This window comes from Haliotis rufescens, unplaced genomic scaffold (assembly GCF_023055435.1).
Source record: "Haliotis rufescens isolate VD_foot unplaced genomic scaffold, xgHalRufe1.0.p SCAF_5, whole genome shotgun sequence".
NCBI lineage: Eukaryota > Metazoa > Mollusca > Gastropoda > Lepetellida > Haliotidae > Haliotis > Haliotis rufescens.
This window is the reverse complement of record NW_025964223.1, coordinates 152,151-224,239: the sequence shown is the minus strand read 5'-3', so window position 1 is coordinate 224,239 and position 72,089 is coordinate 152,151. Positions and strand designations below refer to the sequence as shown.

General features: G+C 41.5%; 6 protein-coding genes across 7 annotated transcripts in view; 3 read left to right on the top strand and 3 right to left on the bottom strand.

Moving 5' to 3' along the window:
* Nucleotides 1-2,616, bottom strand: part of LOC124124702 (charged multivesicular body protein 2b-like) — a 5,342-nt gene extending 2,726 nt beyond the window's left edge. The window contains exons 1-4 of the mRNA XM_048383627.1: nt 2,436-2,616; nt 1,017-1,108; nt 701-742; nt 192-293 (exon numbers count right to left, since the gene is read on the bottom strand). Of these exons, the coding sequence (XP_048239584.1) occupies nt 192-293; nt 701-742; nt 1,017-1,108; nt 2,436-2,469 (270 nt within the window). The 5' untranslated portion in view covers nt 2,470-2,616. The remainder of the gene's footprint in view (nt 1-191; nt 294-700; nt 743-1,016; nt 1,109-2,435) is intronic.
* A 3,535-nt stretch (nt 2,617-6,151) lies between these two features.
* On the bottom strand, nt 6,152-8,083 carry LOC124124706 (ras-like GTP-binding protein rhoA). Its single transcript, XM_046487937.2, has 3 exons — nt 7,997-8,083; nt 7,303-7,478; nt 6,152-7,061 (listed from the first exon to the last, which is right to left on the bottom strand). Exons 1-3 carry the CDS (start codon nt 8,019-8,021, stop codon nt 6,609-6,611), a joined length of 654 nt encoding a protein of 217 aa, XP_046343893.2. The 5' UTR covers nt 8,022-8,083; the 3' UTR covers nt 6,152-6,608.
* Nucleotides 8,084-14,970: 6,887 nt separating this feature from the next.
* LOC124124711 (ras-like GTP-binding protein rhoA) lies at nt 14,971-17,813 on the bottom strand. Its single transcript, XM_046487943.2, has 3 exons — nt 17,731-17,813; nt 16,846-17,021; nt 14,971-16,337 (listed from the first exon to the last, which is right to left on the bottom strand). The coding sequence occupies exons 1-3, from the start codon at nt 17,753-17,755 to the stop codon at nt 15,876-15,878; spliced, it is 663 nt and encodes a 220-aa protein (XP_046343899.1). The 5' UTR covers nt 17,756-17,813; the 3' UTR covers nt 14,971-15,875.
* Nucleotides 17,814-23,710: 5,897 nt separating this feature from the next.
* LOC124124705 (ras-like GTP-binding protein rhoA) lies at nt 23,711-26,767 on the top strand. The gene is made up of 3 exons (XM_046487936.2): nt 23,711-23,868; nt 25,117-25,289; nt 25,716-26,767. Exons 1-3 carry the CDS (start codon nt 23,844-23,846, stop codon nt 26,145-26,147), a joined length of 630 nt encoding a protein of 209 aa, XP_046343892.2. The 5' UTR covers nt 23,711-23,843; the 3' UTR covers nt 26,148-26,767.
* Nucleotides 26,768-32,383: 5,616 nt separating this feature from the next.
* Nucleotides 32,384-39,674, top strand: LOC124124712. Of its 2 annotated transcripts, XM_048383552.1 has the most exons (4): nt 32,384-32,431; nt 35,675-35,785; nt 37,955-38,051; nt 38,903-39,674. In XM_048383552.1, the coding sequence occupies exons 2-4, from the start codon at nt 35,767-35,769 to the stop codon at nt 39,246-39,248; spliced, it is 462 nt and encodes a 153-aa protein (XP_048239509.1). In that variant the 5' UTR covers nt 32,384-32,431; nt 35,675-35,766; the 3' UTR covers nt 39,249-39,674. The 2 variants fall into 2 exon arrangements, with proteins under 2 accessions (XP_048239509.1, XP_046343900.2); XM_046487944.2 differs by lacking the exon at nt 32,384-32,431 and having other exon boundaries at nt 35,446-35,785.
* Nucleotides 39,675-42,306: 2,632 nt separating this feature from the next.
* LOC124125817 lies at nt 42,307-61,474 on the top strand. The gene is made up of 8 exons (XM_048384660.1): nt 42,307-42,627; nt 56,337-56,741; nt 57,491-57,811; nt 58,524-58,559; nt 58,829-58,927; nt 60,002-60,092; nt 60,426-60,666; nt 60,912-61,474. Exons 1-8 carry the CDS (start codon nt 42,570-42,572, stop codon nt 60,996-60,998), a joined length of 1,338 nt encoding a protein of 445 aa, XP_048240617.1. The 5' UTR covers nt 42,307-42,569; the 3' UTR covers nt 60,999-61,474.
* The last annotated feature ends 10,615 nt before the right edge of the window (nt 61,475-72,089 follow it).

Genomic DNA, 72,089 nt, shown 5'->3' with positions numbered 1-72,089 from the left:
AACCACAAGGCTACCCAACCGCCCCTCTAAACCAAGTGAAGTACATGCAACTGTAAAGAGGAGTCACAACGCAAACATTCACTGACCACATGTCTACTGCTAATGTCCTGATGTCGCCTGCTTACACTTTCTACACTGTTACCACTGGGAACTATGAAGTGAATGTCGGCTCACGAGATATGGATACAAACCTTTTGTTGATTTCCTATAGACTGAATTTTGGAACCCATAGAATAGGATTTTGTTTTCTGTTTGCGTAATTGTACCAGCTGCTTTGCTAGGATAGTTGCTGCCTGTGAAAGAGATTAATGAAATGATAAGAAACATTGTCTGAATGGACATACGATGACAGCCTCATTAGGTGTGACTAATCATATATATATACATGATATGTCGGATGAAAAATATATTTTATTGTTTAAAAAGACACCATTTACTGGTACTACACAATTTTTGATAGGACATCCTATACTATACCATACTATTTCCGTATACTCATCACAATGTTTTGGTGTTTCATGGAATAAAAAGCAAATCCTTATTGAACACTTGTCAGTCGTCGTACAAGTCATTGATGTGACATGGTTCTGACAACATGTTTTTCCATATTTTTGCCTTTCCCTGCCTCTTCACAACACACATACAGTAGATGTAACATTTCAGTGAATTTATATCTTCAACAAAATGAAGGATGAATTACCTGTCTATTTCCTTGTTTTGCAGCTTTCTTTATTTCCAATTCCTGAAATACAAAATATCAACTCATCACATTGTCACCATACACCAAAAGACGAAGAAATCACAATGTGTGTAGCTGTCTTTACTTCACGACACACGCCATACATGTAGTCATACAAAACATTCGTGCCTCATGTGAATTACATTCATTGAACAAATTGTTAAAAATATACCTAACCAAATAAGTGTAAAAATTAATACGTCCATTTCTGTTTTGAAAAAACTGGATCAAAATGTAATATAAATAATCATGCCTGTGACCTATTCTAGATAATTACCAGCTTCTTCTCCTCTCTCTCCAGTGCACCTCTGTCTCTGGCAATGTCTCTCTGTTGTTTCTTCAACACTCGGTCATTTTGGCGAATTTGCTCTGATGACATTGAAAACAAGAAAAATGAAAAATAACATCCATATAATAAAAAGATCCCAAATGAGACCAATAAACAAAGCAATCTGTAACATTTATGAGGATAAAACTCATGAAATTTGTAGAAATGTGATGCACAAACCCAAAGTATAGCCTACACATTGGTGAGTGAGTGGGGGTTTACATCACTTTTATCTTTATTCCATCAATATCACTGCTGGGGACACTAGAAATGGGTTTCTCACATTGAACCCAGACCTTCGCATGGTCGGTGAACACTTTAACCATACGGCTACCCCACCACCCCTGAAAAAATATGTAGAGTAAAGATGGAAAACAAGACCTGTTAAATTTAATGTATGTTTTGGATATTACATGTACACCATCCATTATTTTAATACCATTTTCTATTGAATAAGTACCCTTATTATATGAGAATGCTTCAATAAAAGAATAGCAAAAGTCATGGCAAATCATGATAAGTAGATTCAGTACCATGTTTACATCAACATGACATAAATATCCCGGAGATGAGTCTACGTTTCACAAGTCTGTAAGACTATGTTTTGTTTAACAGAGAGCAGTTGTGATTTTATGCACATATCTAAAAGGGCGTGGGGGTTATCATCAACTCTGTCTTCTTGTTAAACTATTTTGATGGTCCACACATGACATGGATCTACTTTCTATGAGTCTGTGAGGCTATGTTTTGTCCAGCTGAGAGCCGTGATCGGGTCCTACAGTAAGACAATGTTTTATTCTGATTAGATTGTGCTGGTGATTATCAAGATCCTCATGATCATATCTGATGGATTTTATAACAGCCTTGGTAAGGCATTGGTAAGATGTTTATTTGTTTATCCCTTATCTTATTGGCAAGATGTTGTATTTGTTTAGCAAATAAACAGGCCTAAATATTTACACATTCTTTAGCTGTCAGTAATCATGGTAATGTCATGATAATAACATACACCTGTTTATATAACAATTTTGCAACATATATAGACCCAAGGCATTAAAGTCAACAGTATTCTTTAGGATTCAATAACCTTGGTCTGATATGATTTGATAATTGATAACTGACAACAAAGACCATCTATTTTATAGTATCTGCTGATAACAATGATCTACCTGTGTTTACCTGGGTATAATGAAATGTAACGAGAGGATGAACGTTATGATACTTTTAAAACTAAGAATAATTAAGGATTGAAAATCCGCCCGTTTAATAGTTTTCAGGACAACGGCCCAATACTTTGTCAGTTTGTTATTCAGTGAAATTTGAAGAGTGAAAAACACAAAAAATCATCAGCTGATGAAGGTAACTTACGTTCTACGGTAGGTTTTTTCTTAAAGAAATCCATCGTATCTGTGTGCGTGTGTTGTTCTCGATAGCAGTCGCAATTACTAAGTCGCAACACCTGTTAGTCAACTTTAACTGAACCACCAAACTTCATGTGATTGTGACGACAAAATCCCGGAAGTGTCTCAATAACGTTCGACAGCGCCACCTGTAGGGGAAGTAACTCCAAATAAAATTCTTGTCAACAAGAATAGACTGACAATAGCCTTCAAACATTTGTGTTCAAACAAATTCGATTGATAACAATGTGCTTCCTTTTTCATTCTCTTCCTTTTACCTTTACAATGACGTAATGTGATTTCACAATCTCTCTCTCTCTCTCTCTTAATAAATGAACGGTGATTATGATTTTTTAAAGATTTTTAGATGACGCAGTAGCCTAGTGGAGTATTTATATATATCGAACCTTATTATTTGTATCTTTTATCATAAGAATACACCCCATAACTCACCTTCAGTTGTGGGAGTTTGGACGTTCTTAATAACTAGGTCGGGATCGAGCAGGTCAAAACGTCCTTATGTCAGAACGTGCTCAGAAGGTAAAGTCCAAAGGCCCACCAAGAGGCAAAGTTTCTACAAGAACGGCACAAAAAACGTTATCACTCATTTGAAAAAATACACGCATTTGACCGAATACAATTCAGTCATACAAGGTTGCAGCATTTTATTGCCGCTTCGCCTCAGTTTTTCCCAGACGTCTTGGATGAGTAAGTTGAGATTAGCAGTATTCCAGTGATATCACGGCCCGTCAGCTTCCTGCCCGAAGTGATGTAGGTCTCAGAGAACTGGGATTGGAACCTACACTTTCTGGCGTGCCCGAGGGACACAGCTCTGCACAGCAAATTTCGGCGCCTTAGTCGACTGTGCCAGCAGTGCGACGACCCCGCACCATTGTAACACAATTTGTATTAATTGAAGAATTGTTTTTTTCTCCCTGCAGTGTGTTATTGAACAATAATCAACGTCGTTTATTTCTTATATGAGTTATCAATATTATGTACAGTCTCTTTAAGGATGATGATGAAATGTACAAGCTTTATACAAATTTTAATAATAATGATGACTCCCTAAATAGAACCCGACTTCGGCAATGTTGGACAAGTCCATTTTATGTACAGGTGAGAATTCCCGCATATTCTCACAATCCTCACGTCGATTATTTGTACCTTTTCTCCCACTACCGATTGTCATATCTCTCCCGCATTTGGATGCGATCGTTCCGCCTTCGCGCCTATCTGCGTTGCCCAGCTACATCTATGGGGAACAGCTCACCAGGCACTCCCCTCTCAAAAAAGAAGTTTTCCAATACACCACGTCATCCAGTTGCGAGCGCATATTAGAATCTCCAAAGATGACGTCACGATAGAACAATGTATTATCGTGAAATAAACCACACTTCGTTCTTTGCGTAGCTATCTCATGTCCTTCAAGAAGCATGTTGTTTTCACTCAAATGTTAATACCTAGATCAGTCGAATTATGATTCCACAATTACAGGGACAACGCCCCGCTTAACAACCCCCAGACTAGAAGTGGACACCATGTCGTGAGACCCTGCAACACATGTATCTAATACAGCCCATGCAAGTCTATACTAGTTGGCAAGTCTAGATTACTACACTTCCAGGAGAGAGTCTATGGACTACTTTTTAATATATTTTATTGAAATTTCTGTTAAATATTTTCATTTTAGAGACTAGATGTTAGTCTACAAAGCCCCAATCCCCAACACACACAACCTTTGCACGTGGTATACGTACATGTATTGACTTCAAATGCCTTTGCCGGTACTCATCCTGTAGCCCACACTATAACGTCACGATAGAGTGAATGAGTGCACAATTACATTACCCAATCCATATTACACACTCTGAAAGTAAAAGCGTGACAAGCCGTTTATTTCTTTTAAAAAGTCATGCTGAGATCATACGCCCACAGTGGACCAAGGGAGGTAACCTTGTCTTGCCTTACTGTTGTAGATGTTCAACACACCCTAAAATCTAGCAACTGCTATATATATCTTCCGATACAAAACACTGCTGATTGACTGGTATATTTAGTTATGATTTTATAACCGATTTCATGTGTTTATTTGTAACCATGCATGAATTATCTACTAATGATTCAGCTCCAGGCTTTTTCTTCCTTTATTCTCTAGACTGCTTCAACTGTAGGTTGAAGGGCAATGAATCATCCTAATGACGTATAGACTTCTTTGTGATCTGAAATTTGACTTTCTGGCCGCAACTTGTGAACTTTCTGTGTAGAAACATTCCAAATGATTGCCACAGCGGCACAATGTATTGAACGAGACAACCTCTTCTCCCCAGACACCATGAGACATGTATTTTCACATGTTTAGAGCTTGTCACAAGATCCATCTAAAAGTTTGAATTATGATTTTAATTTTGGATAAAGAATAGAAACATGCAGTTGTCAGAGATTGGGTTTGTGAAGTCAGTTTAACATCCAGTTTGTTATATACTATTATATACTATTTCGGTGATCATTCTGGATGATCAATATGATTGAAGGTCAAAGTGACTACTTTTGAAACGTACAAACAGCTCACGCCACAGTCAATCGCGTCGTGTCGGCTTAATGTGGGAGGAAAGCCCTCAGACGATCATAGCATCTCAAATCATTAGTGGCGTTAGCTGTTTGTACATTTCAGAAGTAGTTACCTTGACCTTCAAGGTCATATTTAATCACCCAGGGTCATTTTTATGATATCCAGTTACTGTAGTGGGAATCTCATCAAAATCAGATTTTTAACACCGATACCAAACTCTCTTCACGGTTACTATACCTCTCTTCGTTAAGGTATCGCATGGAGGTAAACGATCTAATTTAATGAGATTGCCAGGAGCAGATTTAGTTCAGTGTTGGGCTGGCCGTCAGTTACCGTAAGAGTGAGTGAGTGAGTGAGTTTGGTGTAACGCCGCTTTTAACAGTATTCCAGTTATATCGCGGCGTGTCAGCTAAATGTGGGAGGAAAGCCCGAAGTGATGCAGGTCTCAGACGTTTACCACTTCGGTAAAACCCACAAGCACGGGTATGGTGCTGACAAACCTAGAAACATAATCGGGGCGAACCGGAATTCCAACCCATAATCATTGATCTCTGGCGTGCCCAAGAGACGCAACTCTGCACAGCGAAATGCGGCGCCTTAGACAACTGGGCCACCCGTGGCCCCGTAACCGTAAGAAGTAAAAGAGGTCTCTTTATAAAATTCTAATGAATAATTTATTTTTATCAACAATAAACAAAAGCCATTACACAGATGGACGAATACACATTAAATCGTACGGAAAAGACACAAGTCACATGCACACTATCACAGAAACTTTACAACATACATACAACCTCGATGAAAGACTTAAGGGAAATGGCACGTCACATCGTGTCATGGGAAGCTTTAATAGTGTTTTGATTATTCTTAAATAAATATGTACCGCCATTAACATCAAAACGTCACTGGACGCATTAATGGTATTTTGATTATTGCCATTTGGAATGTCTTAAAAAGGAATGCTGCATACCAAAGAAGGGTGTTTTGAGAAGGGTGAGTCGGATCGGAACCGGGCCTTCGCTCCGGCAAACGCTTTATCCATCAGGCCACCCGATGCCCCTACAAACAATGGCGAACACGACACACTGTATGGAACTATGAATGACCTGCCATCGTGTTGGAGGAAGCGTATACTCCTGTCCATAGCACACACTTGACATGCGTGTTACTCTCGCTAAATCAAGTCGATGTGGCATCCACAGATGAAGCTCATTCTATTTGTAGCACGATGTCATCAATGATGTACCAACTTTCTTCTTCATTCTCTCCTCAGTATCAAACGTCAGTGTTTGTGGCAAGCCTGTAGCCACGTATTGAACTCCGTCCTGAGTATTGAACAGGTGAGTGAGTGAGTTAGTCCGTTTTTCGGCAGGCAATATCCATTGGAGACACCCAAAATTGGCTTCACGAATTGTACCATTTTGGGCAACGAACCCGGACCTTCAACGTGACAAGCGAACGCTTTGATCACATGGCTACGCCACCTTGAACAGATGAACACTGTGTTCATGTTTATTTGGCTTTGTCAGTAAATGTATTGACTGGAATCACTTCCAGAAATTACTCCAATCATCGATCTACAAAGAAAGGACATCCCTTCGAGCCAATTTTAGTCTTCTTCTTCTTTTTCATAGCTTCAGCGACAGCTCTGGTGAACACTTCCGTCACCCCCTCGTTCAGTTTGGCCGAACACTCGATGTACGCCACGGCGCCTATCCGGTACGCCATCTCCTCCCCCTGCTGGACTGTGGTGAACGCGGACTTGGACTTGGACTTGGTGGAGTCCACGGAGTCTTTGTCGGTCGTCTCGGCTCTCAGGTCGTGTTTTGTCCCCACCAGCAGCACGGGCACATTGCCGCAGAAGTGTCGGATCTCCGGTGCCCAGTTGTAGGAGACGTTCTCCAGGCTGTCGGGGTTGTTGACGGAGAAGCAGATGAGAACGATGTCGGTGTCGGGGTAGGAGAAGGGCCGCAGTCGGTCGTAGTCTTCCTGTCCTGCTGTGTCGTACAGCACCAGCTCCACCTGATACAGCAACGACATGTTAGCATAGACCTTCAGCATTGTCGTTAGGTTATACATCTTCCCGAGGCAAGGGAGTTAACTGACTTTATAAGTCCAGTTTCCATAGTCAGTTAATTCCCTTGCTTTGGGAAGATGTAGGTTATAAGGAGGAGGCTTTTTTTTGTAATATCGATATACATGAGATAATTCGCACAGAAATATGAAGGATTAAGACAGGAGTTATTGTGAATTACATCCTCACCTCGGAGTTGTTGTGATGAACTGTTGTGACATCCACATCAAACACAGTAGGGAAGTAGATCTTCTCGTCGAATTCGTCCTTAACAAAGCGGTACAGGAGGCAGGTCTTACCGCACTCCCCGTCCCCCACGATCACCAGCTTCTTGCGGGGTCGACTCACCACCTCCTCCAGAGACACTGGAACACGAGACGACGAAATTTAGCATGTGGGTCCTTAGAAGCAAACGACTTAATACAGGGGCGTGAGGATGGTATTAGAGATTGGTATTGTGGGGTACTGGGAACATCAATGTATTTTAAAAATGTGTGTGTGTGTGTGTGGGTGTGTGTGTATGTGTGTGTGTGTTGTGTGTGTGTGTTTTGTGTGTTTTTTGTGTGTGTGTGTGTATGTATGTGTGTGTACGGTGTGTGTGTGTGTGTGTGTACGGTGTGTGTGTGTGTAATATCGGATGTATGTGAAAACCCTCTCTTATATTACAATAGGACAATATCTCAATTAATCAGCGACGAAATGAGATAAGAACGTTATCTTTTTAACAGAAATATTTGATACGTTTTACTAATAACAATGTAGTGAAGCGACATATGTAGTATATAATCGGCAGTAAATGTTTAGAAAATGTAAAAGTTTTGATCGTGTATAATTTTGTAATTTTCTTCAACAATTTAAAATAACCTCTAAAACTGATTCTTACCTTGTCGTTGCACACAGCAGAACATTTTCGAACTTCCGTATATCAGTGTCTAAACCAGTATAATGTTGAAGCGATGTCGTCACTCTCTTGGATGTATTGATAATAGAGTCACAGCCCACGAGCCGGTTACTTATACACTTCGAGCGTGGCTATATTTATCCGAAGCCCTGATTGGCTGCTGTTTTAAGCTGTTCTATTTTTAGTACCGACTACCAGAGGGGAAACCCAAGGAACGCGAATGGTGGTCCTGCACAGGTGATTGCAATCGTACTGTGTTCAGCTATTAAAACCATAACCACGACCCAAATCCGTAAGCACATACCTGTTTGACGCATGTAGTCAAATGTCTGTACCATATCGTCACAGCTTTATTTAGTAATATATATGAATATATATACATATCTATATATCCATTCGCAGGATGTCCGTGGTATTCGTTCGCTCCAATAGTGAACTCCTGAAGCTGTGTTACATGCTAAAACGCTTGTTCTTTCAATTCTTTAATTCTTTTTATATTTTTGTGAAGAGGCGGATATCATATTTAATCATGGGTATTTTTTTTGGCAAGATAACAAACAAACGTGATGTCTCGTCGACTAGGGTTATAAACTATCTTCTCTTTGATAAAAAACCACTCACTCTAGCGAGAGGGCCGGCGGGTTGCCGTTAAATGGAAGTAGAAAAATATGTTTAGGGGATTGTAAGATTGCCTTAATATAGTAACGCCACGCTAAAACCCGGTTACCAGGGCTTGAGAATGCAGATTGGATATTAACATTTGTCACGTGATGTACATGATTAGATTTTAAATCAAGTTACAAATTACTCATCATAAAGACATGTTTTAAGAATACATAAACAGCATGGATCATATCAGGATTTTCAGAGTTTAGCAGATTTATCATTAACTGACGGTCTTTCGAAATACCTTGCAACATAGGGATAAATTTATACCTTAAATGGGAATGCGTTTCACATATAAGTAAGACATGGTATTCATCCTCTTCTTGTACAAATAGAGTTCACAATATCATCGTCTTTGGACCTGCGACATACATTTACATTAAAATTGTGCAATGATTAACTTTTAAACAAGTTAAATATCCTTCAGTTTGTAACAGTGATTTTACTTTGCTGTAATTGCTAAGATAACGTGATTCAGAAATACTTTGGAGCCACTGTTGACAAAATATATCCTTCAGTCTTTGCTTAAATGGATATAAAAATAACTGTGGCCATCCCACATCTTGCTACATTTGAAGAGCCACTAACAAATAATAAGTTTCTCATATCTGAAACCCAATTATTTTTACCATTATCATCAAGTGCCTTTAACATTTTGTAACACTGATATGGGTATCTATAAGGCATCATTCTAAGAAACTTAATCCAATACCTAATTACCCTTAATTTTGCTGGCTACAAAAATATTACTATGGCCAGTTTCACCAAGGATTGCCTTGTTTGAGGCAAACTTACCAACACCTAGAAAACATTTGAAATATGAAGCGTGAAGTTTTTCAATTGCAGCGTAATACTTAGTACCCCATACTTCAGAACGATACAAAAGGATAGGCATAATGTTGCCTTAAAAAATGGTACATGCTGTGAAAAAGGCACACAACAATTTTTCCTGAAAACATTATAAAGAGACATAATGGCTTTCGATGCCTGAAGAGCTAATTGCATACATGCCATAGACCAGGACAATCTAGAGGAAAACATAAGACCTAGATATTTATAGTAAGTGACTACACTCAAGTCAGACGAACCAAGAAACCACTTTTCATGTTTTGCAACAATACCACCTTTTCTAAAAATTACAACATTGGTTTTATTCAGATTTACTTCACGGCTCCATTTTGAACAGTAACTCTGTAACACATTCAACTGTTTTTGCAAGCCATTTACAGAATAAGAAAAAAACACAACATCATCAGCAAAGAGAAGGAGCATAATGTTCATTATTTCTTGTGTTACAAATATCCCATGTTGGAAACTATTTTGCAGCTCTATAGCAAGTTCATTTATGAAAAATATAAACAACAACAGACTTAAAACACAACCTTGTCGTACACCGGAGGATGTTGTCAAGCAGTCCGTACGCTCATTATTGACCTTTATACATGCGCTGACTGATGCATACACGGTTTTCAAAAGTACAGACATTTACCATGACATCCCTTGGTAATAAGTAAATACATATTTTGTTCCTATTAACCTAGTTAAAAGCCTTATTAAAGTAAATAAATACACAATAAAAGCGACCTCTGGTTTTGCACAAATATTTAGAACAAAGAGCTTGGAAAACCAACAAATTAACAGCAGAGTAGTTTGGTCGGAACCCTGCTTGAGACTCGGACAGTAAATCATTTACTTCCATCCATATTCTCAAACGTCTTCTATAACTGACGTGAAGATCTTCCCCATACCATTTAGAAGTGAAATGCCTCTATTCAGGGGGTATCCCATCTTCACCTGCGGACTTGCCTGTACTCAGATTATTGATAGCGTCCGCGACCTCTCTTTCAGTGATCTCACCTGACAGGAGTTCATCCGAAAAGGGTAAATCATTACAGTTATCACATGTATGAGAGAGCAGAAACTCCCCCACAACACAATCAAACTCATTATTATCAGTTCCTTGCAAGGGATTAAAAAGATCTCTGAAGTAAATCAACCAGTCACTTGGAGATATATAACTCCCCAGTGGACGTTTCTGCATGGCCTTTTTCATTGTCTTCCAAAACTGTTTACAATTACTGTGTTTAGCAGCGGTATTGATTTCTTCATCTAGATGTAAGTGATAGTTAAGTTTCGTTTTGTTGCAACATTTCCTAAAACCATCTTTGGGTGATATGTACTACTTTAAGTTTGAATGACACATATAACTTTTAAATTTATTCAAAATTCTGTATTTCTCGGACTTCAAAAACTCGCACTCCTTATCAAACCACGGTAGCTGATATCTTTGTCCACCTGAAGTTCCTATAGAATCAGCACCAACTGTTTTTGCAGTTTCTGTTTTAAGTTCACCTTGACACCTTCAAAGAAGCATTCAAAGAAGCAGCACATTGTATTGAAATACGGAAACCACGAGACATGTATTTTCACATGTTTAGATCTTGTCACAAGATCCATCTACATGATGAATTGTGGTTTCAGTTTTGGAAAAAGAATAGAAACATGCAGTTGTCAGAAATTGGGTTTGTGAAGTCAGTTTAACATCCAGTTTGTTATATGCTCCCCGTTCTTGTAAAAGTTTAAAACAGCCGCTATGGTGATCATTCTGGATGATTAAATATGACCTTGAAGGTCAAGGTGACTACTTTTGAGATGAACAAACATCTCACAAATGATTTGAGATGTTGTGATCGTCAACTAGCAAGGAACACATGGCCTGTCCAAAGGTCTCCACCTCCGCAGACTTTGGTCGACCTTTGTGCAAGGTCATCAGAACTAAAAAGGGCAATCATCGTAGATGTGGTTTTCAAACTTAGGAAAGTTGTGAATGATTCTGTTCTAAATTGTAAGAGTATTTAAGTGTATTACATAATTCAGGAATGCTTCAAAACATTACTACTCTGAAGTTTTCTTAATGTCATTCATAAGAATGTATGAGTATTTTTGCCCACTCAACGCGGCGTTACACCGTTACCACTCTCTGGCTCAACTGTCCTTAATCCGCCTGTGACTGATGTCATGTATACAATCAATCTGTTATGGCTACCAGGGTAATTTTTATGACACCCAGCTACTGTAACAAGATGGCGGTTGTGGACGTGTTTTTAAATCAGCTCCTGGAAAACTAACCTTTCATCAGGACTAATCTATAACTTGGGACCACAATAAGTAAGCAAACATACTCTAGAGATACACTATATATGCCTAGACCAGTCACTCCTGAAGAAAAAGAGAAAGAGAAAGAAGTTATCACCGAGTAGCGACCCGAGAGGCACGAGCGACACGAACGACGAGGCCCAGTCCCATAAGAAACCGGCAATTGACACCGTGGGTACTGTAAGAGACTCACTGAACACCCCATATAACCCAACTGATGTACAGCAAGAGATGTCCAACCCTGCACACGAATCTGCACAAATACCAGGTCAGTCACAGTCAAGCAGTAACGATCATTGTGTCGCCATTTTGGCAAGACTTGACTCAATAGACAGAAAGTTGTCAAAGTTGGATTTGATAGAGAAAGATGTGACTGACATTAAAATAAACATTTTGGGCATTGAAGTGAATGTGAAAGATATAGATTGTCTGAAGACAAAAGTTGATAGAATCGAAGAAAGTGTGAACTTTATGAGCAGTCAGTTTCACGACTGGAAAAGTGAGAAAGAGCGTTTTGAAAAGCAGGTGAAAGAATTGTCAGAGAAAGTTTCACATACGCAAGATCTTAAAGCTGAAAATATAGATCTCAGAGAAAATTTGATTGATCAGAAGTGCAGATCTATGCGAGACAATCTAATTTACACACAGATTCCAGAGGAGTATTATGAGTGAGTGAGTGAGTATGGCTTTACACCGCTTTTAGCAATATTCCAGCAATATCACGGCGGGGGACACCAGAAATGGGCTTCACACATTGTACCCATGTCGGGAATCGAACCTGGGTCTTCGGCGTGACGAGCGAACGCTTTAACCACTAAGCTACCCGACCGCCCCAGGAGTATTATGAAACATGGGAGGACAGTGAGAGGATTCTCAGGCCATTCATCAAAGACCATTTGAAGATGGAGAGTGCACACCTGCACTTCAAGAGAGTACATGTACATAGAATTGGGCCAAGACGGACATCTACTCAGGAGAATGACCAGGTGAGACCCAGACCTCTTATCGCTAAATTTCTCTATACTAGAGAACATGATGCCGTAAAGTTCAGTGAGAAGGAGCTCAAAGGTTAATTCTATGGAGTAATGGAACAATTCCAAGGAGAAATAGCCGAGTATAGGAGAGAGGTACTTATGCCCCGCCTGAGAACTGCTAAGAGAGATGGAAAGAAGGCTGACATAGTAGTTGTCAGGTTGTATGTAAACAACCATCTGGAAGACCCCCCTCCACACCCTCCACACCCCCAAACGGAGGTTTAGAGGTGGTTACAGAGGAGGAGTCAGATAGGGGTACACGGGTGGGCAGGGGCAAGCAGACGCTAAACCGCCTCAAGATGTGACAGATACTCCATACCTAATGTTTACAGGTGACAGATTATGTAAAACTGCACAGCTGTCAAGATATTGTTTTAATGTGAACAGAATGAGTAATGGTCTAGATAAATGCAACAGAAATAACACTCTGTACAGAGATGTACATAGTAAAGACTACAGTGACAGTTTACTTATAACTACAGGTTTGAGAGACGCATTGACTGATGTAATACAAGAGAATGTGATACTAACTGTAATTTCTCTCCTAAGAATACTACCACAGATGAAGCTGTTAATATTTCTTATAGTGCCGGCATGGAAGACCGTGTAAACAATTCATTTTATAATCCATCAGATCATAGTCATTGTTTAGTTAGCAATTATGTGTGTATATATGACATAAGAGCATCAAGGTATAATGCAGCACAAGCAACTTTAAGTAATCCTTGGAATATGTCGATGAAGATAACAGGTGAACGAGAGGAAACCAAAACTGATTCTCTAGATGATCCACAATTACCCGGTTATAAACTGTATTTAGACGTTCAGGTGGCTTGTGGGTAGCAATAAGATGTTCAATGGAAGAGTATATGTCAGTTATAATAGAAGAACGTGAATATGTGCTGTGGATAATAATTACATTTCACGAGTTATTTAATCAACTAATGCTTTATTTTATTATTTCCTCGCGAACTATATTGTGGCAATACACACACATCAGTTGAAACTGTCTCTGTGCCAAAGAGTTATGAAGCTCGCTAATGTTGTGCGCATGGGAATAACATGCTGCACGTGCAGTGTCTCGGCGAAGACATGCGCAGTTCGAAACCACATGGTAGGGTGTCGGTAAGTGGTATTAGATGAACAAACCATGGTTTGTAAAAGAATGTATAAATTCTAGAAAATGTTTTTACAATGCAAAACGCCCCTTTGGACACTCCGGTTCTGGATACATATCTTCTATTGCCAAAACGAATATCAATTCCAATACTACGATTTCGAACCTGTTATCATAATTACACCTTATGTAATTCTCCATTTATTGCTGATGAATTTCACTACTTATTCAGATGTATTTTTTTTAAAAGAGAGAGGCAAATATTTCTATCATCATATTTTACTGAATGGCCAAATATTATAAAATTTGTAAAACTCTTATCAACAACAAACACACAGGATCTAAAGATTTTATCGAGATTTATTGTAAAAATGTCCATTAGTATTAAAAATGCTAGGTAATCACATGTTGTTAAAAACTGCCATCTTGTCTGCTATTTGTAGATTATTTATTGTAATATGCTCTTGTACCACCTTTTGTGTTTTTTGAGAATAAACTGATTCTGATTCTGTAGTAGGAATCTCATTAAAATCAGATTTTTAACACCGATACCAAACTCTCTTCACGGTTACTATACCTCTCTTCGTTAGGGTATCGCATGGAGGTAAACGATCTAATTTAATGAGATTGCCAGGAGTAGTTCAGTGCTGGGCTTGTCGTCAGTTACCGTAAGAGTAAGTGAGTGAATTGGGTTTAACGCCGCTTTTAACAGTATTCCAGCTATATCGCGGCGTGTCAGCTTAATGTGGGAGGAAACGGGTATGGGTATGGTGTCGACAAACCTAGAAACATAATCGGGTCAAACCGGGATTCGAACCAATAATCATAGGTCTCTGGCGTGCCCAAGGGACGCAACTCTGCACAGCGAAATGCGGCGCCTTACTCGACTGGGCCACCCGTGGCCCCGTAACCGTAAGAAATAAAAGAGGTCTCTTTATAAAATTTAAATTAATAATTTATTTTTATCAACAATAAACACAAGCCATTACAGAGATGGACGAATACACATCAAACCGTACATAAGTCACATGCACACTATCACAGATACTTTATAACATACATACAACCACGATGAAAGACTTCAGGGAAATGTCACGTCACATCTTGTCCTGAGAATCTTTAATGGTGTTTTGATTATTCTTAAATAAAAATGTACATGTACTGCCATTAACATAGCATCAAAACGTCACTGGACGCATTAATGGTAATCTGATTATTGCCATTTGGAATGTCTTAAAAAGAAATGCTGCATACCAAAGAAGGGTGTTTTAAGAGTTGGATCGGAACCGGGCCTTCGCTCCGGCAAACACTTTAACCACTAGGCCACCCGATGCCCCTACAAACAATGGCGAACATGACACACTGTATGTAACTATGTATGACCTTTAACATCTTGTTGGAGGAAGCGTATACTCCTGTCCATAGTATACACTTGAAATGCGTGTTACTCTCGCTAAATCAAGTCGATGGGGCATCCACAGATGAAGCTCATTCTATTTGTAGCACGATGTCATCAATGATGTACCAACTTTCTTCTTCATTCTCTCCTCAGTATCAAACGTCAGTGTTTGTGGCAAGTCTGTAGATATGTATCATTGGATATGTTCACGATGCCATACTTTGCAAATTGAACTCCGTCCTGAATATTGAACAGGGGAGTGGGTGAGTGGGTGAGTTTGTCCGTTTTTCGGCAGGCAATATCCATCGGAGACACCCAAAATTGTCTTCACGAAGCTTACCACCTTTGGTAAGCGAAAACGGGCCTTTGATTTGACAGGCGAACACTTTGATCACAAGGCTAAGCCACCTGGAACACATGAACACTGTTCATTTTTATTTGGTATTGTCAGTAAATGTATTGACTAGAAATCAGCACAAATCCATTCAGTCATCGAACTGGAAAGAAAGGACATCCCTTCGAGCCAATTTTAGTCTTCTTCTTCTTCTTTTTCATAGCTTCAGCGACAGCTCTGGTGAACACTTCCGTCACCCCCTCGTTCAGTTTGGCCGAACACTCGATGTACGCCACGGCGCCTATCCGGTACGCCATCTCCTCCCCCTGCTGGACTGTGGTGAACGCGGACTTGGACTTGGACTTGGACTTGGTGGAGTCCACGGAGTCTTTGTCGGTCGTCTCGGCTCTCAGGTCGTGTTTTGTCCCCACCAGCAGCACGGGCACATTGCCACAGAAGTGTCGGATCTCGGGAGCCCAGTTGTAGGAGACGTTCTCCAGGCTGTCGGGGTTGTTGACGGAGAAGCAGATGAGAACGATGTCGGTGTCGGGGTAGGAGAAGGGCCGCAGTCGGTCGTAGTCTTCCTGTCCTGCTGTGTCGTACAGCACCAGCTCCACCTGATACAGCAACGACATGTTAGCATAGACCATCAGCATTGTCGTCTGGTTATACGTCTTCCCGAGGCAAGGGAGTTAACTGACTTTATAAGTCCAGTTTCCATAGTCAGTTAATTCCCTTGCTTCGGGAAGATGTAGGTTATACGGAGTTACTGATTTCTCAAGTTCGATTTAACTATCTGAACTCGATCTGAATTTATAAGATAAAACTGTAAATATGTATTAATGTCACATGGTAATATCTAATGTGATTTCTTCTCTGTAAACAACATTGCTGATGACGACATCTCAACAGCACAGAACTCAATACCATTGCCACTGTCAGCGAACACACCAGAAACACTTTTAAGACTCGGCCACAAGTTAGTTACTTGTTTAACAGAGTATTTTTTCAATAACAGCATTTATTGTTGTCGAAAACCTTTTTTGTAATATTGACGTACTATGAGATAATTCACACAGAAATATGAAGGATTAAGACAGGAGTTATTTTGAATTACATCCTCACCTCGGAGTTGTTGTGATGAACTGTTGTGACATCCACCTCAAACACAGTGGGGATGTAAATCTTCTCGTCGAATTCGTCTTTAGCAAAGCGGTACAGGAGGCAGGTCTTGCCGCACTCCCCGTCCCCCACGATCACCAGCTTCTTGCGGGGTCGACTCACCACCTCCTCCAGAGACACTGGAACACGAGAAGACGAAATATAACATATGGGTCCTTAGAAGCAAACGATTTAATACTGGGGCGTGAGGATGGTATTAGAGATTGGTATTGTGGCGTACATCAATATGAAAAAGTGCATAAAAAATTATTTAAAAAAAGTAATCAAACGGTTGATCCTTTATTGTTATAATCATATTTACATTCATTATATAACAGTTTAACATATGAAAAAAAGAGTGAAAGTTGTTAAGCGCCGCAGCCTTCACTATTCACGCCATGTCAGGGTGACCTGTAATTAATCGAGTCTGGACCAGCAAATCAGTGGCTGAACAGACGAGCAGCGATTCCCACTATAGTCGCCTCCTATAACAGTCAGAAGGATGTGTGTGTGTGTGTGTGTGTGTGTGTGTGTGTGTGTGTGTGTGTGTGGTGTGTGTACGGTGTGTGTGTGTGTGTGCGTGTGTGTGAATACAATCGGATGTATGTGAAAACTCTTTCTTATATTACAATAAGACAATATCTCAATATTGTATCAGCGACGAAATGAGATAAGAACGTTATCTTTCTAACAGAAAAATTTGATACGTTTTACTAGTAACAGTGTAGTAAAGCGACATATGTAGTATATAATCGACAGTAAATGTTTAGAAAATGGAAAAGTTTTGATCGTGTATAATTTTGTAATTTTCTTCAACAATTTAAAATAACCTCTAAAACTGATTCTTACCTTGTCGTTGCACACAGCAGAACATTGTCGAACTTTCGTTATCAGTGTCTAAACCAGTATAATGTTGAAGCGATGTCGTCACTCTCCTGTTTGTAATGATAATAGAACCACAGCCCACGAGCCGGTTACTTATACACTTCGAGCGTGGCTATATTTATCCGAAGCCCTGATTGGCTGCTGTTTTAAGCTGTTCTATTTTTAGTACCGACTAACAGAGGGGAAACCCAGGGAACGCGAATGGTGGTCCTGCACAGGTGATTGCAATCGCATTGTGCTCCGTTATAATAACCTTAACCACGACCCTAGAACATACCTGTTTAACGCATGTAGTCAAATGTCTGTACCATATCGTCACAGCTATATTTAGTAACATATATATTAGTATCCATAAACAGGATGTCCGTGGTATGGGTCCGCTCAACTAAGATCGGTAACAAATGAGATATCCGCATATTATATGAATGTCAACGTGAAGGTAATAGTGGGTCTCACGTATCCATAAACATACACTTACTTCATGGTGTATGTTTCACGATTTGGGGTATCAAAAGTAAGGAAACGATGGTTGAATTAATTTACTATGTTGTTTTTGTTTGTTATCTAACGCCACATATTCCAGCTATATGACAGCGGTCTGTAAATGATCAAGTCTAGACCAAACAATCCAGTGATTGACATCATGAGCATCGATCCATGCACTATTGGGATACGATGACATATATCAACCAAGTCAGCGTGCCTGACCACCTGATCCCGTTAGTCGCCTCTTACGACAAGCATAGTCGGCAAGCATGGGTTGCTGAAGACCTCTTCTACTCCGGATCTTCACGGGTCGAATTAATTCAATAACGGCAACATACACCATTGGCTAAAAGTTAATCATGTTTCTCTTCGTAGATGCTGACATATTTACTGGTACATGACATGTTTAATGACCCTAGGTTTTGGTATTGTTCATTTGCACGTCTCTTTGTCTTGGTAGAGAGACGGTTGGATAATTGAGAGATAGAACTGTGGATTAAATGGTTAGGTCTACTGATGCCTTCAATGACAAATACTTACAGGGAATAATAGCTACAGAGTACGTGTCTCAAAGGCCAACTTGGCCGGATGTTTTATTTAATCAATGAGTGTCAACTTTTGTAACATAATGTAAAAAAACCACGTGGCACGAAAATAAACTGTTTAAGTTCAGTGAAATTACAGTATCAAAAGTCTTTGTTATCTTGTTGGAAGAGTTCATTTTACTTAAGGGATAAGGGCACAAGTGTGATGTGCACTCATCCATAAGTTTGTTTTGATAGTAGTGTAGTCGATATGAGGACAGGCCAGACGAGGACAGGCCAGATGAGGACAGGCGAGATGAGGACAGGCCAGATGAGGACAGGCCAGATGAGGACAGGCCTGCTCCATACGCCGGAGTTCATTAATACGTACACTGTCAAAACAGATTAACCCGTATCTGCGTCTACAGCTCCATCTCCAGTGTGTTCATGGCAATTCATGGTTGGAGTAGGAAGTGTTGTGTAGAATGCAGCACGTCATTTAAGTGGTTAACAAACTCACCGACCGGCAACAAACCCGTGTCCACTGGATGTGGTTGTTGTTGTGACGGCTAAAAACTTTAACACATAGAAATTATAAAGTAGACCCAATTTATGAATACCAACTTCTCTATTTTACTGTAACGGCGACGTTTCGGTAACGATCAATCTTGACAACGGTATAAGGATCTTTACCGAAACGTCGCCATTACAGTAACATAAAGAAGTTGTGATCCATCAATTGGGTCTGCTTTGTCATCCGCCAACTTCTATCCGCCTATCAAACAATACAGACATTATAATAAAGGATAATTATATTGCACAATGTATCTGTTTGTTGTCATCTCTGTTGTAGGTTGATATATCGTATGACATACATTGCACAGTGTCTACCTGAATGGTGACGGTCACCGGAAATCGCCCGGGTTGTCCTGACTGAGGTTTAATTGGTTTATCAAACATTAACATGCTCAAAATAATACCCGGATGTCAGGGTTTCAGTGTATGAGGGGGCTGTTAATGTTTAAGGATCAGTCTGTTTTCAGTTTATATGATGATCTCTATAGATATTCAGGTTTGTTCAAAATCAATAATTCCGTTAACGTGTCGGTGTTGATATATAAATATATATATATATATATATATATATATATATATATATATATATATATATATATCCTTGTCTTTCCTACAGTGGTACCAGGTGTTCCATACGAGTGAGTGATTTGGGTTTTACGCCGCTTTTAGCAATATTCCACCAATATCACGGCGGGGGACACCAGGAATGGGCTTCCCACATTGTACCCATGTGTGGAATCGAACACCTTGGATACACCTCTCTTCACCACGTGCGTAATAAGGCCATCGTTTTATAGTTTTGATATCCTACCCCATATCAGCCCGAAATCCCTATATCAGCCCGAGATCCCTATATCAGCCCAAGGCCCGAAGGGGTTCGAGGGTAGATATGGGGGTCGAGGGTGGATATGGGGTCGAAGGTAGATTTGGGGTATGACATAAAAATCACATTATAACCTTTTTATGATATACCACAACATCAATTTGTAAAGTGCCTATATATCCAAGTGAATGCAATACATTTTCACCTTGTTTGAAAGACATCCTGCCTGGGAAGATAGCCGAACAGACGAGCAGACGATGCACTCAGGGACATAACTGCAATTTCTTACCAGCCGAGCCGATATCGATCGCCCATTGAATATATTTACAAGCCATATCAGGTATGCAGGGTGTGTGATACGGGTGTGGTTACCCCGTTACCTGACCTATGACCGTTTCCTGTGAAATGAACCCGTGAAGATCCGGGGTAGAATAGATCTTCAGCAACCCATGCTTGCCGTAAAAGGCGACTGTGCTTGTCGTAAGAGGCGACTAACGGGATCGGGTGGTCAGGCTCGCTGACTTGGTTGAAGCATGTCATCGATCCCAATTGCGTCGATGCTCATGATATCAATCAGTGGATTGTCTGGTCCAGACACAATTATTTACAGACTGGAATATTGCTGAGTGCGGCGTAAAACAACATACCAACAACAACAATCCTGTGACAATGTCTTCCAAGATGAAAATGTATGACATTAACTTGCAAATAGATACAGTTCACAGATCATCTTTATGTGGGAGGAAAGCCCGAAGTGATGCAGGTCTCAGACGTTTATCACTTCGGTGAATCCCACGAGCACGGGTATGGTGCTGACAAACCTAGAAACATAATCGGGGCGAACCGGAATTCGAACCCACATTCATAGGTTTCTGGCGTGCCCAAGGGACGCAACTCTGCACAGCGAATCGCGGCGCCTTAGTCGACTACGCCACCCGTGCCCACCACTCCTACTGAGGAAGATTAGAAAGTCCACCTGAGGCTAAATTCCTAAACTGGGAGTATGCAACCAAACAACACATTTCACACTACCATCTACTCTATCGGGTACCCATTCATCACTAGATGAATAGAGGCAAAACTCTAACGAAATCACACGCTTGATGATCATCTCGTTTTTCTTCACCCGATGTTTCAGTATCGAAGAGGATCTAGAAGCTCCAGCAACCAAGTTCGTCAACTGGAACCTCCCAGCAACAAACACATTTCGCCGCCATGTTTGCTGAATATCTCCGCCTATGCGAGACCACATGCCATAACCACCTCCGACTGTCATACATCCAGAACATTTAACACTGCACTTCTTATGTTTAAAATCGCCGTCACCCTTTTTGTGTGAAATATGTCCATGACATACTGTAAACTTTTAAATATTTTTTAGTAATAAAAGTCGCACATGGCGGATGTAAGTTTCATTCAGCAGAGAGGCGAGCAGACGTACAGGCGTGCTGCAATACGACGTCAAACGATCCACTAAGGTCGGGGAATGCCAGGGCGCAGATCCACAAAGCCTTTTTAGTGTTACGACTGTCGTAAGCCCATACTATAACATAGACCAGGGAGTCTGCGTAGGGGGACATTTAATATAAAAGTGATAAATTAATTATGTAATAACTCTCCAATGAGCCATATGATCTTGTCTTCATGCTGATTGGCTTGTTCTATCCAATTGTTCCATTGTTTTTATTGGTTGCGAAGAGATCCATAGCAACGTGACGTCATATGAAAGCATTGTCGCAAATAATGGAAGATGGCGTCATTCATTAATCACGACGATGTCACAGTGAGTGAGTGAGTATGGATTTACGCCGCTTTTAGCAATATTCCAGCAATATGACGGCGGTGGGAACCAGAAACGGGCTTCGAACATTCACGAGCTGATGTCGCTGCTCCAGATAAGGAGTCCTGCATTTTGCCAATTTTCTCTCAGAAAAATGACGATGGGTGGTAAAAAGAATAGATAACACTTAGAAATACGGATTATCGGTCTCGTGAAATAATGTTGACAGTTACATAATTAGGACATTATAAAAAAATAATTCGCTCACATATCAATATGTTTCACTACATCAATATCGTCATGCCCAACATGTTGGACAATTCTGAAATTGTATATTCCCGACATATTATACTATTCCAACATGTTGGGTATATTCCGACATGTTAGACGACGTGAACATCGTCTTAAACCAAGTTTCATATAAGCGATGTTGTAGTCTACATTCGGCTGACTCAGACGTAATCTGGCCCTTCATATTTGATGTGACGTAAGTTCACAATTTTGTCACATGGTTCAACAGTTGTCTTAAATGTTAAAAATATTCCTTTAACAGTCCTAAAATCACGACCAAAATAACCTCATCTGACGCGCACATTTTTATATCCATTGTGTGGATGTCTGCCAACAAACACCCCGGATCTGTCTTATAGACGCGCGTGCATGCATAGGTGCACCACCCCAGTTATTCGGTGCATGAGGGGCCACACCGGGCTGTGTGTGTTAAAGCCATCATCATCATCATCATCATCATCATCACACTATAATTCAGCCTCGCCCTATGACAAAGTATGCATGTTAACTATTCTGGATTTAAATTATGTAAATTAAACAATTATGAAGAGCCAGGGGCTGCATACGTGCTGGAATAATTTTTACACATTAATGTACGTTGCCCTTCATACTAAACTGTCGTCAATGACACATCATGATTAATTAACCCCGTTGTTAAGACCATAGCTGACATATACATGATTGATAATCAGAAAAAAACTAAAGCTTATTATAAAGATGAGGTCGTCTCACCTGGGAATACGTTATTAATAAGTTACACCATGTCCAGCTTTGTTGACATCAGTGAACACATGAAACATGTTTAGCTACTTTAGATCCTATGGTTTAATAACAACACCCTTGTAATTATTGTACGCACTAATAAATAAGTTGACGGGAGTGATTCACCAGACCATGGAGAAAAAAGCATAGCAAGGTCCCCATAATTCGATAGCATCCTCCGATAATTCAAAAGAAATCCAAGAGAGGTAGTATCACTTAAATTTCTAAAACTATTATTTTCCTTTTGAATAAAATAATTTGTGCAGACAGAGCATGTAAATTATGTATAGGATTCCGACAGGGCGGTTCCCTTTCTGCTTATGTTATTCTTTGTGTCAGTCAGTATGCATTAAATCCCGTCGTAAATCTCTCAGCCGACGGCTCCACGTGTCATCATTCAACACGAACAATGCGAAAACAACCACACCCAAACCATGGCCCGGCAGCGCGAAGTCACTCAGGGAAACGCCTTTCGAATTAGAGTTAGCTCCCTTTGCATCCGGTGAGAATTCCAGCAGTTACTCAACGTGTACAAGCCTAAATGAAACTTTACTATAAATACGTTCATATACTTAGTATGATTAGTAAACGTGTGACTATTTGCAGTATCTTACTAACCTCGGATGAATGTATTATTGCTTATATCCATCTTGCGACTACCTGCGACAGAAATAAACATGGTCGCCATTGAGCCAATGATATTCCGAGCTATTTTGGGCTACTCAGCTGCAGCATATATACCCCGGAGACGGCTAGGTGCGGGATTCATGTCAGTCAACGACAAAGCGAGGAGGGCTGTACCGATGTATACTCTAGCGGGGATTAAATAGAAGAAATGTTTCGATGTGTGAAACCTTCAGGTGAGTTTCAGTTTAAATACGATGTGTAATACCATGTTTGAATGTTTGTTTAATGTTTGTAATGTAGATAGCAACACCTATCAAGCTGCAAAATCTGGGCGTTGCTTGGTTTGGGATTCAGCTACACATGTGAAGAGATAATATTTTAATGTAAATTAGACTTTTCTTTGATTCTTAACAGGACTATCGGAATTCAATTTAGACCCAGCAATGTTGACTTGCATAACACATTTATAAACTTATACTTGGTAATATTCCAGATTTATAGAGCTTAGTGGTTATGAAATAATATTGTTATATTTAATATATACTTTACATAGATAACAAAGACATCTACATTAGCCACACCTCTACGCCATTCCGAATCTGAGTTTTTGATAATTGCCACCAACAGCTTATCATCATCACACGGGGGCGGTCGGGTAGCCTAGTGGTTAAAGCGTTCGCTCGTCACGCCGAAGACCCCGGGTTCGATTACCGACATGGGTACAATGTGTGAAGCCCATTTCTGGTGTCCCCCCGCCGTGATATTGCTGGAATATTGCTAAAAGCGGCATAAAGCCATACTCACTCACTCACTAATATCATCACATTGTTTTGTGAAAGTGTTGTAGACGTTTAATCTCAAGCTGTTTGGGCTGACATAGAAATGAGATAGTCGAGTTGCATATGGACATAGCTGTCTACGCTAGTGTAAATTGTAACCCATTTTACACATATCATGCTATGTCATCTCTACCTGTAATACACCCAAACTGACAGGTGACAGTGAAAAGGGCACACCCTATATCCCCACCCCACCCAATCTTCCTTTCAATAAAGGGTGTCACCCAGATGTGTCAGTGCTTTTAATGCTACAGCTGATTTTTCTTGTTGATGTTTACTATTCAGAGGTGTTTGTATTGTTAAGGTTCGATATAAAATGATTGTTGTATATATTACTGAGAGTTGTTTGTAATGTCAAGGACTTGTTCTAAAAGGGGCACGGGTGACCCAGTCGTCTTAAGCGCCACAATTCGCTATGCATGTGAGTTAGAATCCCGGTTCGTCAGGTTTGTCAGCACAATGCCTGTAGTCGTTGGCCTGACTAAAGTGGTAAGCGTCTGAGACATGCTTCACCTCCCACATGAAGCTTGCACGCCGTGATATAACCGGAATACTGTTAAAAACGGCGTTAAACCCAACTCACTCACTCTTATTATATGACGTTTGTAAAAGTGTTAGTATAAACAAGTGTTTATATTACAGAGGTTGAGGAGGGTCACTCCATCATCCGGAAGAAGCTGGTGGTTGTTGGCGACGGGGAGTGCGGCAAGACTTGCCTCCTGTACAGATTCAACAAAGGGGTGTTCCACATCAACGGTTACCTTCCCACCGTGTTCGACTCTGACGTCACAGAAGTACTCTACAAGAATAAAACAGTACGTATTCTGTCCTTGCGAGAGAGTTTGCTTTCTTTGCTTAACGCCATACTCGGCAATATTCCAGCTGCATGACGGCGGTGCGTATCTATTAAAATCTGGACCCGACAATCCAGTGATTGATATTATGAGTAAGGATCCACCCTTTTCTGAAGAAAACCACAACTCCCGCCAACCTCCAAAGTGAACAAACGATTTTTGGTCTACGATACAGTATTCGGATATAACCAAATCTAAATTAGTAAAATATTGTCAAAACAATGAACTTTCTGCAATCGATGTCAACAAAGGTTATTCATATTTACAATTTTGATATATCCATTTCAACATTTCTCGTTCGTTATATAGTTGAAAGAGACGTTCACGGCCTCAGTAATATAGATAACAGTAACTCAGATTGTCTAATGAATCATCTCTGTTCCCCAGGTTGAACTGTCGCTGTTTGACACGGCGGGACAAGAAGACTATGATCGTCTGCGTCCCATCTGTTACCCGGATTCTGACGTGATTCTCGTCTGCTTCTCTGTGGACAACCCAGACAGTCTCCAGAACGTGGAGCACACGTGGGTGCCGGAAGTGAGAGATTTCTGCGGGAATGTACCCATCATACTTGTAGGAACCAAATCAGACCTGAGGGAAGACTATGAAAACGCAAATGTGACCTGTATCAAGCAAGGACCTGTGAAATATCGAGAAGGAATGGCAATGGCTGCCAGAATAGGAGCTGTGGGATATTTGGAGTGCTCCTCTAAGACAGATGAAGGTGTCAGGCAGGTGTTTGAGAACGCCATCACGGCGTCTATGACGTCCAAAAAAAGTCGGAAACTGTTTCGAAGGTTTCGGAAGAGAGGTAACTGACATTCACATTGTGTGGATCAAGTTGTCTGCTGGCTTTGAAAATGGCCGAAGGTGTTTGTGTGTTGGGCGATTCAAAACGCCCTGGTGTCCTGAGGAAGAGACACTGGCAACAATGGTGTTGTCAAAATGGCAAAGACAGCGCTTCGTCGGATCGCCACAAAACCATGTCGGGTCGCGACGAAAACACAGGTACACATAGCACCTAGTCAGGTATCTATATGATGTGGAGTCTACTGATTGAAAAACGATTGGACAAATCCACGACATTCTGACGTGCTCATGGATAAGCTTTACAGCCCACCGAGTGTGACCGTGTGTGGAGTTTGTGTCACGTGTTTATGGTATACCAGGGAAGGCGTGCGAGTCCTTGGTACAACAATATTCGTGATTATTAAGTGCACGCATTGACAATATGATCTCGTTCACTTAAGATTGAAATGATTTTTGCATTTGTACTTCAAGACTTTTCACTGGAAGCAGCACGAACACAAAGAATTTGAAGAATCATTATTTCGCTCCTCATTGGCTGTAAATGCTCTTGTGCTATGCATTCCCGATGTAGGCTATTTATTTATACATCACCTGTTTTACATTGCACATTGAATAAATAATTTAATGAACATCTTCTTTCACACGAAAGCTATTATTATTCCATACACCTTTAACTTTGTTGTATTGATGTCTGGCGCGCGCGCGCGCGTGTATGTGTGTGTATGTGTGTGTATGTGTGTGTGTGTGTGTGCTTCTACTAGTTCGGACTAATGCCGGTTTTATAGTGCTAGCATGCAGGTTTTATAGTGCTATACAACAGAGATACCGTTCCGCAGTTTAACATGGATACATCTATATGATATATTAAATAACGTCACATACTGTGAATGTCGGTATACTGGTCCCGTTAACATCCGGGGTAGAATAGGTCTTCAGCAACCCATGCTTGCCGTAAAAGGCGACTATGCTTGTCGTAAGAGGCGACTAACGGGATTGGATGGTCAGGCTCGCTGACTTGGTTGATGGATGTCATCAATCCCAATTGCGTGGATCGATGCTCATGATATTAATCACTGGATTGGCTGGTCCAGACTCGATTATTTACAGACCGCCGTCATATTGCTGAGGGCGGCGTTAAACAACAAACAAACAAACAAATGTGAATGTCGGTATCCTTGTTTCACATAGTGTATTTGTTATACTTTATGATTTTTAGCTAAACATATACGTACACTAGGTGTGAAGCCCGTGATATTGCAGGAATAGTGGTAAAAGCGGCGTAAAACCATATTCACTCACTTCATCATCGCACAATCATTATTGCGTGTCTTTTGCCAGCACACAAACTCAGTTTACATTACGAGCATGTTTGAATTGCACTTTTCAACTTAACTATGTCAATATTAAATCAAGTGATTAAATAATCACGCTTCATGTGCGTGGTATAGTCGAGTCATTGTAACAGTTGGGTGTGTCGTCTGCTCCTTCAGCGAGTTTGTTGGCGTGGCAACGACGCGCGCTGCAGTATGAATGGCGCATATTCAATAGCGGGGGGTTCACGCCCAAGATATTCTATAGACAGTATACACACGAAGCAGTGAGCTCTATGTAAGCTATACAACATGGGTCGCTGGAGTACATGTTTCTTCCATTTACTGAAAGACATGGGCGTATCAAATTTAATAGCTAGGTGTCGAATGTAGGACGCAGTCAAAAGGAAAGTGGCTATAGTGTGAATGCACTGGGACATTAAATGTGAGCTATATCCACCGTCAGTATTAATGTACCCAATTTTTATTTATGATATCACCACAATGAATTGCAAGAAAATGTTTTGTAGATCATCGTGACGTCATCGGGGTGGGGTGGTGGTGTGTGTGTGTGTGTGTGTGTGTGTGTGGTGGTGGTGGGGGGGGGGGGGGGGGGGGGGGGGGTCTTCTTCCCCGGGACACGAGAGCTTGACAAGCATTATCTATAACACGTGATATCAAGTGTTTGGTTTCTGTCCATTTCTCTTGCCATTTTGTAAAATGTACCGCTAGATTTGTAACTTTCGGAACTGTGGTTACACACCTAAATGGGATGAGTGAGAGGTATCAAAACGGCAGGGCGGTCGGAAAGCCTAGTGATTAAAGCGTTCGCTCGTCACGCCCAAGACCCGGGTTCGATTGCCGAAATAGGTACAATGTGTGAAGCCCATTTCTAGTGTCCCCCGACGTCATATTGTTGGAATACTGCTAAAGCGGCGTAAAACCATACTCACTCACTACGAACACGGCTATACAACAGCTATATCACGACGGCTGGGCAAACCAGCTGTGTAATGTACAATGACACTCAGGTCGTACATTTTCACAACTCGATCCACACTGTTGTCAGCTCGTGCTACACGCATTGCACTCTGGGATGTATTTTCGCCCAACACCAGTTTTTCAGCCATTGCTACGGGCACTACTAGCAAGATGTTTATTATTTGTTAATTATCGTTTAACACCATACTCAGCACTAGTCTTGCTCCGTCTTTAGTCAATCGCAATTGAGGACGCTGCACATGTGCACCTATAAGCGGATATTCTACATACTTGTAGCACATTGTTTGGACTAAACGTGTGCGAACCAACAATGGAACCAGGCAATGGTGTCTTCGCACCTTGTCATATGTCCCGCAACATCTTGGAGCCAATAAAATCCCTCTATGCTTGCTTTCTGTATTCGGTTGAAAGATTCAAGTCTGATTGAACAGCCCCGCGCTTTCCTTCTTCGCACCAACACGTGACAGTACATGTAAGGGACGCAACTCGTATTGAAATAATGTCGCTATGTGGGAGACTGGTTCTGGCTGACAGCGAGGTTAGACATGCCTATCTTAATAGATTAATACTATCTCCAAATTCTAAACATGCTTAGAATTTATACATTTTAGAGTTTAAACATGTTTCCGACAAGGTGCATATTATTAGTTATGGTGGCTTTAGTTGCCGTATACGGTGTCATATTAGGTTAGCAGGAAAATATTGGGCGAGGCGTGAATTTATTATGCCGAACAGTTTACACTATTTGGTGTCATTGTCGCACATGTCATGTCAAAATGAAAACTTGACAATTACAACAGGTATAAACGACAGGACCAGTACATATGTTTCCGATACAACGCTTTAATGTAAACATAAACGTTAACAATGGAATATATAATGCACTAAATGGGAACGTTTGAAGTACTATAGCTGAACAAAACAGAATTATTATAAAAATGCCCGCATGTTTACAGAAATCTGCGGGCAACTGTAACTTGATAGCAGCCCGTTTCACCTAACGACGGACTGCTATGTATTCCATTGTCATATGACGTCATTGGCGTCTATGCTCCTGGACCTTCACGGACCTTGTACAACTGTAAGAAGGTAATGGTGACTAGGAACTTTGACCTCTGTGACAGCAACAGTCTCCGTGGCACAGGTGGTAGCGGTAGGACTGCACATGAATCGGTTGCAGGTTCATATCCCGCCGAGGTTTTGAAAGTACATAAATAAGCTGTTGCTGTGTGACTGATTGTATTGCTTTCATACAGGAAATAGAGTCTGGACCAGACAATCCAGTGGTTGACATCATGAGCATCGATGTATGCATTTGGCATACGATGACATGCATGAACCAAGTCAGCGAGCCTGACCACCCGACTCCTTTAGGCGCCTCTTACGGGAGGCAGGGGTTGCTGAAGACCTATTCTATCCCGGATCTTGACGGGTCCACGATAATAGTGACAATATTACAAAACAAATAGTTGCAATAGCTGATGGATCGACTGAAATGTCGTCAGCGAACGTATCAACTATACATCCAGCTTTCGTCCTCCAAACTTGGTGGAGTCAGGAATGTGAAAAGGCCAAAAGTGCAAGTGACATCAGATGCAATACCTCACTGCCATGTGATTTGAGTTTCTGAAAAAATGTGTTGAGTTTCAGTGCATTGTTAGAAGTACCAAACGTTCAAGTTGGCGGTTTTTCATCTCTACAATCAATAGATTTACCCCGTTAAAATCCATTTGGTCATGAGTGAGTGAGTTGGGTTTAACGCCGCTTTTAACAATATTCCAGTTATATCACGGCGCGCAGCTTAATGTGGGAGGAAAGCCCGAAGTGATGCAGGTCTCAGACGTTTACCACTTCGGTGAAACCCACGAGCACAGGTATGGTGCTGACAAACCTAGAAACATAATCGGGGAGAACCGGGATTCGAACCCACAATCATAGGTTTCTGGCGTGTCCTGGGGACGCAACTCTGCACAGCGAATCGCGGCGCCTTAGACGACTGGGCCACCCGTGCCCCCATTTGGTCTGGAATAACGGTGACATAGCACACTGTGACCTTTTATAGGCTACGTCTTATGTTAATTCAGAATATATTATTAAAATAAGGGCAACTATTTATAAAGCTTGTACATTTTATCACCATCATTAACGAGGCTGTACACAATGCTGATATCTATAAGTAATACAAAATAATAAAAATAAAACACTTCAGGGAGAAAAAACACTCCCCTCATGGTTTATTCTCCCTGCAGTGTAGTATTGTACGATACACGACGACCACGAGACGTTTATTCTCCCTGCAGTGTTTTTATTGTACGATAAACAACGACCACGGGACGTTGATTTCTGAATTCAAATACATCATTTACACATGATGTGAATAGATGGGTAACCTGTACTGCTCACAACTCCTAAACCGAGTAGGTAACGTGTGTTATCTTATGTTCAAAATTCTGCTCCATGTGCATATGCGCTGGTGCTCTCTCCTGTAGGCTTTGAGACATGCCATAAGTGTCCCTGTACCAAAACCAGGTAAACACCTCTCATATACCCCGTTTTGGACAATTTCCCTCACCTCTAATATATGTAAAATCATGGAAAGAATACAGTTAACAACCGCTTAACTTATCATCTGGAGAAAAAAATACCTCTTATTCAGAATTAAATCCGGGTTTCGAAGCGGTCGCCCATGCACTGATCGGGATCAATGAGAAACTCCGAAAGTAACTTGCAACCAGGATCACATTAGATATGATTTCAAGTATCAAAAGTTTGTAACATGTTTAGATGGATACAGTCCTTCTGTCTGAAAGGGGCATTGCGTATTGGCACAGAACGTTAGACTTGCACATCGTAGATAATGGTACTCCACAGGGAAGTGTAATTAGCCCAGCGTTGTTCAGTATCATGACAAACGTTTTTCACTAACCTTCCTTTTAAAGTTGAAACTGCAATATTTGTAGATGATGGTTCGTTCTGGGGAGGATTTGGTAACTTCCAATTTGTTACAGAATCAGCTAAAAAAATGTTCAGACAGTGTGTTCAAAATGGCGTTTACAAATATCTCACTCAATATTAGCAGCAATGGTGATCACTGGTCATAAACTTCTTTCACCGGTTTGGTATAGTAAATCTACTTTTATTTACGATGGTTAAACATCATTTGATTTGGTTGGTTGGTTGGTTGGTTTGTTGTTTAACACCGCACTCATCAATATTCCAGCTATATGACGGCGGTCTGTGAATAATCGAGTCTGGACCAGCCAATCCAGTGATTAATATCATGAGCATCGATCCACGCAATTGGGATTCATGGCATGCATCAACTAAGTCAGCGAGCCTGACCACCCGATCGCGTCAGTCGCCTTTTACGACAAGCACAGTCATCTTTTTGGGCAAGCATGGGTTGCGGAAGACCTATTCTACCCCGTATTCTCAAGGGTCAAACATCATTTGATGTGTTGGGCGCAAATATACCTTATTTCTGGTCCAAGTTGCCCTTAAGCTATACCGACACCATGTCGATAAAAAATGTTTATTAAAATCGCAAGACATCAAATTAATGATATCGCTAATCGACGAACAATAATATGCAATGACTAATATCGACAATAGATCAAACGTGCATAATGTAATCAATGATTCTAAAGAAAATAATTTTATAAATAAGCTTTTTAAACGCAACCTTAATATGAAGCAGCACGTTTGAGACTACACGGTGAGATTATGAGGAAATAGGCAGATCCTATCTCGGTGATTTCGTGCTGACCGAAACAGTTGCATGTATAATGATTTAATAATGATGAGTCCTACAGAACAACACAACGCTCCTTCAGACATGTCACTGCTACACAAACATATTTATAAGGAAGTGAAAACTGCACGTCAAGGTTACACGTGTTTACTCCGTTAAGAAGGAAGTATTTCGTGTGAGTTTGCTTTCTTGTCTAGATTAAGCCACCCGTTGCCAAACCCCTTGTAAAGGTAAGTAGTTCAAAACTATGTTTTGCCTACACTTTCAGTATTGATAATGTGATAGGTTACTTCTAGGGCAACATTAAGCGTTGGGGAAAGGTACACTGACGGCCAAAAGAAACTTTAACAATTTTAAATCACTCCAGTTTAACAACCGCAAAATATAGATGCATGAAGTAAAATGTATTGCAAAGATCAAATTTATATATAGTCTCGGGAAACATCAGCTTCTATGGTCCATTCTGACTGACTGACCAACACAGACTTCATGAAGTGGACTGCCAGGTCGCCACCGTGGATTGTGTACACTGTACGTGTCTTGTCCCTGATGGACAGTGTGGTCACGTGGCTGTTGCCCAGTCTGACGTCCAGCAGGGTGACGCGGCTCGCAGCTCCACTGACTGTACAGGTGCAGGTGCTTGTTTCCCGAGATGACATCTTCAGTCGGTTGCTGCTGATGTAGACCTCCTTGCCAGATGTTGTCATCTTTTCACATAAAGTCATGCTTGCCTCTTCATCTGAAAAGTGATCATATTCATTCTCTGGAAACGTGTGTCTTCCGTGTGTCTTCCGTGTGTCTACCGTGTGTCTTCCGTGTGTCTTCCGTGTGTCTTCCGTGTGTCTACCGTGTGTCTTCCATGTGTCTTCCGTGTGTCTACCGTGTGTCTTCCGTGTGTCCACCGTGTGTCTTCCATGTGTTTTCCGTGTGTCTACCGTGTGTCTTCCGTGTGTCTACCGTGTGTCTTCCGTGTGTCTACCGTGTGTCTACCGTGTGTCCACCGTGTGTCTTCCATGTGTCTACCGTGTGTCTACCGTGTGTCTTCCGTGTGTCTACCGTGTGTCTACCGTGTGTCTTCCGTGTGTCCACCGTGTGTCTTCCATGTGTCGTCCGTGTGTCTACCGTGTGTCTACCGTGTGTCTACCGTGTGTCCACCGTGTGTCTTCCATGTGTCTTCCGTGTGTCTACCGTGTGTCTACCGTGTTTCTCCGTGTGTCTTCCATGTGTCTTCCGTGTGTCTTCCATGTGTCTTCCGTGTGTCTTCCGTGTGTCTACCGTGTGTCTTCCGTGTGTCCACCGTGTGTCTTCCATGTGTCTTCCGTGTGTCTACCGTGTGTCTACCGTGTGTCTACCGTGTGTCTTCCGTGTGTCTTCCGTGTGTCTACCGTGTGTCTACCGTGTGTCTTCCGTGTGTCTACCGTGTGTCCACCGTGTGTCTTCCGTGTGTCTTCCGTGTGTCTACCGTGTGTCTTCCGTGTGTCTTCCGTGTCTTCCGTGTGTCTACCGTGTGTCTACCGTGTGTCTTCCGTGTGTCTACCGTGTGTCTTCCGTGTGTCTACCGTGTGTCTTCCGTGTGTCTACCGTGTGTCTTCCGTGTGTCCACCGTGTGTCCACCGTGTGTCTTCCGTGTGTCTTCTATGTGTCTTCCGTGTGTCTTCCATGTGTCTTCCGTGTGTCTACCGTGTGTCTTCCGTGTGTCTTCCGTGTCTTCCGTGTGTCTACCGTGTGTCTTCCGTGTGTCTACCGTGTGTCTTCCGTGTGTCTACCGTGTGTCTTCCGTGTGTCTTCCGTGTGTCCACCGTGTGTCCACCGTGTGTCTTCCGTGTGTCTACCGTGTGTCTTCTATGTGTCTACCGTGTGTCTTCCGTGTGTCATCCGTGTGTCTTCCGTGTGTCCACCGTGTGTCTTCCGTGTGTCTACCGTGTCTACCGTGTGTCTTCCGTGTGTCTTCCATGTGTCTTCCGTGTGTCTACCGTGTGTCTACCGTGTGTCTTCCGTGTGTCTTCCGTGTGTCTACCGTGTGTCTTCCGTGTGTCTACCGTGTGTCTGCCGTGTGTCTACCGTGTCTGCCGCGTCTCTACCGTGTGTCTTCCGTGTGTCTACCGTGTGTCCACCGTGTGTCCACCGTGTGTCTTCCGTGTGTCTACCGTGTCTACCGTCTGTCTACCGTCTGTCTACCGTGTCTCTACCGTGTGTCTACTGTGTCTCTACCGTGTGTCTACCGTGTCTACCGTGTGTCTGTCGTGTCTACCGTGTGTCTGCCGTGTGTCTACCGTGTGTCTACCGTGTGTCTACCGTGTGTCTAAGTTCAATGACACGTCATATTAACAACGTGTATGACTACCCCCTGGCTACAAGACACGCGACCCGTCAAAATCCGGGGTAGAATAGGTCTTCAGCAACCCATGTTTGCCGTAAGAGGCGACTGTACTTGTCGTAAGAGGCGACTAACGGGATCGGGTGGTCAGGCTCGCTGATTTGGACAATCACTAGATTGTCTGGTGCAGACTCGATTATTTACAGACCGCCGTCATATAGCTGGAATATTGCCGAGTGCAGCATAAAACAACAAACAATACAAGACACGCAAAAATACTCTCCGGCGCACAGAAAAAGTCAGTCGTATGATGCCGTCACGTGGGATACGTCGCCATTCATCTTGGAAGGCCTTGATCTGTTCTTGTCTGTAGGCTGGAGGATGTGGTCGCTGTCGAACACGGCGATCCATGACATCCCAGAGGTGTTCTATGGGGAACATGTTTGGGGAGCGTGCAGGCCACAGCAACACGTTCACGTTGTTGGCTCCAAGGAAGTTCTGTACAATTCGAACTTTACGGGGTCTGGTGTTATCATGCTGATAAAGGACCCCGCACTGCACTGAACTGACAGGACAAGAGGACGAAGAATGTCATCCATGTAACGCAGAGCGGTCAAATTTCCGTTTACGACGAACAGTGGTGTCCTCTACGGACCTTGTGAATACATTTGTTGATTGTATACCACTTGTTGGTTGTTTGTTGGTTTCACACTTAATTCTTTTATGTACATATTTCTGGGTTAAGATATTGTTTCAATGTGGGAATCGACAGATTACAACTGACAGAACCAGTTTTCATCAGAGAAGACGAGCCCAGCCAGTCACGTCGCTGCCAATGACGCACAGTCCGTGCCCATCTCAATCTCGGACGACGATGTGGGCTCGATGCTCATGATATTAATCACCGGATTGTCTGGTCCAGACGCGATTATTTACAGACCGCTGTCATGTGGCTGGAATATTGCTGAGTGTGGCGTTAAACAAAAAACAAACAACTCTGTAGATCATGATAATCACGTACTTATCGTTAGGTTCGGCACATATCAGAACAACAACTCTAAAGAAAATAAACGTTAATTAAAGACTTATAAATGAAAATTATTCTATTCAGTGTTTATAAGGAAATCAATAATTATATTTACACTGTTCATGACAGCTGGGTTTCCGGCCTGGGCTTGACAGCACATATATTCATCCGCTGATCGGTTGTTTGTGTGTCGTTGGCCCCCTAGGTCCCAGACTTCCACAATGGCGTCCACCTGTCTCGGTAAGTTACTTTCTGCTGATTGATCACATAAGTAATCGAGTGATGGTTTCGCCTCATCGCGGTGATTATATTAAGAAAAAAGTTAAAAATCACACCAAAACATTAATAATTTAAAATATGCTTATATTGAACCACCCAAACCATCAACTGAAAATGAAGTGAAAAACGGCAATATGTATTAAAGGCTGTGAATATAGAGAAGTTATTTACCTATGTATGGACGTTTGTGTAACATAATGTATTTCCTTAGTCGCGGCTCTGTGCTTCTATCGCGATGCTGATGACCAAGTTGGGCAACTGCGACTATTGAATGATCCAATATAAACTAGTGTCCAAAAGAAACGATACCAACTTATTTTCTAAATTGTTTTTTACTAAGTGAATTGTCAAGTATGAAAACATGCCAATTCGTATTGCACATCCCAAACACAGCATAGTCGATAAAAAATATCGGGAACACGTGATCACTTCCGGGAAAAAACGTAAATTTCGTGAAAGTGACATTTCCCTCTCTAGCATGTTCTGCACGTGCAGAAAAACTGTATAAAACGGCTGATCAGACACGTTGATATCACAGCAACAAAAAGAACACAAGATATGCCACGTTTGACAGCCATCGAGAGAGAGAGAGCCGTTGGAATGGTCCAACAATGAGCGTCACACGTCGACGTCGCCAGAAGGTTGGGCTGCGCACGCATCACTATCACCAGGTTGATGCAGCGGTTACGTCAGAAAGGTCAGACGTCAGACAGGCCCAGGAGTGGAAGACCACGAGTAACCACGCCCCGTGAAGATCGTTACATCCGGGTATTACACCTGAGGAACCGCACCGTAACAGCGACGTCCACGTCGGCTACAGCACTGGGACACAGGATCAGTCGACAGACCGTCTACAGGAGACTACGGCAGTATGGTATCCGGCCACGTCATCCCTACCGCGGACCGCTCCTGACGCCTCGACACCGGAACAACAGACGGATCTGGGCCAGGCGAGTTCGACGTTGGCAACGGCGGGACTGGGCACGTGTTATGTTCTCTGATGAGAGCAGATTCCTCATCTTCAGAAACGATGGACGGCAGCTTGTATACCGACGATTTGGTGAACGTTTGGCGCCTAACTGTATCCAACAGGTCCGGCCGTTTGGAGGTGGAGGGTTAATGGTTTGGGGTGGCATATGTGGTGACGTCAAAACGATGCTTGTCGTAATTCGTGGAAACCTGAATGCACAGCGTTATCTTGATGACATCCTACGGCCTGTTGTGGTGCCCTTTATTCAGCAACAGCCTCGTGGACACCTTTTCCAACATGACAATGCAAGGCCACACACAGCAAGATCGACACAGAACTTCCTTGCCAACGCCAACGTACAGGTTTTGCCATGGCCCGCATGTTCACCGGACATGAATCCCATCGAGCACTTATGGGACCACCTCGATCGGCAAATCCGACGTCGCCGTGTGCCTCCAGTCAACGTCCAGGACTTGGAACGATGTCTCCTCGAGGAATGGCAACGCATCACTCCCAACGTCATCAGACGTTTGACGTCATCAGTCCGTAGGCGTGTTCTGGCATGTATTGATGCTCACGGTGGACATACCCGCTACTGACTTGACTTTGAGACGTGTGGTGTGACATTTCCCGTTGTTTCTGTGATCAGTGCTCTAACGAAATGTTCATTTTTCGACCCCACCCATCTTTAAAGGCTTGTCATATTGGTTGTACAGATTTTATTGAAATGAAATTTTTGTACAGATGTTGTGAAAGGATTTCTCAAAAGCATAACACCAATCCTAAACTTCTGCATTGTTTAGTTTTTCTTTTATGTCGTTGCAAACAGGTGGTATCGTTTCTTTTGGACACTAGTTTAGTTTGTTTAACGCTGTATTCAGCAATATTCCAGCTATATGACGGCGGTCTGTAAATAATCGTCTCTGGACTTGACAATCCAGTGAAAGATATCATAAGTATCGATCCACGTAATTAAGACATGATGACATGCATCAACCAACTCAGCGAGCATGACCACCCGATCCCCTTAGTCGCCTCTTACAACAAGCATAGTCGCCTTTTACGACATGTATGGGTTACTGAACACCTTTTCTTACCCTGTTCGTCACGGGCAGAATGACTAGTATTACTATAACAACTGGAAAGATGTTTCTTTTCAGATTTCCACTCACCAATTCTCTTCGTCATTCTGGTGGTCGGCATCATCACTGGCTGTGTGGTCACCCTGGCGAGCCTCCTCACCGTGGGGATTGTAAGGTACATTCGTTATACAGCTACCTACAGCACTTCGTTATAACGCCACTTTGCATAGCTCTAGATAACATCATCCAATACATTTTGATTTTATAGCCTTCAATTTGAAATCTTTCGTACCGGACTGATAATGAGTCTCTGGCAATAACGCCACTGTGGTATGTTCTACCCAGTTCATGGGATATAGACGTTGGTCGTTATATCTAATACTTAAAACTGAAACTGAAATACTGCATTTTTTGGATAAAACAAGAAATAGGCGCCTCACCTCACCACCCAACACGTGTATGTGAACTAGAAAGTCAGTTCAGCATACGCTGATGTCTACTTTTACTTCCGGTGGCATGGATGACGGTGTGTCCTTAGGCGTGCCTGAAGGTTATGGCCGTGGGTTCGTATCCATGATTCGCCCGCATTATGTTTTTGGGTTTGTCAGCACCATATCCGTGGTAAACATCTAAGGTCTGCATCACTTTGGGCTTTTGTCCCTCATCAAGCTGACACATGACATAACTGAAATACTGTTGAAAGCGGTGTTAAAGCAAACGTACTCACTCATGCTCATTGATGTCCGACCCGTGAAGATTCGGGGTAGAATAGGTCTTCAGCAACCCAAGAGGCGTCTAACGATCGGGCGGTCAGGCTTGCTGACTTGGTTGATGCATGTCATTGAATCCCAATTGCGTGGTCGATGCTCATGGTGTCAATCACTGGATTGTTTAGTCCAACTCGATTTTTTTACAGACCGCCGTCATATAGCTGGAATATTGCTGAGTGCGGCGTTAAACAACAAACAAAACAAATTAACTTGTTATGTCTCTACTTTGCCTTCTCACTGCACGGTTTACTTCTAGGGCCCGCAACAAAGAACGCAGAGTAGAATCACGAAGAGCGTCTCGAAGGATCGGAAGTAAACAATGGCGGGCCGTATTGTCCGATCCGAGATCACAACGAGTCGGTACGGAAACGTCTCAATGTTTACCCGTGGCGCTCCGAGGGGAGGCAACTCCCGACCAAGTTCGCTTCACGCCTGGAAACGACTGTGGCGACCAGATTGAGCTGTGCTCTTTGGGGTATGATACTCTTGACTACTGGCAACATCTCACAGCTGATGCCAGTACGCTAGGTGTTGCTGGACATAACCATGCCTATGATTATGGAGGGGGCAGTATAGATGTAACAGCTGCTTCTGACTTCTGACACCTACTCCCATCTCTTAAGAAATGGACGATTTCCAAAACGAACAGAATCTTACATCGAGCCCTCTGGACTATACAGTGAGACGGGATCTTCTGAGTACACTTGCTGAGTTATTCGAGGTCATGGACGTTGAAGAGCGTTCTTAGGCCATCTGTGACCTTGACCTTTACGGCGCGAACACCAACTGTCATCATTGTGGTCTTGTGTACTTTGGCCCGACTCTCCAGGACATCCATTGAACAGTGTACATATTTGTGAACAAATTGAAGCAGAATAATTTTTTGCCGGTATATTTTGGAGCAAATTATTGAACTTTCAAACTATCCCAGCTCCCACGTCCCCGATTATGAAATGGTCGGACCCCAAGGTAATGACGTGGGCAGGACATGCTCTCCCTTGTCGCGAACACCTGGTGTCATCACTGATTTTCAGCATTTTCACCGCTGTATTACCTTTCACGCCCAATGGACATTGTAGAAAATCGAGACTGATTATTCTCTGGTACTAACGTATTTGTGTTTGGATCTGCAGTCATCAGAATATGCCTGTGTCTTAGGGAGCTGGAACGTCGTGCAACCAAACCAATGGGCGATTGCAGAAACGACGTTTCTGCAGCAATGTACAGCAATGTGTTCCCTGATGCTTACGGTAGCCGGAGGGTCGATGACTCATCACCATATCATTGCTAGTAGTGAGTGAGTGAGTGGGTATGGTTCTACGCCGTTTTTAGCAATATTCAGGAATATCACGGCGGGGGACACCAGAAATGGGCTTCACACATTGTACCTATGTCGGGAATCGAGCCCGGGTCTTCAGCGTGACGAGCGAACGCTTTTACAACTAAGCTACCCGACCGCCCCCCATCGCAAGTATATATTATGTGAACTTATAAAATGGGTGATCAACATGAAGATGACATGACGCTCTCATCAAAGTTTAATATTTATATTTGTGTAAAACGAATTACTGTTAATTTTCAATAAACAGTATTTAACTTGTCAAATTGTTTCATTTTGCTTCAAAATGATGAGTTTCATGACATAATGGGTTGGTCTCTCTGTAGAATAACGGTACCCGTTGAGGTTACTTGCGGATTACTGTGCAAAGCCAAGAGGTCAGGTAGGTCCTTTAGTTTGGCAGGCATGCTAGCTCAAACACTGGTCGACCATGTCATGCCCGAGTCAGAACTGAAATGTGAAATCCTTGCGGTACGTCCCAATAAAGTGGTCCATATCATTACCAAAACCCGACAATCGTGGCACTGACATGCGTCCCTTTGCCAGGTGGCAGTGTTGGGGGTGGGGGCCTGGTGACCGCCCGATGGTAGCCACATGTAGTCTTAGGCGTAGGCTCGAATTATACACAAATTGAAAACTTTAGTTTCTAAACTCTATAGAGGCAGGTTGACCTCAGAGTGAGGATAGGATAGTTTTCTTTTCTTTTAACTGATCGTCACCACGCTGTGTGTAATTGGTAAGGTAGTATTGGAGACGTTAATAGAATCTTTAGTTTCAAGCTGAAAAACATCTAATTATACCATTCTGTCCCTTTTCTTTGATTGAGACAGCCCCTGTTTTTCCCTTTTTATTGACAATGTGACTTACCTGTTTCCATGGCCAACCAGGTTTGTTGACTGTCCAAACAAGGTGTTGATAAAATAGTTGTATACATTATGCGCGGGGTGTCTATGTCACCGTTCATCTGAATTGCAGAGAGGACGTAATGATTTCCGTAAAGATGTCTTCTATATAAAGAGCTGTGTTGTGGGTATATACATGATCTGTGTCGCGGTGTTCATAGATGTTTTGCTTATTTTACGGTTTTCTACTGACCCGATATTATGGTGTTTTTCATTAACTCTGTGGACGCATATCGGAGAATGTGGGAGAAGGTCGTTAATCTCCGTGGACCGCTCCTGTCAAGTGGTTTCTTCCCCTACTTGCGGGTCACAATAATATCCTCAGTCAGAGCCAGCGGTATTTTGCTGATATTTCGGGAACATAATGATGAACATAGACTGATTACTGCCTGCAAAGTAGTCCCATATAGACTAATAACTGACTGCAAAGTAGTCCCATATAGACCAATAACTGACTGCAAAGTAGTCCTATATAGACCAATAACTGACTGCAAAGTAGTCCTATATAGACTAATAACTGACTGCAAAGTAGTCCCATATAGACTTATAACTGACTGTAACTGACACCGTAGCATGATATCATGTTTAGGCATATGTTGTCCGATACAAGATAAAACTTTGTTTTTATACATACGACCCTACAAATTAAAATTACAACTTAAAACGCTTTCACCACAATCAAATTAGAGGTGGCTGTGTTGTATCAGATTGTACACTTAGGCGACTCATGCACATTAGTCTAGTAGCACCCGGCTCTCTCCTCAGCTGGTGTCTGCTGTCGTTGGTTCGAATCCGCGTGTCCTGTTCTATATTACACAACAGTTAGCTCCAGCTGGCGTTATAGTGATGTTAAATTACCAAGTGATGTAGTGTCTTTAGTTAGATATGTCTCAGCAACTGCTCCAGCCTTATTAGTGTGTTTCCTGTGCAGCTGCCCTAGTGTCTGGAGAATATAGTGGTGACAGGAGGGGATAGGTAGCCCCGTGGTTAACGCGCCTCTCGTAACTAAGGCCCCTGGTTCTATGCTCCACATGAATACAATTCGCGGGGTCACTTTCTGTTCCTCGCCGTGACATTGCTGGAATACTTCCAAAACAGCGTAAATCATACTCACTCACTTACAAAATGAGGAAGACTCGTTGTTTCGAACCCAAACACGATTGTAGTACTATGTGACGCCATAACTCTAGCCTTCAATTGTCTACACAGGGAACATGCACAGGTGTTCAAAGCTGTCCAACTTATATTTGTCATCCGTACACCCCCCTCACCACGAGCATATTTTTTTATTTTTATTTAATTTTTTAAAATTTATTTATTTATATTTTTATTTATTTATTTATTATATGGGGTATACTTATATATTTACTTATTTAATTATGTATTTATATATTGGGGTTTATGTAAGTCTAAGTTAAGCTGTTGTCCTAACATGAATGTTCTATGCGATGAGCAATACGTAATAATAAACTGATAATATACAAAAACACCTTAAAAATGCGGGCTTTCAGCTTACTGTGCATCGCACGGGGCGAACTGTTCAATGCTCACCCGAATTCCCTTGTCACAATTTCCTGTTGACTCATGTTTTTCTATCACAGGCTTAACTAACTAGGTCAAATCACCGCATAAATTTCAGTCACCTTGAACAACAGGAAACGTGCACGATTTTGAGTTAAGGAATGGAAACTACCAAACTTATAGCAGCAGTTCTTGTGTGGATGCTGCTTCCACGTTCAGGTAAGCATGGGCAGATGTTTGCTGCAATGTATGCACTTTTTGGGCGTGGAGAGGAGGGGTCGGGGGGTAGCGTCCAGGTCACAGCGTGACAGCTAATCGTATAACAGTTCTTTCACAGTTTGAAAACGCTGCGTCCGTGGGATCTAACGGTATAAATCTGGGTGTGAAGATAACATTCCTCGCGTTGTGTATACTCATGTTAATACAGGCTATACACATATATCACACATCTCCTTGTGAATATACGTGTATGATAACACCTAATAACACTGGCTTGCGGTGACATTTATAATTCAACTGTAAAACTTAAAACATCCCTCTATGTTAAAAGGAGACCGAGAACTCTGCCATCGAAGATTTGTATGAAGTATACATGTAATGAAGGCTGGATATCCATATTACCCAATGCATATTTGTTGACAGGCAAAGAGGTGCGTGCAATTATTTTGTATACTATTTTGAAGCGAATACAACTGTTCAGACAGACATCTATTTCATTTCTTTTATGATAACTTATGTCTGTGAGCAGAACTTAAAAAAATTCATATTAACGCGTCAAAATTCAACTATATGTAATTTCAACTCGGAATTAAGTTTACAAAATGAAACAATACACGGGGAGAATTTAACTTGTTGTCATTGATGTATTACATGCTTTAACATCTTCTCGAAATATATATTTACATTATCTTTTCTTAAAATAAAGATGGCCTGGGGCAACATTGAACCTATTTTCGGTAAAAAAAGTGTAATTCCTTTTAAAATTTTACCAACTCAAAACGTTGATAAAACATCGACATATGTGCACCTTTGAAAGAACGAATTGTATGTCGTGATACCTTGTGCCTGATAATAATCCGGCCGTCCCTTTCATCTCCCCCCTCCCCTCCAACCCCCCTTTCCCTTGCAGTATATCAATTGCACGGATACTTAGCGTCTTATGTGAGAAGCTATTGTGAACTTAGGGTTGGGTACGTATTTATTACCTCAGGTTTAATCCTGTACCGGAAGATTTACACGCTCTTGCTCCTACATGTCTCATATAACAGGTTTGAGTTCTGCATATTTACTATAGACACTTTATTAACTAGTAATATATATCGGAAGTTTTCTTTTCGTCGTATGACAGTAACACCCGATGGCGTCACCTTGCTCGTGCAGTGCACTCAGTCTGCTATTTGCGCCCACCACACCCCTCCACTGCATCAACACAAACACAAGGGGGCCTAGCGTGACATGTGTTCAGTTAGCAATGTTGCCATGGCTTCAAGTAAGTGCAACTCTACACAAAAGAACGAGACACGGGCCGGAGGCAAGTATAGTGTGACGCCTATCTTGTGAGTGGTAATGTCCACGCGAAGCCCCCGACAGGTCACAACCGTCAGACATGAATTAACCGTCATCATGGGTAAATCAACACAATGTGGCGTAAAACAAATATTATATAAAGATGGCTCGTTAAGGAAGTAAGGTCTTAATTTAAAAGGCCCCTGTGTTATGTATACAGAGCGGAGTACACTACGAGAGAGAGAGAGAGAGAGAGAGAGAGAGAGAGAGAGAGAGAGAGAGAGAGAGAGAGAGAGAGAGAGAGAGAGAGAGAGAGAGAGAGAGAGAGAGAGAGATATGGTTTCGGAGTGATTTAACGTTCTTATCTTCACAAGGGAATGTTATCTGGTTGCCATGAAAACACAGTCGTACAATGAAATCGAAATTAATATAAATAATGCTTGATAATTGCACATGAAAATAACTCGATCACCAATTTATTAATTCAATACGTATACTTTGATTTGCGTGTAATTTATAAGTACGGGAGCAACGTTATCGCCAACAAGTGCTGGCGCCTGATGTCACGTGTGTTCTTAACCTAATGAATTATAGCCAGTCAGCAGCGATTCGTAACTTTACAACAATTTCGCGTTTAGTTTAAGGGGGAACAATGTTCCACTGACGGTCTTGTGCCCATTTTCACCCCTTTTCCAGATATTGTCGTTAGTGGTCTAGTGGATACAGGGCTATAGCTAGCGTCTGCACGGAGACCGGAAGGTCTGCGGTTCGATCCTAGGTGGTGTCATACCAAGGGACGTCCCCCTGCCTGGCGCTCGACATTAAGGGGAAAACGCAGTATTTTTGTTAAACTGCGGCATGGCATCTCATGGCTAGCATTATATATCCGGCATTATGGGACTAGTACAAGCACGCACGCAAGCACGCACGCACAAACACACACACACACACACACACACACACACACACACACACACACACACACACACACACACACACACACAAGCAAGCAAGCACGCGAGCGCTCGTAAATGCACGTAGCTATATGTGCAAACATGTCGATGTCAAACCCCATCCATTGTACTTAATACCACTTTATGTATATCATTAACTTATCAATTGATGCGCACCTTAAATGTTCGTTTGCAACAAATACAACCAGTACAAGAAACAAAACAAAATCTTGTCTGAGACATCACTATCGATGTGCCTTTAACTGGGTACCCGTCTATTGATTTACATGACTGCACACCAACATATTGTCAACTATATCTGCGCCTGGAGACTTTCACACGTAGAGGCAGCGCTGCCATCTGAAGTCTCTTCACAATCATGACCACGGTGTTCCTTTGTTTAAGGACAACATATGCAAACTAGAATATGGAGCAGTCGATTTTTATCGGATCAAAACATGACTGACTTTTACCATCTGACTCTCGTGAATACACCATGAGACATACATACAATGTCCTTCAACCATCTGACTCTCGTGAATACACTATGAGACATACATACAATGTCCTTTAACCATCTGACTCTCGTGAATACACTATGAGACATACATACAATGTCCTTTAACCATCTGACTCTCGTGAATACACTATGAGACATACATACAATGTCCTTTAACCATCTGACTCTCGTGAATACACTATGAGACATACATACAATGTCCTTTAACCATCTGACTCTCGTGAATACACTATGAAAAATACATACAATGTCCTTCTACCATCTGACTCTCGTGAATACACTATGAGACATACATACAATGTCCTTTAACCATCTGACTCTCGTGAATACACTATCAGACATACATACAATGTCCTTTAACCATCTGACTCTCGTGAATACACTATGAGACATACACACAATGTCCTTTAACCATCTGACTCTCGTGAATACACTATGAGACATACACACAATGTCCTTTAACCATCTGACTCTCGTGAATACACTATGAGACATACATACAATGTCCTTTAACCATCTGACTCTCGTGAATACACTACGAGACATACATACAATGTCCTTTAACCATCTGACTCTCGTGAATACACTATGAGACATACATACAATGTCCTTCTACCATCTGACTCTCGTGAATACACTATGAGGCATACATACAATGTCCTTTAACCATCTGACTCTCGTGAATACACTATGAGACATACATACAATGTCTTTCTACCATCTGACTCTCGTGAATACACTATGAGACATACATACAATGTCCTTTAACCATCTGACTCTCGTGAATACACTATGAGGCATACATTCAATGTCCTTCTACCATCTGACTCTCGTGAATACACTATGAGACATACATACAATGTCCTTCTACCATCTGACTCTCGTGAATACACTATGAGACATACATACAATGTCCTTTAACCATCTGACTCTCGTGAATACACTATGAGACATACATACAATGTCCTTTAACCATCTGACTCTCGTGAATACACTATGAGACATACATACAATGTCCTTCTACCATCTGACTCTCGTGAATACACTATGAGGCATACATACAATGTCCTTCTACCATCTGACTCTCGTGAATACACTGAGACATACATACATACAATGTCCTTTAACCATCTGACTGATGTAAATACACTATGAGACATACATACAATGTCCTTTAACCATCTGACTCTCGTGAATACACTATGAGACATACATACAATGTCCTTTAACCATCTGACTGATGTAAATACACTATGAGACATACATACAATGTCCTTTAACCATCTGACTCTCGTGAATACACTATGAGACATACATACAATGTCCTTTAACCATCTGACTCTCGTGAATACACTATGAGACATACATACAATGTCCTTTAACCATCTGACTCTCGTGAATACACTATGAGACATACATACAATGTCCTTTAACCATCTGACTCTCGTGAATACACTATGAGGCATACATACAATGTCCTTTTACCATCTGACTCTCGTGAATACACTATGAGACATACATACAATGTCCTTTAACCATCTGACTCTCGTGAATACACTATGAGACATACATACAATGTCCTTTAACCATCTGACTCTCGTGAATACACTATGAGACATACATACAATGTCCTTTAACCATCTGACTCTCGTGAATACACTATGAGACATACATACAATGTCCTTTAACCATCTGACTCTCGTGAATACACTATGAGACATACATACAATGTCCTTTAACCATCTGACTCTCGTGAATACACTATCAGACATACATACAATGTCCTTTAACCATCTGACTCTCGTGAATACACTATGAGGCATACATACAATGTCCTTTTACCATCTGACTCTCGTGAATACACTATGAGACATACATACAATGTCCTTTAACCATCTGACTCTCGTGAATACACTATGAGACATACATACAATGTCCTTTAACCATCTGACTCTCGTGAATACACTATGAGACATACATACAATGTCCTTTTACCATCTGACTCTCGTGAATACACTATGAGACATACTTACAATGTCCTTCTACCATCTGACTCTCGTGAATACATTGAGACATACATACAATGTCCTTCTACCATCTGACTCTCGTGAATACACTATGAGACATACATACAATGTCCTTCTACCATCTGACTCTCGTGAATACACTATGAGACATACATACAATGTCCTTCTACCATCTGACTCTCGTGAATACACTATGAGACATACATACAATGTCCTTTAACCATCTGACTCTCGTGAATACACTATGAGACATACATACAATGTCCTTTAACCATCTGACTCTCGTGAATACACTATGAGACATACATACAATGTCCTCTAACCATCTGACTCTCGTGAATACACTATGAGACATACATACAATGTCCTTTAACCATCTGACTGATGTAAATACACTATGAGACATACATACAATGTCCTTTAACCATCTGACTCTCGTGAATACACTATGAGACATACATACAATGTCCTTTAACCATCTGACTGATGTAAATACACTATGAGACATACATACAATGTCCTTCTACCATCTGACTCTCGTGAATACACTATGAGACATACATACAATGTCCTTCTACCATCTGACTCTCGTGAATACACTATGAGACATACATACAATGTCCTTCTACCATCTGACTCTCGTGAATACACTATGAGACATACATACAATGTCCTTTTACCATCTGACTCTCGTGAATACACTATGAGGCATACATACAATGTCCTTTAACCATCTGACTCTCGTGAATACACTATGAGACATACATACAATGTCCTTTAACCATCTGACTCTCGTGAATACACTATGAGACATATATACAATGTCCTTTAACCATCTGACTCTCGTGAATACACTATGAGACATACATACAATGTCCTTCTACCATCTGACTCTCGTGAATACACTATGAGACATACATACAATGTCCTTTAACCATCTGACTCTCGTGAATACACTATGAGGCATACATACAATGTCCTTTAACCATCTGACTCTCGTGAATACACTACGAGACATACATACAATGTCCTTTAACCATCTGACTGATGTAAATACACTATGAGACATACATACAATGTCCTTTAACCATCTGACTCTCGTGAATACACTATGAGACATACATACAATGTCCTTTAACCATCTGACTCTCGTGAATACACTATGAGGCATACATACAATGTCCTTTAACCATCTGACTCTCGTGAATACACTATGAGACATACACACAATGTCCTTTAACCATCTGACTCTCGTGAATACACTATGAGACATACATACAATGTCCTTCTACCATCTGACTCTCGTGAATACACTATGAGACATACATACAATGTCCTTCTACCATCTGACTCTCGTGAATACACTATGAGGCATACATACAATGTCCTTTAACCATCTGACTCTCGTGAATACACTATGAGACATACATACAATGTCCTTTAACCATCTGACTCTCGTGAATACACTATGTGACATACATACAATGTCCTTTAACCATCTGACTCTCGTGAATACACTATGAGACATACATACAATGTCCTTTAACCATCTGACTGATGTAAATACACTATGAGACATACATACAATGTCCTTTAACCATCTGACTCTCGTGAATACACTATGAGGTATACATACAATGTCCTTCTACCATCTGACTCTCGTGAATACACTATGAGGCATACATACAATGTCCTTTAACCATCTGACTCTCGTGAATACACTATGAAAAATACATACAATGTCCTTCTACCATCTGACTCTCGTGAATACACTATGAGACATACATACAATGTCCTTTAACCATCTGACGCTCGTGAATACACTATCAGACATACATACAATGTCCTTTAACCATCTGACTCTCGTGAATACACTATGAGACATACATACAATGTCCTTTAACCATCTGACTCTCGTGAATACACTATGAGACATACACACAATGTCCTTTAACCATCTGACTCTCGTGAATACACTATGATACATACATACAATGTCCTTTAACCATCTGACTCTCGTGAATACACTACGAGACATACATACAATGTCCTTTAACCATCTGACTCTCGTGAATACACTATGAGACATACATACAATGTCCTTCTACCATCTGACTCTCGTGAATACACTATGAGGCATACATACAATGTCCTTTAACCATCTGACTCTCGTGAATACACTATGAGACATACATACAATGTCCTTCTACCATCTGACTCTCGTGAATACACTATGAGACATACATACAATGTCCTTTAACCATCTGACTCTCGTGAATACACTATGAGGCATACATTCAATGTCCTTCTACCATCTGACTCTCGTGAATACACTATGAGACATACATACAATGTCCTTCTACCATCTGACTCTCGTGAATACACTATGAGACATACATACAATGTCCTTTAACCATCTGACTCTCGTGAATACACTATGAGACATACATACAATGTCCTTTAACCATCTGACTCTCGTGAATACACTATGAGACATACATACAATGTCCTTCTACCATCTGACTCTCGTGAATACACTATGAGGCATACATACAATGTCCTTCTACCATCTGACTCTCGTGAATACACTGAGACATACATACATACAATGTCCTTTAACCATCTGACTGATGTAAATACACTATGAGACATACATACAATGTCCTTTAACCATCTGACTCTCGTGAATACACTATGAGACATACATACAATGTCCTTTAACCATCTGACTCTCGTGAATACACTATGAGGCATACATACAATGTCCTTTAACCATCTGACTCTCGTGAATACACTATGAGACATACACACAATGTCCTTTAACCATCTGACTCTCGTGAATACACTATGAGACATACATACAATGTCCTTCTACCATCTGACTCTCGTGAATACACTATGAGACATACATACAATGTCCTTCTACCATCTGACTCTCGTGAATACACTATGAGGCATACATACAATGTCCTTTAACCATCTGACTCTCGTGAATACACTATGAGACATACATACAATGTCCTTTAACCATCTGACTCTCGTGAATACACTATCAGACATACATACAATGTCCTTTAACCATCTGACTCTCGTGAATACACTATGAGACATACATACAATGTCCTTTAACCATCTGACTGATGTAAATACACTATGAGACATACATACAATGTCCTTTAACCATCTGACTCTCGTGAATACACTATGAGACATACATACAATGTCCTTTAACCATCTGACTCTCGTGAATACACTATCAGACATACATACAATGTCCTTTAACCATCTGACTCTCGTGAATACACTATGAGGCATACATACAATGTCCTTTTACCATCTGACTCTCGTGAATACACTATGAGACATACATACAATGTCCTTTAACCATCTGACTCTCGTGAATACACTATGAGACATACATACAATGTCCTTTAACCATCTGACTCTCGTGAATACACTATGAGACATACATACAATGTCCTTTTACCATCTGACTCTCGTGAATACACTATGAGACATACTTACAATGTCCTTCTACCATCTGACTCTCGTGAATACATTGAGACATACATACAATGTCCTTCTACCATCTGACTCTCGTGAATACACTATGAGACATACATACAATGTCCTTCTACCATCTGACTCTCGTGAATACACTATGAGACATACATACAATGTCCTTCTACCATCTGACTCTCGTGAATACACTATGAGACATACATACAATGTCCTTTAACCATCTGACTCTCGTGAATACACTATGAGACATACATACAATGTCCTCTAACCATCTGACTCTCGTGAATACACTATGAGACATACATACAATGTCCTCTAACCATCTGACTCTCGTGAATACACTATGAGACATACATACAATGTCCTTTAACCATCTGACTGATGTAAATACACTATGAGACATACATACAATGTCCTTTAACCATCTGACTCTCGTGAATACACTATGAGACATACATACAATGTCCTTTAACCATCTGACTGATGTAAATACACTATGAGACATACATACAATGTCCTTCTACCATCTGACTCTCGTGAATACACTATGAGACATACATACAATGTCCTTCTACCATCTGACTCTCGTGAATACACTATGAGACATACATACAATGTCCTTCTACCATCTGACTCTCGTGAATACACTATGAGACATACATACAATGTCCTTTTACCATCTGACTCTCGTGAATACACTATGAGGCATACATACAATGTCCTTTAACCATCTGACTCTCGTGAATACACTATGAGACATACATACAATGTCCTTTAACCATCTGACTCTCGTGAATACACTATGAGACATATATACAATGTCCTTTAACCATCTGACTCTCGTGAATACACTATGAGACATACATACAATGTCCTTCTACCATCTGACTCTCGTGAATACACTATGAGACATACATACAATGTCCTTTAACCATCTGACTCTCGTGAATACACTATGAGGCATACATACAATGTCCTTTAACCATCTGACTCTCGTGAATACACTACGAGACATACATACAATGTCCTTTAACCATCTGACTGATGTAAATACACTATGAGACATACATACAATGTCCTTTAACCATCTGACTCTCGTGAATACACTATGAGACATACATACAATGTCCTTTAACCATCTGACTCTCGTGAATACACTATGAGGCATACATACAATGTCCTTTAACCATCTGACTCTCGTGAATACACTATGAGACATACACACAATGTCCTTTAACCATCTGACTCTCGTGAATACACTATGAGACATACATACAATGTCCTTCTACCATCTGACTCTCGTGAATACACTATGAGACATACATACAATGTCCTTCTACCATCTGACTCTCGTGAATACACTATGAGGCATACATACAATGTCCTTTAACCATCTGACTCTCGTGAATACACTATGAGACATACATACAATGTCCTTTAACCATCTGACTCTCGTGAATACACTATGTGACATACATACAATGTCCTTTAACCATCTGACTCTCGTGAATACACTATGAGACATACATACAATGTCCTTTAACCATCTGACTGATGTAAATACACTATGAGACATACATACAATGTCCTTTAACCATCTGACTCTCGTGAATACACTATGAGGTATACATACAATGTCCTTTAACCATCTGACTCTCGTGAATACACTATGAGGCATACATACAATGTCCTTTAACCATCTGACTCTCGTGAATACACTATGAGACATACATACAATGTCCTTTAACCATCTGGCTCTCGTGAATACACTATGAGACATACATACAATGTCCTTTAACCATCTGACTCTCGTGAATACACTATGAGACATACATACAATGTCCTTTAACCATCTGACTCTCGTGAATACACCATGAGGCATACATACAATGTCCTTCTACCATCTGACTCTCGTGAATACACTATGAGACATACATACAATGTCCTTTTACCATCTGACTCTCGTGAATACACTATGAGGCATACATACAATGTCCTTTAACCATCTGACTCTCGTGAATACACTATGAGACATACATACAATGTCCTTCTACCATCTGACTCTCGTGAATACACTATGAGACATACATACAATGTCCTTCTACCATCTGACTCTCGTGAATACACTATGAGGCATACATACAATGTCCTTTAACCATCTGACTCTCGTGAATACACTATGAGACATACATACAATGTCCTTTAACCATCTGACTCTCGTGAATACACTATGAGACATACATACAATGTCCTTTAACCATCTGACTCTCGTGAATACACTATGAGACATACATACAATGTCCTTTAACCATCTGACTGATGTAAATACACTATGAGACATACATACAATGTCCTTTAACCATCTGACTCTCGTGAATACACTATGAGACATACATACAATGTCCTTCTACCATCTGACTCTCGTGAATACACTATGAGACATACATACAATGTCCTTTAACCATCTGACTCTCGTGAATACACTATGAGACATACATACAATGTCCTTTAACCATCTGACTGATGTAAATACACTATGAGACATACATACAATGTCCTTTAACCATCTGACTCTCGTGAATACACTATGAGACATACATACAATGTCCTTTAACCATCTGACTCTCGTGAATACACTATGAGACATACATACAATGTCCTTTAACCATCTGACTCTCGTGAATACACTATGAGGCATACATACAATGTCCTTTAACCATCTGACTGATGTAAATACACTATGAGACATACATACAATGTCCTTTAACCATCTGACTCTCGTGAATACACTATGAGACATACATACAATGTCCTTTAACCATCTGACTCTCGTGAATACACTATGAGACATACATACAATGTCCTTTAACCATCTGACTGATGTAAATACACTATGAGACATACATACAATGTCCTTTAACCATCTGACTGATGTAAATACACTTTTTAATAACACTATGAGATTGGATCCAGAAGCAAAATATGCACAAAGTATAATAATTTTGCCAATGATTATTATCACCATATCATCTTAGACTGTGAATGTGCACTTTCAGAGAGAGAGAGAGATGCATTCTTTCTCCCTCTAATTGATAATCTTGATGTTGAAATGTATGTAAAAAAAGAGATGATGGTAAACCATGATATGTTAGCATTTTTTCTTGGTGCAGATGACAATGACATTGTTGGCATTTTACTGTTATAGAATTCTCTAAGTATTTATATAAAATAATTCAATATCCTAAACAACGTGTGGTAATATTACCAATAGTCCTCACTGTTTATAGCCTGTATATATGCGGGACACTAATATATACATGTATTCCTCACTGTTTATAGCCTGTATATATGCGGGACACTGATATATACATGTATTCCTCACTGTTTATAGCCTGTATATATGCGGGACACTGATATATACATGTATTTCTCACTGTTTATAGCCTGTATATATGCGGGACACTGATATATACATGTATTCCTCACTGTTTATAGCCTGTATATATGCGGGACACTGATATATACATGTATTCCTCACTGTTTATAGCCTGTATATATGCGGGACACTGATATATACATGTATTCCTCACTGTTTATAGCCTGTATATATGCGGGACACTGATATATACATGTATTCCTCACTGTTTATAGCCTGTATATATGCGGGACACTGATATATACATGTATTCCTCACTGTTTATAGCCTGTATATATGCGGGACACTGATATATACATGTATTCCTCACTGTTTATAGCCTGTATATATGCGGGACACTGATATATACATGTATTTCTCACTGTTTATAGCCTGTATATATGCGGGACACTGATATATACAGGTATGGTTTGTCAGTTAATTGTTTAATGACATAATTTTGATGTTTTCAGAATTTTCGGATTTATCTGGAGGAAATAAAGACATTCATTCATTGACCTTGTACCATCTGAGTGATGTAAATAGACTTTATAATAACACTGTTGTGTAACAGCGGGATAGCGTCTGTGTGGAACGACCAATACTAGTAAGGGGTTGATGGGATTTATTTTCGCCTGCTGTTCTATCGGGGATTTGGAGATCCCACCACAATATGGATAAGGCTGATAATACCCTAAAGCAAAATATAATAAGGGTGAATTAGTGACATACAGTTACAAGAATCTATAATTAAACAAACATCTTATTACATTTACTGTATACCATGAGCATGAATTTAAGCATATATTATCAGAACAGCCATCAGTATATTATTACAGCTACAAATCCGATTTATATAATACAATAGACATAAAAATATAACATTATACATACATACAATTAACACAAGTGTACTCAAATACTGTACAATATATTACTGATATTTATAGCTGTAAGCTATAAATTATAGCTAGAGATGAATGTATTCTAACAGATACAGATACAAGCTATAAACTATATAAATTACTAAAAGCACCTTATAACAACATGGTAGCTTTACACACTAATTACCTTATATTCTAATTGGTTACTTTAGCAATGACCTATCACACTACACACTAATGTATCATGACTTTGAAGAATAAGTAATATATTTACAACATTGCACATTATGCGGATGATATTGCAAATTATACTGTATAACAGATATTCAATTAAAAATGATAAAAGTATATTTAACAAGACTAAAATATCAGATCTTAACCTCCTTATGATAAATATAAATACTAAAGAAGTCTAAATTAACTTAACCCAATCAGTGCAGTGCTGTGAATCATGCAGAGTTGTAACGCAGCAATGACCAGAGAAGAGAAATGTTGAAGTGTTTAACGCTACAAACCTGGTCACCTGCTACAGAAACACTAGAACAGGCAATCACGTACGTTTAAAATACGTAAGTTTAAATACACAGTATTTACATACTGCTACAATTAGACATACAGACATTGTCCGTGTTCCATCTGACTGATGTAATTACCCTTAATACTAACACCATGAGACATACACTCAATGCCTTTGTGCCAACAGTCAGCAGATATCGGTGGTATCCTGGACATGTGTTAAAGGGTCAAGGTTATGTGTAGACATTAACCTTCTGCCAGGTGCATGTAACCTTCATACATTCCTATGACCCTATGACCCTTTAAGCAACATTCCACTATTGCATTGCAGAATGCTTGATTGTGATTGGTCACAGCACAATTAAATTCCATTTGTTACCTCTAAACTAAGCCTTTTTTGCACAAACACCGTGCATATTAATACATCAGTTTTAAAGCTCTCGGTTCCAGATTATGATAAGAGATGTTGAATCCACGGTGAGACGACCCCAAGTTTAAAAATACGTTTTCTCTTAATTATGCCCGCACTCACCCTTATCAAAAAGCGCGAATCTATAATGATCCTTGCGTTTTCATTTCTTTCAGGTTCTTCAATTGCAAATTGCAAAGATGCCGTAGAAAGGGGATATGAAACCAATGTTTGTCACTACAAAACAGAACCATCAATTTTAAAATGTTCCCGGAATGAAGAAATATTAGTTTTGAAACTTTTACAAAGAACTGAGACAGACTGTAATCCAAATGGCGACGGTTGTTGTGAAAACAAGAGAGATGACAAACTGTACGACATCGGGGGGTGTTTGGTGAACGAGAGCGAGGCTAGCAGGAAGACGGTCTACCAGTCAGCGCTGCGCGAGGTCCTGGAGGAGTGCAGTCAGAGGAGGTACTGTCTCCTGGAGAGTCAGGGCACCCACCTCCGCAGCCTCATGAACATCACACTGGAGGGGAGGCGTCCGTCAGCCGTGCTGGTCAACCACGAATGTGTTAAAGGTAATTGTCGGATGGCCTTATTTTGAAATAGAAATAGAATAACGAATACGCTCGATGCAGTTTTTAAGTTGCAAAGGATAAGGTATTATAAGGACCATAATTTCATAGTTACAGACAGTTTAGTTAATTTAAAGATATCAGCCATACTCAGAGTTGGTCTTCAGTTACCCATGCTTGTTGTAAGACTAAAGTGAGTGAGTGAGTGAGTACGGGTTTACGCCGCTTTTAGCTATATTCCAGCAATATCACGGCGGGGACACCAGAAATGGGCTTCACACATTGTACCCATGTCGGGAATCGAACCCGGGTCTTCGACGTGACGAGCGAACACTTTAACCACTAGGCTACCCGACCGCCCCTTGTAAGACTAAAGAGGATCGGGTGGTCAGGCTCAGTGGCATGGCTGATTGCATGGCCTTCTGCTACAGTTGGGTGAATTTTTACTCATGGGAGCACGGGTGGTCCAGTCGTCTAAGGCGCCGCGATTCGCTGTGCAGAGTTGCGTCCCTTTGGCACACCAGAAACCTATGATTGTGGGTTCGAATCCCTGTTCGCCCCGATTATGTTTCTAGGTTTGTCAGCACCATACCCGTGCTTGTGGGTTTCACCGGAGTGGTAAACGCCGTGATATAACTGGAAAACTGTTAAAAGCGGCGTTAAACTCAACTCACTCACTCACACTCACTGTACGGATAACAAATCCCGTTTGGGACAACATGACTTCGTAACTTGTTATTATTCTTACACAGCGGATGAATCAGTGAAAGTTTGCCAGAACCAGGCAAGAAAAGGTCCACATGTCTACATCGGTCTTGGCCAGACGATGACGTCATCAGCTGCGACCTGCACGTGTACAGTAAGGGGAGGTAACCGCGTTCAGCTGCTCGATGTCCGGCTTGGTGAAGGTCAGAGCAGACTGTTCCTCAGAGACAATGACAACACAGTCCTCACGCTCGGTGGCGAGGACATCCATTTCATGCAGACAAAGACGATCGGCCTGTCAGAATGGAGTTTGCATCTCGAGGTGGACCAGGAGAGCCGCCCACACAGTGTCTGGATGAAAGTGGAAGGTGCTGTCCTCTGTCATAACGGACCTGTCAAAATGCATTTCATATATCATTCAAATATCTCCAAGGTCGTAAAACATATTTTCGTTTCCTCCTTTTTTTCAGTGGAATATATTTTTAGTCAATGAAAGATCAATCTTTCTCTTATTTCTGCTTAAAGATGTCTTTCTGTATAATCCGATATTCACAGAACTTATTTGAAAACCGGATTTTTTACCAGATAAAGCCAGACAGCATAAACGGGCAAGGGAAAGTATACAACAATGTTTGATGGTGGCTAAAATGAAACAAACACGAAATAGTTATTCGATGTTGATGTTCAAGTGTATGCTTCGTTTTGTTCCTCCGTTTAGTTTAGCGAGTGTTTACGTGACCCACACGACGACGGGACAGTGTTTCTACTGTCTCTGGAAGCCCCCGGAGTAATCAGACCATGTAATTGTACTTATAACTGATCGTGGGTTCGAATCCCATTGCTCTGTGATTATGGTTCTTGGTTTGTCGGCGCCATACTCATGCTCGTGGGATTCACCAAAGCCGAACACGTCTGGGACATGTTGCATCGCAGGATTGTCTCCAACATCAAGCTGATACGACATTATATATCTGAAATATTGTTCAAATCAGCGTTAATATCAACTCACTCACACTCACTCTACGCATCTCCGTATATACTAGTTCCCTAACGCACTATAATTGGTTTTTGTTTCGCCAGGATCCGGTAATTCTACGGTTGACGTCACATGCAGTGGTAGGTTCTTTACAACTTTACATTTATATCATCATTTAAATACTGTTGTTCTTCTGTAGCTATACATGTAAGCCCATTTCTGGTGTCCCCCGCCGTGATATTGCTGGAATATTGCTAAAAGCGACGTAAAACCATACTCACTCACTCGCTCACTCACTATCCATGTGAAGAATGTTATACTGTAACTTGTCACGTATTACAACAGAGAACCGAATCCTCTTCTTTCATGCAAGATTTTAGTTTCAACAAATTTATGTTTCATTATTCAGATACACAAGCAAGCCCCTCCCCATCCTCCTCATCAGAAGCACCCACAGCAGCATCCCCAACACTTGCACTTCCCGTACAGCCGAGCCCGACGTCAAATTGTAAGTTTTTAAAATGTTTGAACCACTCTATTCTGTATTTCATGTGAACCAATATCTGTTCCAAGCGTTTCACGTCTGAACCACTCCCGCCCACGTTTCATTTAATGTCTGAACCACTCTCTAACATGTGTTTCAGGTCTGAGCCACTATGTCTTGTGTTTCATGTCCGAACTACTATTTGCCTCACTTGTTTCAGGTCTGAACATCATCTGTTGTGTGTTTCATGTCTGAACTACTATGTCTTGTGTTTCATGTCCGAACTACTATTTGCCTCACTTGTTCCAGGTCCGAACACCATCTGTTGTGCGTTTCAGGTCTGAACGACTCCAATTTATGTCTAACCCACACTGTGCCCTATGTTTCTCATGTCTGAACCGGGCGGTCGGGTAGCCTAGTGGTTAAAGCGTTCGCTCGTCACGCCAAAACCCGGGTTCGATTCCCGACATGGGTACAATGTGTGAAGCCCATTTCTGGTGTCCCCCGCCGTGATATTGCTGTGCTGTGTGTTTCAGGTCTGCACCACTCATCTCAACCACTACATGTGTCGTGTTTCAGGTCTGAATCACTATCTGTGTGATATGTGTCGTGCCTGCTCCACTCCCTGTCACACGTGTATCAGGTCTGAACCACTATCTGAACCACTACATGTGTCGTGTCTAAACCACTCTCCGTCGCATGTTTCAGGTCTGACCCACTATCTGAACCACTACATGTGTCGTGTCTAAACCACTCTCCGTCGCATGTTTCAGGTCTGACCCACTATCTGAACCACTACATGTGTCGTGTCTAAACCACTCTCCGTCGCATGTTTCAGGTCTGACCCACTATCTGAACCACTACATGTGTCGTGTCTAAACCACTCTCCGTCGCATGTTTCAGGTCTGACCCACTATCTGAACCACTACATGTGTCGTGTCTAAACCACTCTCCGTCGCATGTTTCAGGTCTGACCCACTATCTGAACCACTACATGTGTCGTGTCTAAACCACTCTCCGTCGCATGTTTCAGGTCTGACCCACTATCTGAACCACTACATGTGTCGTGTCTAAACCACTCTCTGTCGCATGTTTCAGGTCTGACCCACTATCTGCCGTACGTGTTTCTTATCCTTGGCCTGGCGTCTGGCTTCCTGACGGGAGTTGTCCTGGCAGTGTACGTCAAAAGGTAGGTGCATTCCACCGCAGGAAGGTGGGCTGTGTTCATGTATTGGCGGTTGCAACTTACTGATTATGAACTTAGTTGATATTAAACCAAATGTTAGAGTAGTCACATGGAACAATTACTTGATGACGTTATAATTCACATCTATCTCGGGACGGTGGGGTAACCTAGTGGTTAATGCATTTGCTCGTCACGCCGAAGACCCGGGTTCGATTCCCCAGATGGGTACAATGTGTGAAGCCCATTTTCCGGTGTCCCCGCCGTTATATTGCTGGAATATTGCTAAAAGCGTCGTAAAACCATATTCACTCACTCACTCATATTTACCTCTGTCAGAATTCTGAAACGATCGCCTTTCAAGAAGAAGCCTCCCCCACCCCCCTCTGTTGTCCCGGGGAAAGGGAGAAGTCCCGAGGAGCCAGTCTACTCCCTCCCCTACAACAACCAGGGGAGACTGATTGTAGTCAGGTCCCTGAAGAGACCCCGCGGAACCTTCTCTCAGGGTGACACGAACACCCAGCCAAAGCACAGTTATTCATCTAATCCAACCATTGACAAGGGGTTTGTGTACTCCAAGGTAATGTGTGAATATCAACAAACATATAAACATTCCCGTTCGATGTTGAATCATAAAGTAATAATTCCCTTTAAAAACAAAGGCATAAGATAAAATTATGTAAAAGGTGAACTTTTATTATATTGAATAAAATGATTCCCGAAAATATAATAAGCACATATTATAGTTTGCAAACAGTTTATTATTCTATTATGTAAGTTCTATATCGGCTTGTATCGTAAAACGTTATGATAATCTATATTTAGGGTGACGCTATCGCTTCAAGCGAGGAGAAGCTGAGAACCCCGACATATCCTTGGTCCGACTCTTGCTCAGGGAGCACAGGACCTTAGAATCTCACGGCTGACAACTTACTACCTGGATTGCTGGGTCCATTCCACTCAACACACCGGTGAAACAGTAGAAACTTCATGTAATTGAAAATCACGGTTGAACAAAACTTAGTACTAATGCCTGGAGCATGTAGGTATCAACTCTTTTAGCGGAAGCTGGTATCTGTTGTACGCCAGTTGTATCTACACATGAGTTGACTGTTGTACGCCAGTTGTATCTACACATTAGTTGACTGTTGTACGCCAGTTGTACCTTCACATGAGTTGACTGTTGTACGCCAGTTGTATCAACACGTGAGTTGACTGTTGTACGCCAGTTGTATCTACACGTGAGTTGACTCTTGTACGCCAGTTGTATCTACACGTGAGTTGACTGTTGTACGCCAGTTTTATCTACACGTGAGTTGACTGTTGTACGCCAGTTGTATCAACACGTGAGTTGACTGTTGTACGCCAGTTTTATCTACACGTGAGTTCACAATTGTACGCCAGTTGTACCTTCACATGAGTTGACTGTTGTACGCCAATTGTATCTACACGTGAGTTGACTGTTGTACGCCAGTTGTATCTACACATAAGTTGACTGTTGTACGCCAGTTGTACCGTCACTTGAGTTGACTGTTGTAAGCCAGTTGTACCTTCACATGAGTTGACTGTTGTACGCCAGTTGTATCTACACGTGAGTTGACTGTTGTACGCCAGTTGTATCTACACGTGAGTTGACTGTTGTACACCAGTTGTACCGTCACTTGAGTTGACTGTTGTACGCCAGTTGTATCTACACGTGAGTTGACTGTTGTACACCAGTTGTATCTACACCTGAGTTGACTGTTGTACGCCAGTTGTACCTTCACATGACTTGACTGTTGTACGCCAGTTGTATCTACACGTGAGTTGACTGTTGTACGCCAGTTGTATCTACACCTGAGTTGACTGTTGTACACCAGTTGTACCGTCACTTGAGTTGACTGTTGTACGCCAGTTGTATCTACACGTGAGTTGACTGTTGTACGCCAGTTGTACCGTCACTTGAGTTGATTGTTGTACGCCAGTTGCATCTACACGTGAGTTGACTGTTGTACACCAGTTGTATCTACACATGAGTTGACTGTTGTACGCCAGTTGTATCTACACGTGAGTTGACTGTTGAACGCCAGTTGTACCGTCACTTGAGTTGACTGTTGTACGCCAGTTGTATCTACACGTGAGTTGACTGTTGTACACCAGTTGTATCTACACGTGAGTTAACTGTTGTACGCCAGTTGTATCTACACGTGAGTTGACTGGTGTACACCAGTTGTATCTACACGTGAGTTGACTGTTGTACGCCAGTTGTATCTACACGTGAGTTGACTGTTGTACGCCAGTTGTATCTACACGTGAGTTGACTGTTGTACACCAGTTGTATCTACACATGAGTTGACTGTTGTACACCAGTTGTATCTACACGTGAGTTGACTGTTGTTCTTGATGACCATTGTCTCGTGCTATATTTTACACTGCCAGTGATAAGAATTTAACAGAAACGTCTGAGTTCCCATTGTTTTATGTTACTGAGTGCAGTGCATTCAACGTGTTACCTGCAACACAATATTAATGTATTTACTATATATCATATTTTCATTGTTTTGACGTTTGTAGAAGTAGAATAATTAGAAGTCATTTTATATTCATTGTTAAACCAGTACACAAAAACCCTGTTAGTCCGGTAATCACTGGGGGACATAGACATATTTTCAAAGCGACGTCTCCGTTACCCGGAAATATTTGATTCATCAATATTTCACTGGGAACAGTAGCGTCCGGATTAACGAGGTTTGCCTGTATTTCACTGAGAACAGTGGCGTCCGGATTAACGAGGCTTCCCTGTATTTCACTGGGAACAGTAGCGTCCGGTTTAACAAGGTTTCCCTGCATTTCACCGGGAACAGTAGCGTCCGGATAAACGAGGTTTGCCTGTATTTCACAGGGAACAGTAGTGTCCGGATTAACGAGGTTTCCCTGCATTTCACTGAGAACAGTAGCGTCCGGTTTTACGAGGTTTCCCTGTATTTCACTGCCGTGTAAGGGTTGTTGTGCAGACATAGTCGGAAGTATGGCGACGCATCAAACAGTCGCGAGGGCATGTCAACAGTTTAGTTTCAGAGCCTTTGAGAATATACATTGATGTATTGTATCAGCTGCCCCTCCAACCCTCGACATGTTAAAGTTGTTCCGATGTTTATATTTGTTTTACATGTTTTATATTATCTATTAACTGTTTGATTGGCATTCTAGAAGTTGTTGAGGGAGTAAGAAAACGTACAACGTTATTAATAACATCTTCTGGCTTATTGCATGTAGATTTTTACAAACTTGATTAAGGTGGAAGTTATATGTTTTCTTACTTCATATTCTATGTTGTAAAATATCCAATCGTTACAGTTATTCCAGTTGCTACGTACTGCCAGTATCACCGTCCGCATCCATTATTCTTAAACCATTACATTCTCAGGATATATTGATGATCACCACCTCGTAAATATATAGTTCACATAACAAGCATAAGGTTATGCACTGCCAACCATGTGATATTCCGATTTACATACCAATAGGGGTCATACCGGTCATCGACCTGTCTGGAACCCAACCCTGCCACATTCAGTATTGTGGGGGCTATTCTACCCCCGGGCTGATTCATTCTATCCCCACTGTTTACAAACAAGACGATCCAGCTGACACAAGGGATCAAGGTGGATTTTTTATTCGAACCTCTGCGTAGAATTGGGGGACATCTGAGGTTTTGGCGCCCCCGTGCACCGCACCCCCCAGTGTGTAACTGATCTGTGTGGAGACAATCTCATTCTCTATGATTCGGTACGATTGTGAACCGAGCCCCCTCATTGTCCGGGAGGAACGTTTGTTCTCAGGGTCATGGAACCCAGGGCCCCGTCCCACAAAGCGATCGTAGCGCTAAGATGATCGTAACTCCCATACTTTAACATTAGCTTACGACAGTCGTAGTGCTACGTTCGCTTTGTGGAACGGGTCCCAGTGAACATATGTTCCTGGGGCAATGGTGGCTTACATGTGGACCTAGTCATGGGGCATTGTCACAGAGAACTGATTTGTCCTGGGATCGAGTTCCCATTGTCCAGGATATGGGAACAAACCCTAGGACATTGAGTTCGGAGGACAATGGCACGCGGCACCGGTTCAGTTCACACAGATACACAAACAGATAGACAGACAGGCAGACAGAGACACAGACAAAGACACAGACAGATAGACACACATACACACACACAGACAGACAGACAGACAGGCAAACAGACACAGACAGACATACGGGCAGACAGACAGACAAAGACACAGACACACCGACAGAGAGACACACCGGCAGGCAGACAGAGACAGACAGACAGAGACACGGACAGTCCGGAAGACGGACAGATGCACACGCACCAACATGCAGACACACACACTCACCCACCCACACTCACCCATCCACCCACCCACACTCACCCATCCACCCACTCTCTCTCTCTCCCACGCACGCACACACACCCACACTTACTCACTCACCCCCACTCACTCACTCACTCACTCACTTACCCTCTCTCTTTAATGTGTTTGATGTATTCTATTGCTTCGTCCACACTGTGGAAAATTAGTGCCACAGACATAGAACAAATATATAGATTTACACTTATTATACCAATGTGCTATAGACCATTGGAGCTCTATTGTAACATGTTGTTGATACACGGAAAGTTGTTTTCTATTTGTTCATTTGTGCACAATTCCGTGTTTGTAAGTAGAATAAATATCTTTATTTTTCGTTAAAACGAGTTTGAGTTTCTTAAGATTTGGGCGTGAATGTCCGGTCCATCTGTCAACACCCTGGTCTGTGCCAGATGGAAACTCAGTGTCACAGATCAGATGATGGGGCTTCGGTCCTGCCCCACGCTGAAGCACGTGTAGGGGATGTGGCGTCTCCCTTGGCAGGTGACATTGTTCGACATGTGCCTCTGTTCATCCAGCAGTGGGTACCCGGAAGGGTGAGATGTTAACTGCTAACCTTCTAGCGCCTTAAGGCAGCTTGGGTTGTATACTCCCCAGGGAGCTGAGAATAAAAGAACCGAGGGCCCACTGGTGCCTTAGCCGGGGTAATAATGTTAGCGCTTTGTGATTAAGTTATGTGTAAGGAGTAACACGCATTATTATTTGAGAAATGTAAATTCACATTGTGACGGTTTACTGGAGTATGAACGCTTTGAACCGTGCAAGTTAAAATCGTGTAAACGTCGGAATCTGCGACCAGGGAGTAATGCGAATATGTGAATATATATTTAAAGAAATCTTGAGTGAAAAAGAAACGTAAATTTATTGTCCGACATTGCCGATCCTCACGATCGTGGTAAGCAGGGGATAGGGAATTGTTCCACTCGGGGCTCCCCGTGACACGTAGTTCCTGTCCATTCGCCGGCCTCCTGCGACCACGAACATTTCCGAAGTGGCAGTCAATGTGAAACAAGCCATGTACTGCGGCGCCTCGTATTGAGGTCACAGGGTCAAGAGGTCATAGGTTACCGATGTAGGTTAGGAAACGTTCAAGGACGGTCGACCTGATCAGAATGAGGTGTTCACGGCGAAGTACAATTGGGTACTCATTGACGTGTTCCGCATCCACTTCCGTAGTTTCAGTAGTGAGTGTTGATATATTTGACATCAAAAGACACGAGGGTGAGATTCTCTGTGCAAGGCCAGACGTGGATTGGTTTGTTTATGAAGCATGCATAATTTGTTTCCTAGAGACTCCTGCTGCACAAGGGTGTATTGGTTGTACGTAAACAAAGATGTCCAGATTGTTGACCTCTGCTCGACCGACCCAAAACACTCCTATACACATATGTGATTATTACAAAATGGCTAAATATTCCAACTGTTAAAAAACTTGTGAGAAAGCAAGCTGTTTGATTATAAGTAGCTCTCATTTCGAAACTGAAACATAAATTGAGCATGTTCGACTATGTTAAATCAGAGTCAATATATCAGAGCAAACTGAATCATCTTTTCTGGATTCTTTTTATCCAGATTCAACTTATAAGGATTTATAGTTTTGCAAATCTCTTCTCATCTCGAACTCCAGAGCACTACGTATCTAGACCTCTGCATTTATATTTATAAACTTAACAGGATATCTCCTCATCCATACCTCTGCTTATCCAGATATGCACTTCCCTAGAACTCAACTTATCCAACTACTACTCAACGTTTGCTAAGGATCAAGTTTTTATGATATAAAAAAAACATCCAACAACTAAAGATAGAAATATCCCGATACATATTCATTTCATGATGAGCGGTTAGGGGCAGGGTCGTTGATGCCTTCTTAGAACAGGAGACCATTGTCCACATGGAGTGGTCAGTCCTGTCACCAGACCTCAAGCTTATCGAACATATGTGGAACAAGTTGTAGCTCGCTCTTTCCTTCCGGCAACTCTACAATGCTTTCACTTATCCCTTGGCAATCATCCAGACACTTACTGGGAGCAGGAGACGACGGTACCAGGCTTTGTTCGCATCACCTGGAAAACATACGCGCTAAATGTCTTTTTTTGGTACAATGAATTATTTTTACGTTTCAGCTCTCTACGTTTCCAGATCTGTACTTTCCCAATTCTATACTTATCCAGATCTGTACCTACCCAATTCTATACTTATCCAGATCTGAACTACCCCAATCCTCTACTTATCCAGATCTGTACCTACCCAATTCAATACTTATCCACATCTGAACTACCCCAATCCTCTACTTATCCAGATCTGTACTTTCCCAATTATATACTTATCCAGATCTGTACTTACCAAATTCTCTACTTATCCAGATCTGTACCTACCCAATTCTTTACTTATCCAGATCTGTACTAACCCAGTTCTCTACTTTTCCAGAACTGTACTTTGCCAATTCTCTTCTTATCCAGATCTGTACTTACCCAATTCTCTACTTATTCACTTAACTACTTATCCAAATCTCTTCTTATAGAGAACTCTAATCAATCAGATCTCTAGGTATCCATACCTCGGCCTATTTACGAAGCTGTCTTAGCGCTAAGATTGTCATAAAGATATAGCGAAAGGGAGCTTAGTTAAGTCTATTATCGAAGCCATCTCAGAGCAAACTAAGATAGGGTCGCGTTTGTCTTATGAGCGTACGGCAGGTCAGGCGATGGACAACAGACGGGGTGTTGAAGAAAACTATTCGGCAGTTTTCCACTTTCACGAACAACAGATGCTAGACAACGCGGAACAACCATATACCGATTATGACATGTACCTAACAACCGGTCGGTAACTGATGAAATCATAACAACCAGCACGTACAAAATGTCGAATAAGTCTACCTTGTTCGTGTATTTCAGTTGAAATACGAGGGCTGGTCAAAAAGTTTTATGCCAGAGTAAGTTTCAGCTATGGGCCATAACAAAGTGAACTAGTTAATGTAGTACATTGTTTGAGAAGCACATTGCAAGTGTATTTGGTTTGTTGAGATCGGTTGTACATCAGTGACAGCCAGTTGAACGTGCTAGGGGTCCAAATGGACTCATAAATGGAAAGGAACGAGTACTGAGCAGTCATCAAGTATTTTACTTTAGAGAAAAGTACTCCCCAAGAAATTCATGACCGCATGTCACAAGAGTATGGGGATAAGTGCCCTAGCCATTCCACTGTTAAACGTTGGGCAGCTGTTTCAGGCTGGGAGAACAAGCCTTGATGATGACCCTAGGTATGGTCGTCCCTCAACTTCCATCAATGAAGATTCAGTCCAGGACATTTACAGATGAATAAGCGAGTAAAGCTGACGGCTTGAGTTCTACTATTTCATGACAATGCCTCTTTTGTCACCTCTCGACTTGCAAAGCTGTTGTGCGACAGTGTGGGTTCGAAGAGCTTCCCCACCCTTCATACTCGCCAGACGTGGCACCAAGTGATTTCCAACTGTTTCTTAAACTGAAAGGACACCTTCGTGGAATGGGCTATGACGGCAAGGATGACCTCAAAACTGCCGTGAATGGGGTTTTCACGGTGGTTTCAGAAAACTTCATCCTGACTGAAATTGAAAAGCTTCACAATAAATATGATAAGTGTAAAAGCAGGGATATTATGTTGCAAAATAAAATTAAAAACACTTTCCCAATTATTATTTTTTTTGGTTTGGCTTAGAACTTTTTGACCAGCCCTCGTAGCAACATGCTATCGGAATGACCATGACCTTTTTCGTCAAGGGCAGTTAAGTCGGAGTAGTTTCCCTTTGACAACAATTACAGCGTCTGAACTATGATGTTTAATGGAGTAAGTCCTTGTCGAATATGTATAGCTTGATGCTGCTGTTTGAAAAGAAACACACATTCAGTCCATGAGTGAATGATAAAAGTGTTCCGCAAAAAAATACTTAACCGTATTGCAGAAAGAAAGCTCAGTATTTTTTTGTAGATAGCAAACCGACCTTATATATCTGTCCAGTTTGTAGTTAAATGTTTAGAACTGACGTCTACTACACTTACTGGAGTATTTTCCGCCGTTACCGTCCAGCGATGCTCATATTGTGCTGCAGAGTGGCAATCATTAGCATGCAGTACTATTATTATAAATTCACTATCTTTATATCGTCAAGGATGTTTACTCAAAGTATGTGTTTTTCACATGTGGCCATGCCATTGTCATGTACGTATCTATTGTCCTAGTACGTATGTTTCCGGTATGCTAGCTGTGAGATCCTGCAGTGTGGCAGGTCACATGTGATGGCTAACAAGATATCACGAGGAAGCGCTGAATATAGAAAAGTGAAACATTCATGCAGGATGTTTACAAAGTCCTAATGTATTTCCTTGGTGTGAGTTTCAAATGAAATAGACATCAGTGATATTTACCGCGGGAACTTTCTTCAAGATTTGTTTCGTCATTCTAATTATTTTGTTTCGAAATTTCTGCTGTTCACTATGAATATTTAATCAACTGGCATAGTTTCCAACTGCTTTCTACTTTCCCTTTTGGTTTTCCCCATCATCGGATAGAAATAATATCCGGGGTAGATTAGGTCTTCAGCAACCCATTATCGTCGTAAAAGGCGACTAACGGGATCAGGTGGTCAGGCTCGCTGACTTGGTTGATGCATGTCATCGATCCCAATTGCGTGGATCAATGCTCATGATATTTATCACTGGATTGTCTAGTCCAGTCTCAATTATTTACAGACCGCCGTCATATAGCTGGAATATTGTTGAGTGCGGCGTTAAACAACAAACCAACCAACCAAGCAAACTATATCAGTTGAACGATCTCATTGTGCAACATTTAGAGTGTGCTTGTGTTGAACATTGTTCTGTGCTAAGGATAAGCAATGCACCACTATCGACCAAGCTTTGTTTACAAATAATTCGGCCACATTGCAAATTACAGGTGTGTTTGTTCTTAAATCGAATGGAAACAATGTGCGGCCCTATGATCGCAATGTTACGACATACTAGAGAAGCAGCGACGTCCCGCAAATTATGGTTTGAGCAACACAACCTGACAGCAAAATCGACGTTTCGACAGGTTGCAAGCATGAGGTCATCGCTACTTATTAACGCATATATGTGTTTGTCACATTTTCTTTCTCCTTCAATATCTAGCAAACAGATTTGCAATAGTATCTTTCATTGATCAATTGTACATAACACTATTATTAATAAAACCGCCCTCTGGCGAAAATGAATGATATCATCTTAATTTATCTTCACCTGCGGTTTATGTTTAAGAAATATGTGTCAAATTCCTGAATAGGCAGATATGTAGCTACATACCCAGATCACTTCTTATCTGGGTCTCTAATTACCTGGAACTCTGCTAATCTAGATCGCGTCTTATCCAGATCCATACTTATCCAGGCCTCTACTTTCCTGGAGGTGAGGTGAAATGGAGTATGACATCGCGTTCAAGTTTATTGCACTTATCTAGTGACGTGCATGCAGGTGTGTGCGTGCATGCGTGATAGTCCGGACTAATGCCGATTTTATAGTGCTAGCCCACTGAGATACCATGCCGCAGTTTAACATGAATACCCAACTCAGACACAGTATACTGACCCCAAGCCGACCAGTCCTTGTTTTAGCCCCTTAATGCCGAGCGCCTGGCAGGGTAACAACAACTGGTATCTTCAAACGTCTTTTGGTATGACGCCACCAGGGACCAAACCCCGACTCTCCGTTCTCCCGACATACGCCATAAACCACTGGACCATGGAGGCGGTCTTCTTACCTAGACCTCTGCTTATTCCTACTTTTTTTCTCTCGTCTTATCCAGATATCTGCTTATCCACATATCTACGCACTAGGATCTATACTTATCCAAATATAATTCCAAACATAGCATGGCACAGGTACATAGCCAACAAGACACACAGCAGTTTGATAACGACGGCATTCACCTTCACCCACTGGTTGATAGCATCAGTGGACACCGACAAACAGCCAGGCACCATATGGTACCCACAGAGCCTCGTTATAAGGCTCTTGCAACAACCATTGGGTACTGGAGACATGGTGACAAGCATCTGTATCAGATAAAGAGCACAGATGAAGCACTGTCCCTCCACTCGCACATCGTTCTGTATGTGCTGAGAAGGGGATGTTCCTTTACATGGCTTCTATTCGAATGTTGTGTTGCTGTCAAAGTAGAAACATTAACGTGGGCCATTTATCCAACGATGACAAGTCATTCCTTGGCAATTTAGATATATGTTAAGTTTATGTCGAATTAAAAACATAATGAAACGTAGATTAATCGCCGAGTGAGTATCAAATTGTGACAGCTTTTGCCGTGATTAATATGCTTGTTTCCGATGTAGAACTGTTTGAGGCTAATTAACTCTTTAATAATGCTTATAATGTAATTTACAAAATACTGGAATATTGCCAAAAGCGGAGTAAAAACATTCTCACTACTGTCTGGCAAAGTTCAAACGAAACGAGGCATGTCTCGTAACTATACTCCGGATCGCCGTCCACCGACCGGTTGTAACGTGTCGTCCGAACAGTTTTCAAAATGTGTGAAATGTTTCCAATTTTCACAGGTAGGCAAACTGTATAATTAGTCGGAGAGAAACAGCATGTATTTCACTGTACATACAGATATGCATAAACGACCCTCGATCTAACATGCAAATAAAGGCTTGAAACGCTTACAAGACACGGCCGTGGTGAGTTCGGCACTGAAGGTACTGACAGTTTGTTGTCGGCGCTTGTACGGGAGGTTAGGTAGGGAGTAAGGTGTCTGATAATGAGTGAGTGAGTGACTTGAGTAACGCCGCTTTGAACAGTATTCCAGTTGTAACACGGCGTGTCAGCTTCATGTGGACAGAAAGCCCGAAGTGATGCAGGTCTTATACGTTAACCACTTTGATGAAACCCACAAGTATGGTGCTGACAAACCTAAAAGCATAATCGGGCCGGACCAGAATTTGAACTCAGGATTCAGGCGTGCCCAAGGGATGCAACTCTGCACAGCGAATTGCGGCGCCTAAGACGCCCAGACCACCCCCGTCTAATTATGAAGTGAAGTGACAACAAATTTGGCTCGAAAGAACATTTTTGGACAGATATATACATGATATTACTAAGACGCAATTAGTGTCAAGTGACGAAAGGTGGCACGTGATACAACTGAAAGTAAGCCCCACACTGTATATAACGCATCAGTTAACAAGGAACCGCGTAACAAGACACAGCTTTCGGACATGGCGTTTACACGGGTTTTGGGAGCGTTCTTGGTCTTGCTGACGAATTCGTGTCTTGGTAAGTACTTATGTCAGTGATGGGAAGGTGAGAGGTGTGCATAAATGGAAAACAATACATCAGAATTCGAAACGTCAACGCCAGAGAATTATCGGCCAGGGAGGAAATATGGCACCGACAGCATTCACTTGGTGATAGGAATCACAAATGGACTTTTGTTGCTTTTCTTCCCCTTCCACTTGGAACTGATTTACTGGTCGGTTGTCATGGTTACGTGTTGTCCGAGAAAAGGGGAGCACGTGCATAGCAAGCGAACTTTGGTAATGCATTTTAC

Coding starts and splice junctions, on each gene's coding strand:
- LOC124124711 (XM_046487943.2), bottom strand. CDS start 17,755: ATGTTCTGCTGTGTGCAACGACAAG. Junction 17,022..17,730: donor CTGCTGTGTGCAACGACAAG/GTAAGAATCAGT, acceptor CTCGTGTTCCAG/TGTCTCTGGAGGAGGTGGTG. Junction 16,338..16,845: donor TTCATCACAACAACTCCGAG/GTGAGGATGTAA, acceptor TTGCTGTATCAG/GTGGAGCTGGTGCTGTACGA.
- LOC124124712 (XM_048383552.1), top strand. Junction 38,052..38,902: donor CTCACCGTGGGGATTGTAAG/GTACATTCGTTA, acceptor GTTTACTTCTAG/GGCCCGCAACAAAGAACGCA.
- LOC124124705 (XM_046487936.2), top strand. CDS start 23,844: ATGTTTCGATGTGTGAAACCTTCAG. Junction 23,869..25,116: donor TCGATGTGTGAAACCTTCAG/GTGAGTTTCAGT, acceptor TTTATATTACAG/AGGTTGAGGAGGGTCACTCC. Junction 25,290..25,715: donor TACTCTACAAGAATAAAACA/GTACGTATTCTG, acceptor TCTGTTCCCCAG/GTTGAACTGTCGCTGTTTGA.
- LOC124124706 (XM_046487937.2), bottom strand. CDS start 8,021: ATGTTCTGCTGTGTGCAACGACAAG. Junction 7,479..7,996: donor CTGCTGTGTGCAACGACAAG/GTAAGAATCAGT, acceptor CTCGTGTTCCAG/TGTCTCTGGAGGAGGTGGTG. Junction 7,062..7,302: donor TTCATCACAACAACTCCGAG/GTGAGGATGTAA, acceptor TTGCTGTATCAG/GTGGAGCTGGTGCTGTACGA.
- LOC124125817 (XM_048384660.1), top strand. CDS start 42,570: ATGGAAACTACCAAACTTATAGCAGCAGTTCTTGTGTGGATGCTGCTT. Junction 58,560..58,828: donor GGTTGACGTCACATGCAGTG/GTAGGTTCTTTA, acceptor TTCATTATTCAG/ATACACAAGCAAGCCCCTCC. Junction 58,928..60,001: donor GCCGAGCCCGACGTCAAATT/GTAAGTTTTTAA, acceptor CGCATGTTTCAG/GTCTGACCCACTATCTGCCG.